Here is a 72,089-nt window from a genome sequence, read left to right on the forward strand (position 1 = left end):
AAAAATATAACTCATTTGATAACTCTTTTGTGTTCAGTTGCAAAATGTTGTGAGAATTTAGAGCGACATGTTGGAAAGTAGATGGTGACACAAGGTTTAACTCAATTGGATGGACTTTAGACATGTATATAGATGAAATGTGCAGTTCAATAAACCTCTTGTTACCTTATTATCAAAGATTTTAAGCTGCATTTAAAATCCACTCAGCTCAAAATGTGGCACGTTTGAATTCGATGTGGCACGCTCCTGAGCGTGGATGATCAAAAAAAACTTGCGTTCAACCTTGAGGGTGGGCTATTTAAATGTGCAGCATTTTTGTTCTTTTGTAAAATCATTTTTTTCAATTGTTTATCTTTCCAATGAATGATGTCTGAGATTTCCAGGCAGGCAAGGACACAGCATCTGCAATTCATTGATGGGGATGAGAAGTAGGCACACACTAGGTTGATGTGCTTTATTGTTAAAGATAAGCACTGCTAAGAGAGTGAAAATGGTAAACAGAGATGTTATTAGAGGCTTATGTCCCCTCTAATTCAAATTGTCAGGTCTGTGTCACTCACAGGGTCTGTTTCGCCCGGGGATGAACGTCTCTTTTGCTGTTGCATTTATATTTGAGTTGTTTTGCTTAAAGAAGTTCACACACACACACACACACACACACACACACACACACACACACACACACACACACACACACACACACACACACACACACACACACACACACACACACACACACACACACACAAAAAAAAAAAAAAAATATATATATAGGCTATAGACATACATACATTACATACATGAAAAATTGTAATATTGTGCAAAAGTTCATTTATTTCAGTAATTCAACTTAAAAGGGTAAAACTAATATATTATGACTCATTACATGCGGGATTACAAGTGGGATATTTCAAGCCTTTATTTGTTATAATTTTGATGATTATCCAAATTCGAATATTCGAAAATTAGAATATTGTGAAAACGTTTTCATAGCTGTGAGCCATAATTATCAAAATGATGTATGTCAATTTATATGTAATTTATTAAAAATATATTTATCATAAGTGTCAATAAGGACATAGTGTAAATATTTAATACAAATGCTGTTCTTTTGATTTATCAAAGGATCCTGAAAAAAATATATCACAAAAATATTAATCAGCACAACTGTTTTCAATATTGATGATAAATGGTTCTTAGGCACCAAATTAGCATATTAGAATGATCATGTGACTCTCAATAAATACATTTATTATTTTGTTTAATTTAATAATATGAATATGTAATTTTGATCAAATATACTTTTTTGTTGTTGTTGATCAATTCCATTTCCTTCATGATCCAGTCCAGTTTTGGCAAACACCACACACATTGGACATGGCTGCTTTACATGCATATGCAGATTACTGTTTCAGATAATCACTGTCCCCTGTTTTACTCCCAGCACCACAGAGCTAGTCGAATCTGTCCGGAGTCATTCCTTCCTCTCACTCTCGATCAATGCCTCAAGGAAGAGGATTTGTTTTATTCTGCACAGAAAACCCCTTATCTGATCTGCTCACTATGCACTCTGTTTAAGACTCACTCTGAGCTGCTGTTATTTTAAGGAGAGCCCTCCAAGATTTTCTCCCTGTGGTTGGTGTTGTGTTGTGATATAGCCTGAAAACATTTCTCTCTTTTTGACATCAAAATGCAAACAAACGGCTAGAACGGCGGTACAAGCATTTAACTGTAGAGTGAAATCAAGGTAATGGGAAACAAATCTTTGTGCGTTTTGGTTATGAAGAGTAAAAGAGCTCATTTGTATTTGGGCAGTGAAACGTGGTTCTAAAATGACACCTTGCTGTGAAGTTTTTGCTTTTTTTTAATACGATTGTTGTTCTCAACCGTAGAGCATGGCACTGGGAATGCTAGCAACATGGTTTTGATAGGGTGCTGCAGAGATAAACCTGGAAAAGAGTTAGCATTTTAACACTTCCCGTTCCATCGTCCTGAAGTTATTGAGCACCTATAAAGGCCTAATGGATCATATTATGCTCTGTCACCTGCTATTGCATCAAGTTGTTTCAATGCGACCAAGTACTGTGGGCGTTACAATTAATGTGCACTTACGGTGAATGAATACTCAAATGATTCTCACTTCTTCACTCTATCATTGTTATTATACCTTCATGTAATTGATTTTTAAAAAGTAATAATGCAAATTTCTTTTAAAATATTCACTCTCAATGGCTTTTCTCTGTAATTGAAATTCAATAATCTAAGATATGAACCTTACGAAAAAACAAAGAAAGGAGAAAACAAACCATGAAAAGATTGGTTTGCTTTAGAAGAGATTTATCAAAGCTCGATAATGATTGCAGCATTACAGTAAATCAATAAACCTGATGCGACTCCCGCTCAACAAAACAAATGTGTTTGTCCTTACTTAAGAATGCTTAAGTCTCTCAGCAGCCTGGGCTTCAGTGAGAGTAGCTGTGTTTTTCTTCTTCTCTTTCCGCTTTAGGCTTTCCGTCCTGTTTCGATTATACAGATTATAGAGAAAAAAAGAGGCCAGGAGATGCGGGCTCTGGAGATGAGTTCTTCACTCCACAATTCAGCTGGTCACGTCGATTAAGATGTGAACTTTTAGAGTTCCAGCAGTTCACATTCAGCTCAGGGGGCCTTATCTGAAATTAAAAAAACCCTCCCTTTTCCTTCCGCTTTGAAGTTTCGCCGAGCCACTCAAACAGTTTCAGTCAGAGGATTGGAAAGCTGAATGAAGACTTTGATTTCTGGAGCTGGTTTTGGTCGTCGCTTTGAGTTATGCACCGGATAATCTGACGGAGAGAAACGCACGTTTCACCGTTGCTTTAGGAGCACCACCTCTTTATTACTGTCCACAGCCTCGGCTATTGGTTGAATTAATAGCCAGATTAGCCACATGCTAGTTAAAAGAGGTTACTGTAGTTCAGATGTCAGCGTTGTGTCTTAGTCGAGACACTGGATCTTAGTCAAGAACGTGAACAGTTGCTCTTCTTAGAAATGTTATCAATTATTGACCAAAGTGCATATATATGTAACGACGGCTTGTATCCAGGGTCCAATATTAACTTCTTCTTTTTTTTGCTTCACCAATGGTGAGTAAACTGACAAAATGTAATATTTCTTACCTGCCATGAAACTGTATTTGACAGATTTTTTAGAAATGTAATTATATTATGTTTTTATATATATATATATAGATGGAATTAGATTTGATATTTTATGGTATTTTGGTTTGACTCGACCTCCATCTTCCAGAGAAACTGATCTGTCCTATTTAAGCTCCAACTGCATATAAACTGTTTTATTTACTCACCAAAGCAGTTTTTGCTCACATTTGGTTCTTGGCATGTGTAATTTTACAGATCAGAAGTTCCTTCATCCTTAAAGGTAAAATAGATTTATTCAAGAAGATGAATTGCTCTAAACACAAAACACATCCATTAACCAGCTGCCAATAACTAGTCTCAGATGACAGATGACTCAGATGACTCACAAACTGCCAATGGACAGTTTACAGGTAGTCTGGTGCATATTGCTAAAAGTGCAAAAGTGTCACTGATTAATGATAGTTGTAGCATTGATTTTAGATTCACCTACCCCTAAATGTAAAAAAATAAATAAATATGTGTTTGGTAATTTTAAATGTAAGTGTGATGGCTAATCTTATTATATCCTTCAACTTCTTATTATAAACGTATTATATCCAAACCTCTTGAACCTCTTGATTTTCATCAGCCAAAGGCAAAAAGTTTCTCTGCGTGTGTGTGTGTGTGTGTGTGTGCATCAGACTGTCCGTCTATACCATTCAAACTTTAAAACTTTTTAAGCCAACATTCAAAGTTTGACTTGTTAAAATTGGTTGAAATTTAGTAAAAAAAACAAAAAACATTTATTGATCTATCTATAGACTATAAACGTTTAAAACGTCAAGACTTTTTAAAACTAATATAACTTTTTCAAGCCAATATTCAAAAGATTGTCTTGACAAGTTTGCTTTTTTATTAAAACTTTACAACTATCAAAGGGATTCTTCACCGATTTGCATTAAGCTTTGTATCAGTAGAAAACCTGTAGTATTTTCGAATTACCATGCTTCCCTGCCTCATGTCCCCCTGAGACGAGAGATTTATGTATTTTTTGTCAAGGAAAAATCTTCCTATGATGCAAAAATCGTAATTTTGTATTTCTTGGCCAGAGGCTAAAAACTCAGCCAGTAAAAGGAGCTACCCGCATGTTTTCAACCCACCCATTGTGGGTGGGATCTCACTCACAGAATGTACAAACAGTGTCAGCCATCTCTTTTTTAAGCTAAGCTAACAGGCTCTTGCTCTGTGCAGAAAGCTGAGTAGTAGAGGTGAGCATACGTCCTCTTTTTCCCGGACATGTCCGGCCGGGACTGCCCGGGCTCTTCCTCCCGACCACCAAGCAGGTCTTGCTCCTCCGCTGCAGCAGCTGCTCCGGCCACCTCCAGCTCCCCCACCATCCGCAACTGCTCCCCGCTGCACTGCGGCCCGCACAGGCAACCATGAGCATCGGACCCGCGCACCAGACCAGACCTCCAGATCGCTCAAAATGTCCGGGACTCTGCTCCTGCTTTCCACAGTCGCCATTCACTACGCCTATATAATTACATTATTTGACACTGACACGTACGTGCCAGCTTTGCAGGTCATGCATTCTGCTTCACAATGCTAAAACGCACAACAACCGATCACTTGTTTAGCGTTCATGTAAACACTACATTCAGATTCACCAGTCCGATTGAAACAAAAGGTGTGCATGTAAACATAATGAATGGCGAACATACGGAGCGGACATCCCGAAACCCGCACGAACCGCAACACAGCAAGGAACAGCCGCGGATGATGGAGGAACCAGAGGCGGCCGGAGCAGCCGCTGCAGCAGAGGAGCGAGACCCGCCCGGCAGTCAGGAGGAAGAGCCCGGGCAGTCTCGTCACGGAGAATTACGATAAAACGGCGTCTTTTCAGTTTCGAGTCAATTTGTAGCCTATTTGTATCAATTCTTTCGATACTGGTCTCATTAACCCGTAGGCGTGGCCTCGTAGGCCAGTGAAGCAAGTGCATTCTGGGAGTTGTTGTCTTTCATCCACATGAGCCAAAAATATATATATATATTTTTTTCAGTCTAGAAGGCACCAACTTCTAAAATAATTTCACATTTCTACTACATACATGACCCAATTTAAATACACATTAATCTTTCCAGCTGTGAGTTATCCCTTTAATTTGTATTTACTCTTTCCCACGGAATCCACGTTTTCCACTGTTATACGACAGGAGGCGATATTACTCATCTTATGAAAGAGTACAGAATCTCCGGATCAAAACACAGGAAAAGAAGAAGCAGAAACAAGCGATAGAAGCATTGCTTATGCACATGCAAAATAATGTGATCATGAAACATTAAACAGTAAATAAAAACTGCCCAACGTTACCGAATGAAATGCCGTCCCAGGACGAGGTAAATGACTTTGAAGCTTTGGGGGTGTTGAGGGAAGTGATAAACTCCTACTATGTTTTGATTATCGTTCTGAATCCGATCCAGATGTAATCTGTGACAAAAACATGATTTTCTAAGCTTTTTGTTCAAAATGTTGCTTTTTTAATGAAACAAAGTTTTGATAAAAATAATGTATGAAGCTAGAATAAAATGTTTTTGTTTGTTTGTTTTGTTTTAAAAAAAGAGGCCCTGTTCTTTCTTTTGATATACTGCATGTTCAGATACTCAAATAACTAAATATTCTGGGGGCCATGAAAGTTTTGTGAAAATGATCAAAAATGCTGGCGGTGGCTTGCAACTTTTCTTTTTTTAAACGCTGATGGGAAAAGAGTTAATATGTTTGCATCCTGTTTGCTTTGACCATTCAAATTTAGTAACTGAATCAACATTTAAAAAGCATTCTCAATTCAATTCACTCTCCCCTTGATGGTCTCTTTTCAGATTGTACTTTTGGGTTGAAACCACGTACGTTTGCACCATCAACTTGAGTGCCACCATGAGTACAACCTGAATCCCTTAGAGTCTTATTCAGCAGGGAGTAGGAGATCAACACACAGACAGTAACATTGCCTCTATCACAGCAGTATCACAGGCCTTGGCAGAACACCAGGTAGAAAAAAAAACGTACCCTAGTGTGTGAATGCTCAGGAAACAGATTCTTTCCCAAATTTATATTTTCTATTTCAACACCTCTTTCAAAGATACCAATCCGTGTGGGATGGTGCGAGATGCTATTTGAGAAATAGGAGAGAGAAATTGGACAGATTGGTTTAAGTAGATCTGCCACAGCCTGAGGGATGAAAAAAAAAAAACACACCAGGCAATTGGTAGCCTATGGAACCCATGCAAGATGGCGCTAGATTTTTGGCCGGTGTTTATGAGTAGTACAGTGCATTTGATTTGTTGGGGGCTAGACTATTGGAAAGCAATGTTCACATCTCAAGGACATGGAGCTTGCTAATTACAATTAACCACCTCATTTGGCACCATCCAATGAGAATATGGTGACATCAAACCACCCTCCCAGACAACAGGAGGCACTGGTCTCTGAATGGCTGATGTCTCTGTGTTCAAAGGGGAGTGCGTTTGGATTGAGGATGTCTATTGGGACCTCCTCTAATTATGGGCAGGCTGCCCTTAATCGGTGGTGGTATGCTGGCTGTCCTTGCTTTGATAGCTTGGCTGGGTGAACTCTCGGTATACAGGGCCAAATCCAAATGTCCAGCTGTGCTTATAAGAGGATATTAGCATTAGCAAGTAGCTTATGTTCTTTGGGGATGTCTGTTGCATTTCATGCTCTGTGTTTTGAATCACTACAGGTGTGTACAATGATGGACACAGCACCTGTCAACCACATGGCTTGAGATAATCACATCTGATATATGCCAGTCACACATGATATGACCTAAATAAAAATGCATTTGCTTAAAGCGTGTGTGCAGAAGGTAGAAGACAGCAATTAAAGCATGTCATTAGGAGGGTTGTCTCAAACTACCTCCACAATGCATCTCCAAATGCATCCAAAGGTGTCATAAAGTTGTTCTGAGTCATTCAGCTGCATTTAATACCTTGGTCATGAGCATAAGTGTGTCTATGATAAATATAAATATATATATATTTTAATTTAGTTGTGCCTAGAATTGTTAAATTGTTAAATTTGTATTCATGTTGATTTCAAATGGGTTTGAAAAACGTTTGTACCATTTTCAAGGACATTTGAAATTTAATGACTCAAAATGTCCATTTGAGCACAATTATTATAATATATATGTTTTTTGTATTACTTACTAACTTTAATTAGTAACTAACTAACTTTAATATAATATACATATTTGTATTTTTACACAAAATCCTTAACATTCTATTTATTAAAAGCAAGTACATTTAATGTTTTTTGTTTGTTTTGTTTTTAAATATAATGAACTATTAATGCAAATATTAAGTTTTTGGGAAGTTTCACCACATGACATATAACTTTAACTATCATCATTTTTTTCCTCAACATGACATCTGGAAATCTGACTTTAAAATAAAAAACATGTCCATCATAGAAGGAATATTTTTAAGTCAATATATTAAAAAAATGCATTTTTAATAAATTTTTCTTATACATTAATTGGTAGGACAGAAAGATAAGCATCACATCATTGGCCCACCTCTCACTTCCATAGACGTCTGAATGCAGAGAGCGCGGTAGGATGTTGTCTTCTGCTCCGTCAGTGACGATAACAGGCAGAATGAGATACGATGAATATTAATAAACGTCTGCAGCCCAGACCTAATGCCAATTCCAAACCGAAGCATTATGGGGAAGTGCGAGTGCTCCAAAGCAGATGGAGACACTGTCTGTTTGTATGGCGGATTTCATGAATAAAGGGAAACATACAAACAGTTCTCGTTTGCCAGGTGCTGAATGCAGCCAGAGGCCTTACATTGGTCGAGACTATCAGAACTCTACGGACCAACAAGTAATTAAAGAAAGAGAGTGTATAGGTACTCTGCATTAAGGAAGTGTGGAAGGGGAGAGCATCTAGAAAGTAGGAGTCTTAACCTTCTAATCAGAGCTTGAGTCAGACGCACACACTCGCTCATGTTTATCGGACACACCGTGAGCAGGCTTGGGCCCCCTGGACATGTAGATATGCTCAGGTAATTAAAGGAGCGGGGGGCCGCAGGCTCCGACTCAGCCTTCATTAACATTCTCTCATACCGTCCTCCAATCTCAGAGCCTCTCCAGCCAGAACAATCAATCCCTAATCACTCCTCCCTCCCTCTGCCCGCCAGCCAGACAACTCAATCCATGCTAAGATATGCTAATGGCATTCCCAGCGATGATTACACTGTGCAGTCAACATCGATTTTCAGTGACCTCCCAAAATGATCTATCTTCAAAAGCAAAGCTAAAAGATACCGTGGTCTCTCTACTATGCAGTCAGATCCAAACTGTGCGTTATTGCCTTGTTAAGTAGTCACTTCTCAGACTGTTTTATGCAAAGTAAATTACAGTACCCTTAAGGAACAATCTTTCTAGAGCAAAATGAGGTTAAGAGTCTTGTTTAAAAGTGCAGTTGTGATGGATCTTGTAGGAATCAAACCAGCAACCCTCTGGTTTGCATTGAGGAGCTTTAACCATGCTACTGTACTTCAGGTCTGATTCACTCTCTCTGGCTCCTTTATTGACGGTCCAAAATAATGTTTCTTTCTTCTCGACATATTGATCATAAAAAAGTTGTGAGTATACCTTTCTTGAAGGGATAGTTCACCCCAAAATGAAAATTCTGATGTTGTTCCAAAACTGTATGACTTTCTTTCTTCTGTGGAACACACACAAAAAAAGATCTTTTGAAAAATGCTGTTTTGGGGGTTCATACAATCGAGGCCATCTTTTTTCACAAAACATTCTTTTCTGTTTGAACTATCCCTTTAAGCGTTAGACTTGTAGACTTGTTTTTTTTAAATAAATACTATGAAAGCGAGAGTTACAGAAGAAAAGAGATGCTCCAACTTTCAGCTTCCTCTCACCAATAGATGGCACTGTGCCGCCAATATTGTCAGCTCAGACAGGCTATAGAAAGCGCAGGAGCCCATTTAATGAAATGTCAAGACATAGTAGTATCTCAGTGTGTTGTTTGAAATACACAATGAGCCTCAGCAAAGCAGTTCTCAAAGAAAACCTGTGTTTTTGTCTTTTTTTTTTGCAAGCAGGAAGTTGGAGTAATCCAGTCTTTAATACATTGTGTGCTTGAATGAACTAAACTCACTCTTTTGTCATTCAAAGCATTTTAAATAAAGACGTGGCTCAACAAGGTTTCTTTCCTGGGTTTGATGGCAAGGATTCAACTTCATTCTGAGGGTGACTTCCTGCCTGTTTGCGCTTTGACAGTATGAATGTAGCCTACGTAAGTTTGACTTGACTAGCTCATTAGCGCTGGGCTTTAGTCTCCTTGTGGGAAAGAGGTCACTGCTAAATTGCCCTGACTGCCATTCAGTGTCTCTCATGTTTTTCACACTCTCTCTGCACTCTTAATGGCTAATCAACTACGTCGCTGAACGATCCTGTTCTGTTTTAGTGTTCAAGTTATGTATTGACAAATATGTGTGTTTTGGAGAGAGGGAGTTTGTGTTGCTGTGCTGTGCAAATATGTGGTTCTGTAAAAAAATCTATTAAATTTCTCCATGGTTAATGATTCTGTATAAACCTTTCAAGACAGACCACCAGAGTTTATTAATCAATGGTATAAGAAATCAGTTAGTGTCATTTCAAATTCTTTAATATTTTTATATAATATATATATATATTAAAGAATCAGAAACTGATTTCTGTATATATATACTGTATATATATATATATATATATAACCCAAGTTCTATATTAGAAGAACTACAGTACATTACTCATGAAGATTAATCATGAAGATATTTATGTAGTTCATTCTTTTATTCAAATGTAATATAACTCAGTCTGTAATAATTTATTATTAAAAATGTACGTTCACGCTTTAGTTTAGGGTCCAATTCTCACTATTAACTAACTTTAACTATGATTACTGCTTATTAATATTTAGTAAGGTAGTTGTTAAGTTTAGGTATTCGGTAGGATTAAGGGATGTAGAATATGGTCATGCAGAATAAGGCATTAATATGTGCGTTATAAGTTCTAATAAACAGCCAATATCATAGTATGCTAATAAGCAACTAGTTAATAGCGTGAATTAGACCCTAAACTATATTACCAAAATGACTATTTCCACAATAATATAAAGCAGCACAACTATTTTTACTACACAACTGTTGTTTGATATTAACAATAAATGTTTCTTGAGTAGCAAATCAGCATATTAGAATGATTTCTGAAGGATCATGTGACACTGAAGACTGTAATGGTGCTGACAATTCAGATTTGCCATCACAGGAATAAATAACATTTTAAAATATGTTATAATAGAAAACAGTTATTTTAAATTGTGACAATATTATGGGTTTTACTGTATTTTTGAACAATATAGCAAAATCTTATTCTTGTTTGGCGTGCGTGATTCATTTTGATGCTGGTTTGTTTTGTGCATTGCAGAACTTTGCTAAATCATTTTTTATATCACTATGGAGAAAAAGACTGAAAGCAATACTTCCAAAACAAAGACTATCAAATAGGTAGGCGGGTACGCGCTATTATACTTAATAGTGTGTTATATTTCAGCATACATCACACATTTGGTAGAGCTGAATCACAAGCAGCTCAATGTGTTTTTCCATTTAGTTCGACACCCGCGAGTGGCTTTATTAGTTGTCTGATTGTAAGGATTTGCTGGCATTTAACCTCACACACACAGCAGATATGGTCAGCAATTTCAGTGGTTTGTCTCCTTGCCCTTTCTTTAAAGGACAAACTTTGCACCAAGATTGACCCTCAGTGATGTCCCCGTCACTAGCCACCGTGACCACACACATATCATTCATATCCTGGCAAAACCCTACTATTGACTATTGAATCGTTCTTACGCTAATCTAATTATAACTACAGACAACATTTGGCATTTTGCATGATATATAAGAAATAATTTAGTCTCTTTAAGGTGTTTGCCATAAGATAGGTCCTCACAAAGTATAGGTAGTATGGGACGGCCTTTATGGGATATTTGGTCGCTATTCAGTTCCCACAAGGACAGACCCACGCACACAGTGGCCTGAACTTGAGTAAGTCAAGCACAATCCCAGACCTTTATCTCTCTCCATCATGATTCCCTCTTATATCTCTATCCAAACAGACAGGCGCCTCCTATTATCATTGGTCCAGTGCTGCTCCAGTGTGTATTTAATGTCTGCTCAACTGTACCCTCGACCGCATTTTCACTCATATTTCATGAGCACATTACTCAAGCTTCTGCCTTATTCGACATCCTGAAGCACCACTCATTCGGTTAATGAACCATGCAATCAATTCCCACAAAGGAGGAGGGAGAGCCAAGTAAAAAGATATGGTCACTGATAGTATCTGTGACCATTTTGGTCCAAGACTTCCTGTATCACCACTGCAAATGATCCTTCGGTGGGTCACAAACCTTTCTGAGAAATGCTGGGATCAATAAGAGGCCATTGTGTTTGTTATGCGAGCTTCACACCTAATCCCGGAGGACATAAGAGCCACCCATTGTCTCAGGAGCTTCGGCGGTACTCTCTGGATAACAGCGATATCACTCACTCACAGTGGACTCATGACCCCGGGTCAGCAGCCTGTATGTGTGTGTACACATATCTCTGTCCGTGCCCGTTTCTGTCAGATTGTGCTGTAGGACATCGCATATGTTTCTGTATCTCACTGCCTGTTGGACATAACTTGATGAATGTTCAACATCATATGTCGCACAACGATGTAATCACTCCGAGCTCGGCTCACTGAAAAGATAAAATTATATTTCTACCACTAATCCCACAACTGATTTAGATAAACGATACCAGTCTGTCATACCTTTGGGCACCGTGTTCCTCAGACACTCTCTGCGACAGTCGGTTTACTTTTTTGCCCTTGGCGCTTAAGTGCATTTCCCATTGTGTGTGTGTTGCTGGAATGAGTGTGTGTGCTGTATGCATGCATGATTTATTCAGCAGATATGCAGCTGCTTTAGCCCCACTGCTTTTTAATAGATAGATTGAATCCAATAAAGAAATGCAGACACTGCAAGCCGGTTTCGAGGCAGTTAAAAGCCGAGTCAATAAAAATGATGAGCTTTTGCAGAGAGGGAGTGGCTCCGTAAATGCCTCACCTTCTTCTTCTTCCGCATTGATTTTTATTGTGCTGGATGCACCTGATTAATCGGCAGTGGTCCCTTAGTGGTTGGGGCCGCGGACAGCAGTGCAAAAGGTCCCCAAAGGGCTGCCGCTCATTCAAGCAAAATCGTCATGTGCTGTCTGGACAAGTGAGAGATGCTATCAGGTACGACTAAATGGGTTTGATATGAACCGTGTAGAGTTGAGAGGTCAGGACCGAAGCACTAACAATCCCATCATCCATTTATCTAGACCAAGGGTTTTTAAAACTTGGCTCCTAGGAGTTCTAGAGGGAAATTTTGGGGGTTGTTCTATCGTTAAACGTTTAACTAATACTCAACATATTTACTACGGTAATTGATTATTTTTTGGTAACACTTTATTTTGATAGTCTATTTTAGACATTAACTATAAGTAACTTGGCAACTCATAAGAGTATTACTAGTAGACTGTGTTTAATAACTGCTAACACTTTATGATGGTCCACCAACAGATATTCTACAGTTAACTTTGCAACTACATTTATTCTACACTTGTTCTACTAACCTCAAACTCTAATACTCTCATGAGAGTTAGTTGACATATATTTGTAAAGATACTTATAGAATGTCTAAAGAGGACTGTCAAAATAAAGTGTAACCTATTATTTCCTAAAGAGCAGTTTGAAATTGTAAGACTAATTAGTCTTTTTATTTTATTTCTGTCCCTATAGTTTTAACAGAAATAAATAAAACACATATGGTTTATATCTCTTTCGCATCTCACTTACACTGCTGTGAACATATGTTCGTATTTGTTGCCAATATCTGTGAACATTAGACTTTTTTTATTTACTGGTATTGGCTAATATTGGATTAAAAGAAGGGAATCATGTATTTGGGGGGTGCTTGGTATCAAAAAGTTTTCCAGCGAACGCTGAAAATAGGAAGTCACCGCTAAGGGCTTAAGTCACGGTTTCAGCAGGGAAGATTGGAAATCTAAAGTGAAAATAACAACAATGGTCTCTGGAGTGCTGCTGGCTTCCTGAGGAGAAAAATGCCTTCGTATTAGTGGCAAAAATGAAAGAAAGAAACCAATTAGCACCGATGGGTGCTGGTAATCTAGAACAACAAATGCCTGAAATTAGCTACCCTCCATTCATCTTTGTCTAAACATCTCTATTGTGCAACAAACGTTGGTTGTATGGGCAGCAAATTTAGTTGCATGCTTTAAAGAGATTCGACACTCAGAGGTGGCGACCCTGCTGGTTTCTCTCACAAAGCATGCATGCACACAAAACACAAACACGCACGTAGAAACTGTGGAGTGATTTATCTTTTGTGTTCATAAATGAATGGGTAGCTTTTATGTTTTCAGTGTTTTCTCCCTCGTTCTTTTAATGACCAGTGTTAAAGTAGCCACATTTATCGACTGCTCCTGAAACCTCCGTGCGCGAAACGACCACTGTTAACAAGAATGTGGGGAGAGACAGGCTTTTAGATAAAAATGAGCGGATAAAGGGAAATTGTATCTAGCTTTCTCTCTCTCTCTCTCTCTCTTGCTCTCCCCCTGTGCACCACACAACTCTGGCATCAGATCAGACACCATGTTCTTTTGGTAGATAAAGGGAAGCTCTTACTATTGTAGCAAACACACCATCTTTTGTGACTGGCAACACCCATATGGATGATTACAGATTTCTCCTCTACAAAGCCACTCTGCTGCCAAAGATCACAAAAATGTTGCACATCACTATCGTTCTTGGTGTGACTTATAAAAAATAACAGGGTCATTTGAATGAAAGCAATAACACAGATTGCTTAAATAGTAATTAAATCATCACTACACTCATGAAACCATCAATTCTGCAAATTACAGTAGCTATACTTAACATAACTGTGGTGTTTGTGCGTGATACGACCATAGTGACCTCAAAAAAACGAAACAAAACATGACTTATCATCATGTTTACAGCAATATAACTGGCTTCTAAGTCATAAAAATGATGAGTGGGTATTTGAATGAAAAATAGGGCTGTGCAATATGGAAAAAATGTATCACATTGCAATGAATATTGCGTTTGCAATTTGCTTTCCCTTATACACACATGCTACATTCAAGTTAGTGTGTCAGGGAACAAGAACCAGCTTGAGAAACCTCAAAATTACTGTACTCAAACCTGAGTTGGTTACATTGCAAAGTACAGTAAATGTCTTTAGATAAAGCCATTTGCATGAATGGAATCAAAGTATATATTCTAGCAGTTCAATCATTCCCCAGAGATTGAAGCATGGCCTTGTTGTCACTAGCACCATGTGTTACTGTGTGCGCTACAGGAAAGCTTTTATACGTCAGGCCATGTCGCCGGTGCTTAATAGACTATTTTGCATTAACATACACTATTCCTGCCAAGATACTGTAATTGCAGACCCTTTTACGGGGACATTCAGCCCTCTGTGATTAACTCAGTTGTTTGATCCCTTAACAATCTGTGATTATTTGTTAAATTTCTTTACTGAAAACTTTTGGAACATAGAACAAGCAGTTGGTAATATTAAAGCATTACAGTGAATGATTTTAAAGGACATCTTATACAATCAAACAATTTTGGTACTACGTTGAGCTGCAATTTGATGTCAATTGCAAAATCCTAGTCTTGAAGTAAACCAGTTGAGAACCAACATTGTTGAGGACTTAGCTTGAATTCCTAGAATCTTTTTACTTAGAGTTATTGTTATTAAAGTAAAACCCTTATAAATATTCATAAGATAAAAAAACTAGTCAAAGTAAGCCTAATTTCCAGAAAGGGAAGCCGCTCGCCGTGGACAGAATGGGTTTCTTCACGGCTGATATCGTGTATGAAGGAGACAGGAAGCAGATGCTGTGATTATCGCTCTTGCTCGAGTTTGGCCGCGGGCATTTCAATTTCCAGAGTGATGAGTGGCTGTTTTTGCTCCTGCCTCATTCAGAGGGCACAAACATAGGAACATTTGAATATTTCATTCCCCCCCCCCCCCACGATGGCACGCCACATCTCTCTGTGCCCACCGCGGGTGCGTCACTTCATATTACTCTTTCATTCCTCTGTGTTCCTTACTTCCTCTGTATTCATACATTTATGATCCTTTAATTTCCACATTACTCAAAAATGAAGGCACCAGAGGTTAATGTACTCCCTCTGAACACCAACACCGTAGTGGAGGTCCAATAAAATGTCTTTGTTTGGATCATTAAATGTTTAAGAAGGTGCATTGTGTTTCAGATGCTGTTGAAACTTGAAGCTGGAGTGCTCTGACAGAGTCATGCACAGAAGCTGTAGTTGTTTTAGCGCAGGTTGGCCTGATCTATTAGTGGATGGATGGTGTTGTGGAGGGCGTCCTTGCTTTTGTGTGCGAAAGACAGACCCTAATCCAAACAAGCATCTTCCATGTGCTGGCATAATCAGAGTGCTGTGGGCGGACAAGGAGAAATTACTGAGGTAGCCACTCTACGAGGCTCTTTTAGCTCATAAGATTGTATTTGTATACGTTTATGCGGGAACGAGAGAGGGAGAGAGAATTACTGAGTAGAAGGGACATACAATGTAGACAATGTAAACTGAAAAGAAATTAGGAATGGAATCTGTAAAATGTTGTTTCCCCCCCCCCCCCCCCCCTTTATTTTAAGTGTCAAAACGCACGCACGCACACACTTTTAGGCTTTTACTCCACCTATCTTAAAACAAAATTGCTGCTTTTCTCCTGTTATTATTTTATATTGGCGAACTACTGTATTCCTTTAAATAAAATAAAAAAGCTATAAGGAGACTGTGCTGACAAGATGGTAAGGAAAGCCTATTGAATTGTTTTTGGCCCCAGTGTATGATGCATTGTTACTGTAAATATATGAATGAATTGAACAAAATATTGATCATATGACATCATATAACAATAGAAAACAAGAAATGGTTACATTGCAACATTCTGCTGTATTTCAGTCTTTTTGAGCCATTTATTCACTAGGTGACAATGTGACTGATGTTGTTTTGTTTTAGTTCAAATCAGGAATGGATTTCATTCGCCCAGTGCTAAGAATGCAGGTTAGAGAAGCTGTGTGCAAATATAAAAAGTACAATTGCCATGGCCATAGTTAGATGACTGGTTGACAGATATGTTATTGTAGAAACAACAACAAGTGATGTTGATCAAAGAGCATGTCATAGTTGTGTAAATCAAGTTGTGCATGTACTGTATACACAAAGGTGAGTTAAGATGTGGGAGGGGCTTTCCTATACCTTATGGCTTTCTTACATGCTTCTCCTGAAGTAAAAATCAAGCGTAGCGTTAGTTCTGGCAGGTCACATTAGTCAAGCTCGCATCAGCTGACTCTCAGCTGATCCACATCTACCTATAGGAATACGACGCCTATCACTGTATACATACATAAGCTTCTTCAGTATTATCAGCAGCCATCGTGTTTCTCAGGAGTTAATCACCCTCCTCCATCCCCAGCTCCTCCTCTCGCCCAGTCAGGATTTGGCATTCTGATTCCCCTTGAATCAGAATAATTTCTCGAATTATGTTGTACTTTAAAATCTTGAATTAATTATATTTGCATACATTCATGTTGGTTCTGTTCTGTTTACCCCAAGGGGGGTTATTGCTGCCTGCTCTTATCCATGCTAGGCTGCATGGATGCGCAGGGAGTTCTCGCCCAGAACGGAACCATATACCGCCAATCCTAACTGTATGCTAATTGTCAATCGTATTTGACGATAGTGGTCCTGACAGAACTGTGGATTTCAAGGGGGCAAAAGCTCTCTAACTTGCAATTAACATCCCCCCAGTGCTGGCTGTCTATCTGTCTCTCTCTCTCTTGCCCGCTGTCTGTCTGATGCTGGTCTGCAGTGGGCGGCGTCAGGTTGTGTTGAGGAATAGGCTCAATGATGAGATGAGATCCGTTCCAGTGGGGTGGGGTTGAACCCCTCGCAGCATGGAGCACATAGCTAATCAAGAAACACGTTCTGACACAACAGTAACAATTAACCCTCATTAGGGGCAATACACTCCTCTCATCTAATCAGACACACATGCATTGATACAGATGTGTTGCACACACACAAACACACAAACAGGCACAGTCGGGGGTATGGGTGAATCTGATAGGGTCTTTGATGATCAAGTTGACTTTGTTGCAGTTGTAATTTGATGATAATTTTTTATCAAAAATAGAGTAAAAACAAGAATATTATGAAACATCATTACAATTGAAAATATTTGTGCTCTATTTTAATGAATTTTAAAGGGGATTTTAATGCATATTATACATTGCTGCAGCACCTAACTCTTCCCAGTTTTTCTCCAACGCACTGTTTAGTTCCTGATGAAACCCCTCCTTCCGAAATACGAAATGTGCTCTGATTGGTTAGTTGGCCCAATGTGTTGTGAATGGCGAACCGCTTAGAACGTGTTCCGGAAATGTTACACCCCTTTCCATAATGAGTTTCATCTGCTCATGTGTAAATTAACAATGCTGTTAATTTTGCCATAGGATCGTGCAAAACCTTTGCAAGCATGGATTTGACATATTTAAAGTTCCTAAAGATCAGTGAACAGTCTTACAAAAGTGAGAGCCCCATATAGCTAAACACTTCATTAACACTGCTGTTAGCTAGCAGGCTAGTGGAGCCACTCATAATAAAACATACTTGCTGGCTGTGACCCATAAACAACTGATTGTCCCGAACAAAAGTCGGAACTGCCAACCCGATCTCACGGCAATTCGTACGAATTTTACGAGGTGGCTAATTCGTACCAATTCATACGACCTCACTCGTATGAATTTGTACGTTTTTTGCTAAATCGTACATATTTTACGATTTGCCAAAATCGTATGAATTCATACGAATGACCTACCCCTGACCCCGCCCCTAAACCCAACCGTCACGTGGGTTTAGACAAATCGTACAAATTCGTACGAGTGAGGTCGTACAAATTCGTACGAATTAGCCACCTTTTAATCACTCGTACAAATTCGTACGAATTGGTCGTGAGATAGCGTTGGAACTGCTCCATCTTTCAGCAGAAGCTTTTGTGCGTAGCCTATAGCCAGCATTGTACTCTTACTGTAGGTTCTGGAAGCTGTCCTCCGGAAAATGTGCAGCACACAGATAAACGTTGGGATTATAATGTTCAGGAACAGCGTTAAAAATCGATATATTAAAAAAATTCATCCGCATTTGGAACGCCAAACAAAGCGGTGGAAACAACATCTTTTTGACATGGCAAACCACACTCTACTAAAGCAGATATTCTTCTTCGTCTTCTCTAGCAGCTCAACCAGGCCTCGCTCCCTTTTTTTTGCGTATTCAGTGGGCAGGGATTATTTAAATGAGTGACATTGTGACTTCACAAGATCCGGAAAATACATGCTGTAGTCCCAATGAGCCATTTGTTGTAGTTCTTGAAAAGTGTTTTCTGTTAAAGAGAAAATCTTCATTTGGAGTGGACTTTGAGTTTTGTAACCTTGCAGATCTTTAACTAAACATTACACACTAACTAAAGGTGAAAAAGTATAAAGGGCACCTTTAAACTGTCATTTATTCCAGTGATGGCAAAGCTACATTTTTAGGCAAGCAATACTCCAGTTTTACATGATCCTTCATAAATTAAGCTAATATGCTAATAACAAGAAATATTTCTTATTATCACATTTGACAAAGTTGTGTTGCCTGATGTTTTTGTGGAACAATGACATTTTATCTTAGATTAAAAAAAACTTTACTGTCTCTCTTGATCAATTTAATGCAACTTCGCGTAAAAGTATTTAATTTATTTATGTATTTACCGTTCCCAAACTTCTGAATGGTAGTGTAAGTTATAAAGCAACAACATCACAGTATTGCAATCTGGAATCTCTGCTCAGACTGCAAGCTCAATCATTTGTCTGAAAAAAATGTTTACTACAACTTCTACAATTGTTTACTACAATCTTTGTGGACAGAACAAGACTGCAAAATAGTGTGCTCTGCATGCTGGTCTGCAGCGTGGAAACACAGGAGTGAGAGCAGTTTGTGTTTCTCTCTTGAGTTGCCCTTGTGACACCGCTGTGTCTCTGATGTGACCTGGCTAACGTACGCATGATGAAGAAGACCAAAACAAGAAACCAGCCAAGGGGACGGACAGTATTAAAGATTTATAAACTTCCAGAGAAAGCTGTGTAGTGGTTACAGCATAGTAACATGTATGTGTGTGCGTATATACATAAAAATATCCTGCAAGTCTCAAAAGTCAAAACTTCCTTGTTAGTCCAAAAACAGTCAAGCACCATAAAGACTTGTTTCAGATTTTTACTCAGTATGACGTCATAGTGCAGAAGAAGATCAATGCTACATCTACATAATTGTCTCTTTAGCCCCGCCCACCGATTCGCATCGGTGTAGTAAATACGAGAGACATGCAATGCAAACAGGATTACTCGAGCAACAATAAGAGATGCCTCTGAGGATTACAAGATGTTTTGCAGCGCCAGGTTTTTTTTTGCACACAGTCTTTGCATTGTCTTTGTGATCCCAAAATTAAGAAAATATGGACAAACTTTATTTAACAAATTTCCAGAATGTGTCAGTAAGACACAGTTCGTTTATCAAATTCATTTTACTGCAGATTTGTTGATTCGATACAGGCTTTTCAGAGAGACTAAAAATAAAATATGATGCAGTGCCAACTACATTGCATCTGACCGTAATGTCGCCACACACAAGTTTGACCTCAAAAAACGGCCACATGACCTATAACTTCATGACCCCTTTAACTAAAACGCAAGAATGAATTAGTATAACATGGCTATGATTGAACTAAAACCAGGGAACAAGTGAATACATTACAAATTAATAAAACAATTATTAACAATAATTTAATGGTAACACTTAAGTTTAGGGTCCAATTCTCACTATTAATCTAATTAGCATGCATATTACTAGGATATCGGCTGTTTATTAGTTCTTATAAAGCACATATTAATGCCTTATTCTGATCACAATATTCAACATCCCATAATCCTACCCATGAACTTAACAACTACGTTACTAACTATTAATAAGCAGTAATTAGGAGTTTATTGAGGCAAAAGTCATAGTTAATAGTTAGTTATTAGTGAGAATTGGACGCTAATCTAAAGTGTGGCCAATTTAATTTATATAACTGAGAGGAAAACATAGTAAACTTTACATGAACCAGCCACATGAGCCACAATTGACAGGAATTTATCAAACTTCCCAGTGCTATTGCTAGTAAATTGACTTTTGTCTGTACTTTTATTTAGTCAATTCCGAACCCTTCTCTATGCGTGCGAGCACCGGTTTGTGTGTTTTGGAGGGGTGGATTTATTTGGAAGTCAGCATTGGGTTACTGTAGCATGCCAAGAAGCCCCATTAAATTTTCATGGAGGTTCAATCATGCTGAGATACGCAGTCATTACGGCTTGTTTTTAATTTCGTTACACCTATAAAAACTTTATGACGAAAAATAGAATAAGATACAATAACTTTTACGCAGAGTGGTCTGGGTTTGCCAGCCGAGAGAGGTCAAAGATGTTATGCGCTCTGTTGAATAAATATTTCATCAGATTTTACCCTGCGTCACTTCGGGTAACATCAAAAGTGCATTTACACTCCATATATAACAAGTCTTCTGCGTATTATCATCTGTTCTGATATCTGAATTCGGCTGTGCCGTGTCTGTAGGAGAGGAGGATGATATATTGTGAGCTGTAATTGGCACTTCAGTCAATGAAAGGTTTAGTGCGGTATAGCCGAATGGACGTGGGTATTAAGAGGTGGGGTGGAAAAAGTCCTCAAGCAACCCGCTTTTGATTAGCATTTGAATGATGCGTGGCGAGCTGGTGTGAACCTGTTAGCAGTGATATGCCATCAGCCTTACCTCAATAGGAGGGCCCATTTGTGGTGAATGAAGCCCATCTGCTGCCCAGGCCTGTTTGGAAACCTCTGCTTTTGTGGAGCGGCGCAGGCACTTAGCACACCGAATATAGCTAATTGAATTCCTCCACAGTCTCAATTAGAAGGAAGAGTAATTAAAACAGATGTCTGTGTTTGTGTCTGTGCATGTGTGCCGGGAACAACATCAATTCTCAAGGTGATAGCCACAAATGGCTCTAAATATAATTCAGTAGAAGATAGAGATGATCCAAATTTTCCATTCCATCCTATACATCTTTCAGATGTTTTCTTTATCTGACACGCATGCACTGCACACACAGGTACCGATGGACTCCAGATGCGCATGCTATTCTCAGGTGGGTTCTAGGGCCACTTATCTTGTGACCCCCTGACCTCTGTATGTCACAGAGCCATTAGCTTTCACGTCAGCCCTTCTGTTATGGGGCGGCAAATGTCAGGCATGCATAAGGAGCCAGAAAAACAACTGGCAGGAGGTGGAACGGACCAGTCCAAACAGACTCGGATTCATTTTAGCTACTTAAAAATGCGGCGCTCCCGTCTTTGCCATCTGGGCCTTGTGCCCGGGTTTCTCTGATGGGGTCAAAAAGAGTATACACAAGAAGTTTGGGAAAGATGGATAAGAGATGCATAAAGTGGAATGCATAACACAGATTTGGGAATCTGACCCACTGAACTTACTGATTAGTGGTGTGAGAAATGTCCTAAACAAGAACAACAAAACCAGTTGAAGGAACACTTTGTCCTCATTTCCTGATCTTAATGTTGTTCCAAATCTGTATGACTTTCTTTCATATATAATGTATATATATTTCTGAAGGATCATGTGACACTGAAGATATATATATATATATATATATATATATATATATATATATATATATATATATATATATATATATATATATATATACTATTTTCAGCATCCTTACTCCAGTCTTCAGTGTCACATGATCCTTCAGAAATCATTCTAATATGCGGATTTGGTGCTAACATTTGGTGTAATATTTGTGTGAATTTTTTTATATATATAAAAATGTATATATGTATAGTATCCGGAGAAAAAAAATTCACAAAAATATTACACCAAATGTTGCCACATTACAAGTTCCCAGGGTACAAGTTCCCAGCCATGTTGAGTGATTCCTTCAGAGTGAACACGAGTAAATCTGACTGCAGTAGATGTGAAAGATATTCATAAAAATGATGTTATATCAGCCAGCGCACATACCTGTATTTACATCCTGTTTTCGGTCGAAGTCCAAAGTAGTCGATTGTCGAGTTCACGCGCGTGATCTAAGTAACTAAACCTATGCGCGTGAACTCGACAATCGACTACTTTGGACTTCGACCGAAAACAGGAACTAAATACAGGTCTGTGCGTTGTTGAATTAACATAATTTTTATGAATATCTTTCACATCTACTGCAGTCAGATTCACTCGTGTTCACTCTGAAGGAATCACTCAACATGGCTGGGAACTTGTAATGACACATCAAGGATGATAAGAGAAATTAAAGCAGGTTTAAAATTTGCCCCATTCGAGTCAATAGGGTGCAAATTTTAAAAATAGGATAACACTGTGTAGGCAACACCGATTTTTTGTCGTTGTTCTCTGTATTGACAGCACTCCAAATTTACAAAAAATTTAGCTCAATGTTAAAATTGACCGGTGTTCTCCTTTAAGAAAAGCATCTCAAGCACAAAACAAGCATCAAATAGTTACACACAAGATACATTTTATATATGAATTATAACTGTTTTGTAACAATCTAAAAACCTTTACTGCCACTTTTGATAAATTTAATGCCTCCTTGATGAATAAAAGTATAAATTTCTTAAAAAAAAGAGAAAATCTTACTGAGCCCAAGAGTGTATTGTGTTTATACAATGGTCTTCTTTGTCATTTTATTATTGATTTTATATTTATATGATGCTAGTTTTATAACTGAAGCTCCAGACAATTCAATTCTTGAAGTATTTTGGAAGGAATCAGTTGTTGTATTTTGTCGCAGCAAGCTTTATTCAAAGGTTCAACCAAAGCTTGAATGCACACAGTGTCACTGTATCCCATGTGTCGTTTTAGTTTTGCACTTGTGCAGCTGTTCCTTTTTAGCTCTTTGTTTTAAGGTGGGTAACCTCTACCGGTGGGCACCGGTCTTGGCTGTCAAGTCTGGTTAATTAACACAGTAGATGAGACAATTAAATCAATATGTGAGTGGCAGAAACAATTTTACTCCATGATTGAATATCAGAGGGGATGAATACAGCCCAGAGAATTTCTGTTTAATTGTGTTGGCTTAATTAATTTTCTACTTTTTTTTCAATCAATCATGCAGAGTAAGCGAGAGTGCAAGCAATGCCAAAACGGCCAGTTCTAAATGTGGAGAAGATTTCATCTCTTAAATGCTTCTAATGTCTTTTCAAATCTGTGAGATGGACAACTCTCTCCATGATGTAACTTCGTCCTGTCTTCTCGTGGCTGTTGTGTAGCTAATACCTCATTGGCATTGTCTGAAATCCTATGCCTGTAGTGGATAAAAGACTATAGAAGCCAGCGTTTCTGACAAAAGAGGATGAGGAAGATGTTCAGTAGGCCCCTAGTCATGCTTTTATTGCTCGTGATGGTTTGAGAATTACCAGACTTGGCTGCCTGTAAATGTCCTCTGGCAATTTCTCAATGGGATGGACGTCAATGTCATTGCCTCAAAGCACTATTCTCTCGGTCGGGCCCTGAACTTTTTTAGAGCGATTATATGCTGTGCTTTGTTGAATCGGTCCACTGATGTTCTGCCTAGCATTTCTCCTGCTCTGATTAAATGTGCAAAATTTGGGAGAAGCGCTTAAGCCATGAAAAGAATCTCATTTCCACAGGCTGTTTGTTGAAGTCAAATTTGTGTGCGCGCGTGTCTGAGGACATTGGTGGTGTGTACGTGTGTGTATGTGGCATTGTTTATTGACTTGTGTGGATTGTATTTGTGATTTTTAGTTCTTTGAAGTGTTAATCAGGTCTAGTCCTTCTTAAGGGAGCATCCGGGTTCAAAGGGAATTAAATCCCTTTTCCGTCTATGCGTTTGTGTGTGTTTGTGAATACTTCATAAATGACTGTGATTTGTCTGTGGTCTGTAGCACAGATGGGCCTGTTGTCGCGGACCTTAACGTTGCTGGTTCAACTGTTGGATGAAATGCTCAAGGACTAAATTGATCAGCATTCCCACCTCAATTTGTGATTAATTTGTGTCATTTATTTTTGTACTTGTATTGTGGGTTTGTGCGTTGTCTAGGAAATATTAATATGCAATAAATTGTGATTATTTAATTGGCATATCATTCCATTTTAAACTTCATCCCACAACAGTGATCGCCACCGGAAGCAAATGCCCATGTGTTAAAGATTGCAGTTTGTTATCAGAAAAGCATTTTACCAGAAACATGTGGTTCAGGATTAACACTCATATCTTTTTTTGTCAACAATACAATGCGACCGACGCTGCTGTCATGAAAAAGTGTTCAGTTCACTTACATTGGTTTTAGTAAATAAACGTAATGCTTTATTGAAAAAAATTAAGTTATGTGAACTTGACAATTTACATTACTTAATTTTTTAAGCATGAAGTTTATTTACGTAATAATTTTCCTCAATTTTTTTTAAGTTAAGTCAACTGATCACTTTTTACAGTGGACCGAGACCGTGACAGAATGAGTGGATCTCTATTCTGTGAATTCTTTTTTAAAATTAATTTGTAATATTACAAATATGGTACCACATCTCGTTGTCTACATGAGGTGCAATTCAAATTAAATGATCATATCAAAGTTTTCCAGTTTGATACAAAATACATTTCTTAAGAAAATCAAGAAATATGATACAATACATGTATGATTGTTTATTTTAAAGAGATTTGAGTCAGATATGCTAAAAAAAAGTCTGATTTATGCTGTAAACAATGACAGGTCTGCCCACAGACCTGAAGCATTCAAACGACTGAAGAGAATGAAATAGATCTAACATTTCTCATTTGATTTAATGATGATGATTAAAAAAAAAAAAAAACGGAGCTTGCACTTATAAAGACGTGATTCATCAGTTTCAGTGACCCGGACCTCGAACATTAACGCTGACCTTTTAAGTGAGAGACATCAACACCTTTTTATGGTCTCGACTCTGTCAAGTGGATGGAGTCAGAAGAGGATCCCACAATGCGCTCTTTGCATATTCATGAATGCACAGATTTATCACTCTGTATAAACATGGCACTGTTCCAGAAAAATAAACATGCCAGTGTGTGCGTATTTGTGTGCATGCAAATTTCTTTGGTGTGTTGTAGTTCCACACATGGACAGTTTTCAGAACATTGAAAGACAGACTTCCCATCTCTGATGAGTTCAATGCTAGTCCTTGCTAAGGAGAGCAAGAGGCGCAAGACAAGGTGACCTTTTTGCATTCTTCCCCAGAGCACACACACACTTTTCCAGATCTTGCCACACTGTGTTGGCTGTGCTCATTATAGAAGCAATGTACCACTCGCACCTGACAGTACTCAACAGACGCAACAGACATTAACATGCATCCCAGCGATTGCTTCTCTAAAAGCTAAATGTCCTCAAAGCTTTGGTCAGGGGTGTCAATGGTTACATTTACATGCCCCCTTATACTCGGATTAAAGCAATACTGCAATTAAGTTGGAGCTCATAGAATACTATGATTATGTTAATGTGATTATGCTTAGTAACCATAATTGGCATATACAATATGTGGACTACTACCGTTTTAATTGTTCTTTAAAGGCTTGTATGTGCTATATAATTATGTATGCATGTATAATCACATTTCCTCCGCTTTTCACACAGTAGAGCATATTGCAAAGCCCTATGTGACTGCACCGTTGATGAATATTTCTTTTTTTTTTAATGTTGGTTGATTGATTGTACATTTGATTGTAAAGTAAACCTGCACTCTAAAAAAGGCTGGGTTGTTTTAACCCAATTTTGGGTCAAATATGGACAAGCCGTTGGGATAATCCAATGATTGGGTTTGTCCATATTTGACTCAAAATTGGGTTAAAACAACCCAGCCTTTTTTAGAGTGTGAGCTTTTGGGGAAAGGCACTATATAAATAAAAAATATTTAATGTAAAATAATATTAGTAAATAATGATAATAATAATAAACTTATTGTCAATAAAAAAAACATTGAGGGTAACAAACATTGCGGGCATAAAACTATATTACTACACTCTAAAAATTGCTGGGTTGTTTCAACCCAAATTTGGGTCAAATATGGACAAACCCAGCCGTTGGGTTAAATTTTTTAATTAAAGATATTAACCTAACGGTTGGGTTCGTCCATATTTGACCCAAATTTGGGTTAAAACAACCCAACATTTTTTAGAGTAGTTATTATCATTATTATTATCATTATTATTGGCAATATAAACCATTGGAGGTGACAAACATTGTGGCCATAAAACAAACAATCAATCATTATAATAATAAAAGTTATAATTATACCTACACACCACTGTGGAAGACTGTCTCAGCAAACAGGTGCCATGGTACAAAAGAAGAAAAATAAAGGGAGAGACAGAGAGAGAGAGAGAGATAGAGAGAGAGAGAGAATAGGACAGCTACAATGTTGATGATCATTAGGAGTGCCATTCACAATAGGAATTTTGATACCTCTCTCCAGCCAGGCCAGAGGTAATGGCTCTGAAATTGCATGGCAACAGCCATGATTACAGTAGAAAACTGCCGCCCCTGCCAAACACACAAACAATTCTTCTTTAAAAAAAAAAAAAAAAAAACATCCTAATGCTGTCTTTTTTTTTTTTCAGGAGCAGTAAACTCTTTGGCAGGGAAACACTATCAACAGCAGAAGAGCTCTCATATGAATCAATAACATTGTGCTGACGTGGACCTCGACCATCAAATGAGACGACCTCCTCATAAATGACCAGTTAAACCAAACACTGTACCATTACGCCATATGCGTGTTCCATAAAGAAGCTAAACACCTCACTGGGGAACTAAAGTACACTTGCCAGAGTCCGTTCCCTTTTTGGCTGTAAAACATTTTCAAGGTGAGTCCATTCTGCTCGTCCATATGCAACGTTGGCAATTATACCTCTTCCATGCTGTTAATGTCTCACCAAGGTCTCGTAGAGGCAGCAGTCGGTAATGCGGAGCAGCTCGGCTGCTTGGTCATGTCCTGCACGTTAAACAGCACGACGCTGGCATCAGCTAAACTCAAGGCGACAACTCATGCGGCGGTTTCGTCGATGCAGACAAAAGCCTTACTCCACTGATCTCAGATCTGATAGTAGCACGTTGTGAGCGTTCGCTCCAGAAGCGACATGCGACGCGGCGCTGACCCCCGAGCTCCTAGAATCCTTTTCACTCTCCCTTCAGCTTCCATTCCGTGATCCGCCCGTCTTCTCGCTATATTAACTATGCCATTGGCTTCACGGGAGGGAGAGAAAGGGCTTAAACCCCATTAGATCCCGTTAAATTCATTTTCGTTTGACCACACATCGAGTGCCTCCCTTCAGGCAGTCACAGTTCTCTTTCTGCATATCTAATCAGCGGTCTTGAGCCCCGTGCCCAGGCCTCGGCCCCCGTCCGCTGCAAACACGCGACTCGCTAATGACGCTCCATTACGGGGCACAACCTCAAGCATGCGGGCGCTACAATCTGCCTGACATTGCCATAAATCAACCCTAATGCCCCCCCCCCCCTCCTTACACTTTTATCCAACCCAAAGAATCATTCCTGACAGAGTTTGGCCTTCAAAACCATTAAGGATTACAGATACACAGTGATAGGTACAACGTTGCCACCCAACAATTCCACAGGGTCGCGCAGAATCGGCCACACCCCACAGATCGATAGATCCATCCATCCATCCATCCATCCATCCATCCATCCATCCATCCATCCATCCATCCATCCATCCATCCATCCATCCATCCATCCATCCATCCATCCATCCATCCATCCATCCATCCATCCATCCATCCATCCATCCATCCACCGAACCAGCATAAATCCATCGTTCAGTGTATATATCTGTCAGCCTGCCTGTCTAACTTTCAAACAAGACTTTGTCAACTCAACATTAAAAAATTGTCTTGAAAAATATTGTTTTTGCAGTTACTGTAAAGGTAAAGTTAAAGGCAATTTATTCGAATTTCAATGCATTTTCATTCTACTTCCTAACATTCAAATTGTAATTTGGGCATGCTGTTTGCTACCTCAATTCAAATCCAAATTAATTTGAGTAATTGAATTGAAATTTGAATGGTATTCTCAATTCAGTTTTTAATGCTGTCCAACCCCCACACAATAACACGGCTATCATTCTGTCTGTGGGTCATAGAATTAGTCAATTGCTTATACAATGTGTGTTGATTCTATAAAAAGCATTATGGATACAGTAGGGTAATTTTCACTGCAATTTTGCCTGGAGGGATTTTGGCATAGATTTTTGCACATTATATTCTCAGCCCATCTCTGTAATATCACTCCCCTGACACTTTCCTCCATAATGAACCAATATGCTGTTATTGTGAAATCCTCTTCTAAGAAAATTACCTGGCTTACCTAATTTATAACTGTACAACAACATAAAGTTTATCAGCCACTAGGTTCTTGTGGAGTCAATTCTAGGGCACATGCATCCTTGGGGTCTGCGTTTTTGAGAATATCGCTGCTTTATATACATCAGTGCTTCATCTCAGTGGCTGTGCGGTGGCCAGGTGGTCAGTTAATGTTCTGTGGGGAGTTGGCTACATGAATGAGTTGTGCCAATTGATCACCCCCAAATTGGCTTCAGCAAAAGCCATGTCAGTCTTTAGAATAAATCCCAATTAGATCTTGATGGCGCTTGTCCGACCCACTGATCGACTCTTTATTGCACTCTGGCCTGACATAATATCAATCTAATCCGGGGATATGAGGATTTGTATTGGATTGAGGTCGTAAATGTAAATTTGGTGCCGCATTCAATTAGGGGAGCCCTTATTCAGACCTCACGCTGCTCAGGGAGTCAATAAGTTTGGAAGGTGCCAAAGCTATAAGCTAATTTACTGCCACTCTAGTTCGGCTATTTGAATTTATAATCTATTTTTTAGTTGTTGCAATGAAAATAAAAAAATATATATATTCTCAGTAATGCTGCTCAGGGCATTTTGTGTTGTATTTTTGGTCAAGCTGCACTGATAAAATGAAATTCAAGGGTAGTTTACTATTTTTAAAAACATTTTTTTATAAACATTTTGCAATTACAGATCTGGAGAAATCAGTTTTCTTGAAGCACCTTATCAAACTTCAAAGTAAAATTCACCAATACTTTTAATGGACTTCCTGTGCACCTTCAGGCAGCGTGATCTTACCCAAAATTCTGTGACCAATTTGCCCTACTGAGTGGTAGTTTGATGCATCCTGCTTTTTGTGTGTAGAGATAAATAGAAGTTTGCATGAGTTTTGACTAACAAAAAAAATCGAAAAAACAGCCTTCCAAGTTCCTCCTAATTTCCACCCTGGCCTTGATCGACCCTTTCTCGTTTCTAATTTGTCAGTGTGATTCAACAAAAGATCAAGTATTGACATTAAAAGGTCATCTCACCTCGCTGGAGTTTGATTGAAGTTTGACAGGGAAAGTTGTCTGGGGTTGGACATGCTATATGTCAGTTTCTGAATTAGGCACGTCAACCTTAGACTCAAACTGTTTACCTGCTTAAAGCACTTCAACAGAGGTCAAACAACCTCAAACTTTTAACAGACATGCGCAATTAAAGGAATTCATCCAAATGAGTTCATGTTGTTCGTATGACTTTCTGTCTTCCATGACCCATTTTCAAAGAAATTCATGCAGGGTTGGAACAGCATTAGGATGAATAAATAATGACAATGAAACTTTTTTGGTGAACTGTTCCTTTAAGATTGTTTTTATTTAATTTTTATTTGATGACCTTGGCGTTGATATTGAATATCACAAGTCGCTTAAACTATACAAAAAACATTATTTTAAACAGAAAATGTAACAAAATAGGTGCTATGCTTTCAAGTGGCAAACTGACGGAGGTATTCCAAATATAACCATAATAGTGAAGTCAAGCTTAACTTTGCTTCAAAACCCCTGAAGCAGAGAGTGTAGAAAAGCTCAACTCCATTGTGAACCAAAGTGAAGATTTGAGCAGAGGAGGAACGACACTGAACCTTTAAGAAACCACATCTTACAGTGAGTGACTTTTCCTGGATTTATACTTTCTCTCTCTCCTTAAAAGCTATTTCTACATCCGGAGGTTGGGCAACACTCAGTGATTTCCACAGATTACTGCCTTCTGCAGGAAGACTGCATAACCCCATGGTGAAGACTGCAAAACGCCCTTTATTTATACAGTTGTGCTCAAAAGTTTACAGAATCTGCAAAATGTTCATTATTTTAACTCATACAAAATGCATGTTATTTTTTCATTTACTGTCCCAAATAAGATATTTTGCATAAAATATGTTTACAGTGTTGAAATATTTGATCTATTCTATAGAAAACAATTGTAGAATTAGTTTGAATGTAATAAAAAGCCAGATGTGTTTTAAGGCCGTATGGCCTATGTGACTGTGACTACAAAGGTCAAGATGAGAAGTTTGTGCAGCCACTGAGCAGTTTAATAGTCTGGGATTTTCTGGTAAACACCAGATGATGTGAAAAAATAAGAGCATTGTTAAAAGGTGTTACATATAGGTTTCTTGCCTCTGGGAAGAGTTGATTGGCCTTGGAGAATGTTACTTTTTGTCTATGAGAAAGAGTTGACCATCAATTGCCAAAATGCTACAATTAGAGAAAGGCAATAGATGTAGAACTTAATGGTGGGAGAACAGGAGGGGCGAATCTTACCAGATGTTATGACACTTGGTTATTGCGAAAATGACAGATAAGAAAAAGGTATAATTATTGCGTCTTGGTCAAAAGAAAATGCAGGTGTTCTGCAGGCATCTCGGCTTTGATGCTTAGTCTTATTTTGATTTCTGGAACTCCGGATCTCTTGAGCTACATTTCCAAGGAAGAGAAGACAATTTTCCCCAACAATAGTCCACAAGAGAAAATATGAATTTATAAAAAATGGCCCCATTCAAAACATACACTTGGTTCTTATTACTGTGTCATAATGATTTTTTTTTTTTTTTTGTGATGGTTGTTTATGAGTCCCTTGTTTGTCCTGAACAGTTTTAATTTAATTACAGTAATTATCTTCTGTAGTCTGAAGGGCAGTACAAAATAAAAATATGATCTTTAAAAAGAAAAGAAAAATGTAAATCTATATCCTGTTCAGAAGTTTTCAACAAGTATTGAACAGAAAAGGCAAACTGCTTTCTCACATAATTGATTAAGGGAGCTTTAGATAATGGTAATGTGAGGCGCAGAATTTTTAGACCTCAAAAAGGTATTTGATACTGTGAATCATGAAATACTCGTGCCTAAATTAAATCTCTTTAGTTTCTCTTAGCAGGCAATAAATTGGTTAAGATCATATTTAGAATCTCAAGATCAGTGTGTTAAAATAAATAATTTAAGATCATCTTTACGAAACAATGAGATGGGTCTCCCTCAAGGATCAATATTAGGCCCACTGTTATTTTCCTTATATGTCAATGATTTACCAAATTGTTGTAAGGAAAACTAAATGTCAGCTAGCCTATATGCAGATGACACAGTCATTTATGTATCAGCACAAACTCCACGCTTAGCTGCAGAAATATTAACAAATGAAATGGCTGGCGTGTCACAGTGGCTGCAAAACAACGGTTTGACCTTGAATTGTTCAAAAACTGTCTCAATGTGTTTTTTAATTAGAAAAAGTAAAAGTAAATGAATGGTTTCATAATTAAGATCAATCTAAAGGTAATAGAGACAGTTGATGATTTTAAATATTTAGGTGTTATTTTAGATTCTCAATTGAAATTTGATATGCATGTAAAGAGGCTGAGTTGAACAATCAGAACAAACCGTAATTGTTTTTTTATACGATTAGACCGTATATATCCCTAAAAGCAGCTAAGTTACCTGCATGCAATGGTTTTCTCACATTTATCTTATTGTGTGACTGTCTGGAGTCAGGTTTCTCAACTGACTATGAAACCTGTAGATCTCTATATAAACAAACACTAAACATTTTGGAAAATAAACCAATTAGATGGCATCATTGTAATATTTTACAAAAATATAGTTTGCCTAATTTTGGAAAATGTTATAAATTTGTCTCTCATTAAAATGTTTTTTAAATATGCATAATCTTGCTCCAGATATCATATGCCAATTAATATCAAAACAGAGCACAAGGGGATCAAATAAGAGGTGCAACTAATCAGACTTGTGCAGTACCGAGGAGAAAAACTAAATTTGCACAATCCACATTTTCAGTTCAAGGTACACTGTGTTGGAACAGCCTACCAGTTGAACTGAAAATGCAAACAGATTTCAAAGAAATCTAAAAAGGGTTTCAAACAAAAGCATGCACTATTCTGCTGCAGGTTTGTGAACACTGATCGTACACAGTCTTTTTGTGTGATTATTGTTTAATTGTTGTTACAAAAGCCTAACCAGGGACTGGGGCGGCAAATAAGCCTTTGGCTTGAAGCTTGCATGTGGAGCGTCGGCTGCTTGAAATTGTAGCAATGTTTCCGCATTGTCCCTGTTGAATAAATGAATAAATAAATAAATAAATAAGTTTATAAAAATTTGTAAAAATGTTTATAAATCATACTTTAGAAAATCAGCTATTTTTTGTCTTGTGGATTATATGTGAACATACTTTATGTAAAATATCTCATTTAGGACACTACTGATTTAATATAATATAAATAACATATATATATAAAGGATAATCCATGGCTAACTGTGCATCAAATGCATTAATGCACAACGTGGAGGCAAATAACAGCAGATGTAGCCCGCCAAGACCAAATACACGAACATTGTTATATCCATTATCATGCTAAAACTATATAATATGAATAAATTGTACAAATATATAATTTAAATAAATTGATGAAATAAGAAAGTAGTAAAAGAGTAAATGTCTAGGGTTAAATCCCAGATGACACTTCAGTTTTTTTTTTTTTTTTTTACTAACTTTATTAAGTGTATTTTCCTTTTATATATAAGATTACTTTCTCAGACTCAGATTACTTCAACAGTCTGATAGCAGTAGAATTGGAAACAGGTAGACCTAAAAACCCCTCAGTTTCTAACTAATGAATAATGGAAAACAACTATTAGGTTTTATAATTGGCCCATTTCTATACAACTCTTTTGCCTAGCATATATAAATATTTTATTGTATTCATACAATCTTTAAACCATTCCTCTTTTTAAGACACTTAACACTTAAAGTTGTTGAGCCAATAATTCTGTTCCTTAGATATGTTAAATCCAGGATAAGATGTGACAGCCACGAACAAGTGCTGAAAAAAAAAGCCCTCGAGGAGGCACGTGGCCACTCAGCATGCTGGGTGATTATTCCTTCAGGCAGCCCTCAACTCATTACGGTGTGCAGTAATAGAGAAAACGGAGAAGTGTGCAGCAAGATTTACAAGATAATGGGTGAGTGCTGCATTTTCAGTATGCTTCTCTGTGATTAAATCAGAGGCTCGATAAATATTTACATTCATCTGAAATGAGATTAGTCCTCATCAAGATGGCTGGCAGTCCAGCTCGCCAGCCGAGGACAACAACGACTTCGAATTTCTGATGAGATGCGTCAGTGTGAGTTTTCTCTTGTGCCGTTAGACCCACTTTAAAACCCAATCTTCCCGGAATAAGATATTGCCCTCACAGACATTATACGTGTAAAGGTCACCTAGGGGTTGGTGATTGTTAGCGAAGTCGAATTTGGAAATGGAAAAAGCCACCGCAGAATAAAATCAAGCTTAATAGACTACATTTGTTTGGTCTAGTTAGTTTGAATTTCTGTAGGTCTGTATCCTATTTATCCATCAGTGATGACATAATCAGAGTTGGCATGTTAAACTGCTTGTTTTTACCCAGGAGAAAACTGCTCATTAATAAAGTTGATATACTGCACTGACAGTCCAATATTTGGAAAAATGACTGAAAAAAAAAAGATTGCGATCACTTATCTTCCCTGCCTAACAACGGGCAACACAAGTGAGCAAGGAAACAGATATCTAAAAACTATTTTTTTTTAAATCCTTTAGCAAACTTTGTCTCAGATCTACTAGAACAACGATTTTCCTCCACCTATGAGTCTCTTTGGTGTAACCAAATTACATTCACATTTAAAGCTTTTCGCTCAAATAGCAGAACACAGATTGAGTGAGAGAGTGACTGATATAGGGACTTGTATTTATCGGCTAAATCGCTCCTGGCAGTATGGGGAGTGCATCAAAAAATAATAAGATCATCGATTAGGAACAGAGGTGTGTAGATCAAAATGGCTTTTCAGGGGAAACTCGCTCACAAACACACACTCAACTGTGCCGGATTGGTTGGTGAAGCAAGGCAAAGCTTTTGAAAGATGTTTGAGTTTTCCATAAAAAGATCATAAAGCCATATCTGATGAATAAATATGAGGTTGGGGGAGCTATAGCTGGGTCATTGTGGTGTTAGTGCTTCAAGTTCATTTGTGATTATTTTTCAGGATTGAAATCTTCCTCTCTCTCTCTCTCTCACCCACTACTTCCTTTAGCTTAAGTGATCTACCCTTCTTCCCATCCTCCAAAAATGTCACACAAAGCCACGTGATGAGTGCGATTCCGCTTATTCCTGGCTTCTTCTGTCCCATTTTTTGAAAAAGTGCAAAGTAGGATCTTCATATTTGCTGAGGTGGATGTGGAGGTGAGCTCTCAAATTTAGACTTAATTCTTCACCTCTCCATACACTTTGACATTAACCGATCAGCATTTTTTTTTAGTTTGTGGCTTTAGGTCGTTAAAATGTAATTGAAGGCCTGGTGGTAAAATAATTATATTTCTTAGGGTGCAAAGACAAAAAAATATGTTCATTCTTACCTCTTATTTGTTTTGTCCTCTGTATCCATCTCTTTCTCCAGCATACAGCCAATAAAGCTTGAAATAGCTAAAGGAGGGTATCTGTTACCATTCCCATTAATCTCAACTGGAACATGATCTCTGGATGGAACCCATGCAGTAATTTTTTTAAATATTAAATATTTTTTATATATTAAAAATGGTTTCCTTGTGCATACAAAAATCTCACTGGATTATTACAATTAATTGCAAAATGAATTTTTGGAAATGCAAGCTAACGGTGCTTTTCCAGTACCAGCTCGCCTCGCCTCGACCTGACTCACCTCGTCTTTGTTTGGTTTTCCACTGTGTAAAAGTACCTGTACCTCCAGATACTTTCTTTCGTATCACCTCCGGCGAGGTTCTGAGCGACCTGAGACAATACTAAAATGTGACGTGAAAACACGGCAGACTGCTGATTGGTCAGAGAGAATCGTCACTATTCACTGCGTCATCATTGCACGCGCCAGACGGAGTATCCTGAATAACCCCGCCATTTTTAAATAGTTTGGCCAGAGATTGCGTGATATACCCATTACTAATATTATGTAAAACAGCATACACTCGATTTCCTCCATTGTCCTGTGTGTGTGGGTAGCGGGCGTGTGTCGTGTAGAAGATTATGTCACGGCAGTTTACTGCGGCGTCGCTATGAGGTACTATTGTGGAGGTACTATCTGCAATGGAAAACGGAGCGAAAAGCGAGTTGTTGAGCTGGTACTGATAATGGAAAAGCGCCATAATATTACTTACTGACACACTACAACGAAAAAAACTTAACCTCTTAAAATGCCTAAGACTTTTGTACAATATATTTGTCGTTACTCAGCAAAAAAATAAACATCCCCCCACTTTTAATAGACATGTTCACGCAGGTGAGGAGGACCCTGGGCATCTTTCTCCTGGTGTTTTTAGTCAATAGAAAGTTCTCTTTCTTTTGTAACTGTGACTTTAATTGTCTACAGCCTGTAAATTGTAGGTCTCATGGACTGTTATTAATTAGGTATCGATGATAATATCTTTAAATTAGGGTATCGATGGAGAAACATGCTTTTTTTTTGCAGCCAGATGGTGTAGTTATGACATCGACCAGCAGGGACTAACTGGGCCATGCTAACCAGTCAAACCTTGACCCTCACCAACCTACATAAGCAATTCAAATATCCATCTTGGAGTGAAAAGGTCCCTTCCTATAATGAACTATTTTATTACTTCTCTCACCTTTTTTTCCTTGCTCTAGATTCCCACATACCATGGCACAGGTACAGAAAACAAAGTGTTTTTGTAGCCGTAACCTGGTGTGACATTTATGTGCGCCATTGTAAACCCTATGAGTTAGTGTGCTTTTCTTAATAGCCATTTTACTCTCTAAATGACATGTTCCAGTTTTTTCCTGCTCTTGAACCTTTAACTCTGTCTGTGCAAATACAATCAATACCTTATTATTAAGGTAACGGGCGAGGGCAGGCAATGAGCTACTTTAGCGTGCTTGTCATTTTTTTTCCTCCGCTCCTGTGAACGGCTTGTTTAGTGCGACAGGGAGATAATAACATTAATGTGTCATTGAGCATAGATTTCTGCGGTGCTTCATTGTGCCGCATCCATTGACAGCTCATCAAAAATCAGCTCCTGGGAGGAGAGCCTGGACTTAAATCCACGTTCCTCGCTATGGCGGCTCAAACATTATTGTCTAACGATGACCTCTAGGTCCTGGCCATAAAGCAAAAATCCATATGGTGTTGACGCGTATACAGTTTCATTAAATTGGAATTATTGATCAGAGTTTGCTGTTGTTGCCTAATACTCAGTGACGCTTACTGGACCGTAGCTGCTGTGATCAAGGTTGCTTCATAACTGTTTTATCAACACAGCAGGAAAAGAAAAATTACTTTGTGGTAGTGAAGGATTTTCATTTCAATCATAAAATGGGAAAAGAATATGTATAGTGTTGGTGGTCTTCATCGCAGAAATAGTTTTTAACGCAAAGACAAAACAATTGTGTATTTGCTAGGGGTGTAACGAATACCCTCACGTCCCGATTCAATACATATCGTGATACTGAACTTAGAATACAATATTATTGTGATACTCTAAGTCTAAGACATATGGTAAAAAGTTAACAAAAAATGAACTGTTGATTAAAATGCTAAATTTGATATTATATTGTGCGTGTAAATGAATTGGCTTGGACTTGGTGCTGGTAACCCAATGCACAGGACAATGGTGACATTAGAATAAAAATATATGATTCTGAAGCTGAAAACAGAATTATTTCAGACGAACATGCGTGCACTCATTTCACTGACTACTAGATATATTTAAAATAATGTAGGCCACTTTACTGGTAACATAATACATTTGGCATTATCAGGACCCACACATATCCCCTCACAGCATTATTATATATAGGCTATTATACTTAACATTATTTATAGTAGTTTATTGTACTGACACTAAAACTCTGTCAACTTTTTTTCAAGCACAGTGATTTTCATTTTGGGTGAACTATACACCATACATATTGTCACTATCCATGATACATGTGCATTTTTGTATTGCGATATATTGTGAAACGATATATTGTTACACTCCTAATATTTGCATAGAGCAGTTGGCATTTTAGTATCCAGTGAATCTAATGAGTCTAATGATTACTGCAGCAGCGATCAAATGCCAAAGAAGAGCATTATATCCACTGATTGTTATTATTAATTTTATTCAATAGGCATATGAATAGAAATGCAGCCAGATTAAGTTTCATTTGTTACCACTTTTTCCCTCTTCTGTAGAACCCATTCTTCCCAACCCTGCTCCTCAGAATAAGGCCACTATTGCATGACACAGCAGTGCAGATTACATCTTGATTGGCCTAAAAATGAGAACACTTCCTGTCTCAGCAGGAAGTAGGCTCTCCACTGAGACCCAGCGGTGCTCTCATGTGACTGTTCATCTGTGCCAGTGCCCCCGACCTGGCTGTGCTGATTAATCTCCTGCCATCAGATCCCTCTGTATAAATGAGTGGTGCTTCTTTTGTCTCTCGATTAAGGAAGATGATATAGGGAATTCATCATAGACTAGAAGCAAGCATCACTCCTGTGGTGGTTCTTGCCACAGAACATGTAACAGTTTGGAGTTTGCTAGATCTTCTGAAATGTTCTGTTGGAGTTGTATTGGCGCACTCTCAGAAAAAATGTGTAAACATTGTACCATTAGGGGTACAAGTAATGGCTTGTCACTGGGGCCTTTTTTGTGACCTTTTTTTACACCTAAAAGGTGCATCTTAGAGTAGCAATATGTACCTTAAGGGACTACTTTGAACCTTAAGGGGCAAATAAGGTACAAGATGTAATTTTAAGGTGCGTGCGTGTGTGTGTGTGTGCGCATGCATTAGGAAACGAGAAAAAAATTGAAGTGCTCTTGAGTCTCAGTGGTGGATGCACCAGATGTGCAGCAAAGGGAAATGGAGGCTGTTATGAGTGGATGCTAATCAATTAAATTATTAGATAAAGCTGCTCCCAGAAGATGATGTTGGGGATTAAGGGACACATAAACATGAGGTCAAATGTGTTTTTCTAGGTATAGATTTGTTGCAGATGTGTAACTATGTACTTAACAGTTTTAGCAGTGTTATTTTAGTATTATTTATATACTAGTATATTATTTGTAATGTTGATTTAAAAAAAAAAAAGTTTTATACGATTTTATTTTATTTCAGTTTTCATTTTAATCTTAGTGGTCTTTAGTAATTGTTTTAATAATTTATTTTTCTTGTTTGAGTCTGATTTGTCCCTTCATGGGGTGTCTGGCAATTTTTTGTTGTTTATTATTTATTTTATTACAGCCAACTTCAGTGTATCAATTAATAAAAAATATATATTCTAATGAGAAGGCTGTTTTAAATGGGGAAGCTTTTTTTAACGCCTCCATTGACGCCTTCTTTAAGCCTGATGTATGGCTCTTGGTGTAGAAATCAGCCTCAAATGGACTACTTCCCCATTCGCATACAAAATCTTCACGATGAAGAAAAAACTTTATTTGTTTTGGGAAAGTCATAAAAGTGACAACAGTTATTCACAATTCACAGCTCTCCATGTAGAGATTCCATTTGAACATTTCCAAGGGATTTGGTTTGGCAAAAGCAACCCGATTTCTTATTTCCTCTCTATCTGCTGTGTGTCAATCTGCTGAGCTGGTCATTTCTCAGCATGAATCCATCACTAAAGGCAGCTGGAAAAGGCTGTGCCAGCTGCCGGCCACAGCGCCCACAACACAGTTACTGCCCCAGAAAGTGCAGAACTGCATAAAATGACAGATATAGAAAAAACAAAGAGGAAGGTATTAATGGAAAAATATTTTTTGAGTTTGATAGGGCTAGTGCAATATTTGTATAAGTACAGTCTCACAAAATTGTGTTATATTCTCTGGTCCCCTCTTTTTGCTTTAACGTATCAAAGAATAGCTGAAATTTCTTTTGACCGTCCGGCATTGTATAACCTCGCTTCACATTCAAGACCTTTTTTTCTCTCTCTCTCTCTGATTAACTGGTGTCCTTCAACTGTGGACCTCAATAATAGTCTGTCTCTTTCTTCTGAGACGAAGCCACCAGGTGCAGCTAATTACCAGTGCTCCTTATGATGTGTGTGGGCATTCTTTGAAGATAATCTGCACAACCATATTCTCATATTTGTGTGGAAAAATGTGTGAGTGCACTATTGGAAAAAGAGAGAGAGGAGCAATAAAAAGAAATGTCTGGGTACATAAGTGTTTGGGAATTAATTATTTCAGTAATGTTTCTCTCTCAACCCTCAAAGCGTGATGAGACTCTATTGTGACTCAAAAAAATAAAAATCCATGTTCGGGAAGGGCTCCGCCTACACCGCCTCGGTTAGAAGCTCATAAGGGCAGTTCTGCCGCTGTCAAGGGGTCATTTACAGCAGCTTAATTAGGATAAGTGAGTAATCTCGCTAATTCACCTTTATTTACCCCAAGCGTGGGAAAAGACAAGGGCATACAAGGCCATTTAATCCTCCAGAGAGGGATGGTGCCTTTCTTACAGATTATACACTGGGCATGCAGCAATGTCACCTCTTGCTTTAAATAAAAGGGGATTTTCTGGTAAATTAACAGTCACAATGTCACGGGTATGGTGCGGATGAAGACAGGCAGAGGCCCAAAGTTCCAATTCAAACATTTACTATAATAAAACTTAAACAAAACTGGTACAGGCAAGGGTAACACTCTCCATACACAATGACATCCAAACATTGACCGACAACTGAAGGGAGAAAGACAGGAACTTAAATACACAGATGACAACGAGTGACGACAGGTGAAGACAATGAAGGGTGATTAACTGATTAACTAGACAGGTGATGAAAATGAACTAATGAAAATGACGACAGAGAGGAAGAAAAACACTGAATGAGAAAAAACAACCTAAAAGTCCATGGACACAACAGAAAACACATTAACAATGTGACAGAACCCCCCCCTCCCCCCAGGCGCGTCCTCGCGCCGTAAAACATCCAAAGGGGTGGGAGGGTGGGCGCCCTGGAGGCTGATGGACAGGTGGCCGATCTGGAGCAGGAAGCCTCCAGGGCGGAGCAGGACGTGCAGGCGGCCAGGGCGGAGCAGGATGAGGGCGTGGCCATGGCGGAGCAGACGGACCCTCAGGCGTCCATGGCGGTGAGGACCCTTCGGGCGGCCATGGCGGTGAGGACCCTTCGGGCGGCCATGGCGGTGAGGACCCTTCGGGCGGCCATGGCGGTGAGGACCCTTCGGGCGGCCATGGCGGTGAGGACCCTTCGGGCGGCCATGGCGGTGAGGACCCTTCGGGCGGCCATGGCGGTGAGGACCCTTCGGGCGGCCATGGCGGTGAGGACCCTTCGGGCGGCCATGGCGGTGAGGACCCTTCGGGCGGCCATGGCGGTGAGGACCCTTCGGGCGGCCATGGCGGTGAGGACCCTTCGGGCGGCCATGGCGGTGAGGACCCTTCGGGCGGCCATGGCGGTGAGGACCCTTCGGGCGGCCATGGCGGTGAGGACCCTTCGGGCGGCCATGGCGGTGAGGACCCTTCGGGCGGCCATGGCGGTGAGGACCCTTCGGGCGGCCATGGCGGTGAGGACCCTTCGGGCGGCCATGGCGGTGAGGACCCTTCGGGCGGCCATGGCGGTGGCCTATAGCCCCCCCCCAAAAAGTACTTGGGGAGAGTGACAGGATTTGGAACCGGCTCAGGGACAGACACCGGCTCAGGGACAGACACCGGCTCAGGGACAGACACCGGCTCAGGGACAGACACCGGCTCAGGGACAGACACCGGCTCAGGGACAGACACCGGCTCAGGGACAGACACCGGCTCCAGTGTGTGCGCAGCCCACACACACCACATGGTTGTGGCCATGATGGCCAGAGTCGCGGTCACTGAGGACACAGGCGGTGGATACATGGCGTGAATAGTCTCTGGGCTGGACGGGACCAGCGGTGCAGGAAGCTCTGGGCTGGACGGGACCAGCGGTGCAGGAAGCTCTGGACTGGACGGGACCAGCGGTGCAGGAAGCTCTGGGCTGGACGGGACCCGCGGTGCAGGAAGCTCTGGGCTGGACGGGACCAGCGGTGCAGGAAGCTCAGGGCTGGACGGGACCAGCGGTGCAGGAAGCTCTGGGCTGGACGGGACCAGCGGTGCAGGAAGCTCTGGGCTGGACGGGACCAGCGGTACAGGAAGCTCTGGACTGGACGGAACCAGCGGTGCAGGAAGCTCTGGGCTGGACGGGACCAGCGGTGCAGGAAGCTCTGGGCTGGACGGGACCAGCGGTGCAGGAAGCTCTGGGCTGGACGGGACCAGCGGTGCAGGAAGCTCTGGGCTGGACGGGACCAGCGGTGCAGGAAGCTCTGGGCTGGACGGGACCAGCGGTGCAGGAAGCTCTGGGCTGGACGGGACCAGCGGTGCAGGAAGCTCTGGGCTGGACGGGACCAGCGGTGCAGGAAGCTCTGTGCTGGGCAGCGATGAGGGCTCTGTGCTGGGCAGCGATGAGGGCTCTGTGCTGGGCAGCGATGAGGGCTCTGTGCTGGGCAGCGATGAGGGCTCTGTGCTGGGCAGCGATGAGGGCTCTGTGCTGGGCAGCGATGAGGGCTCTGTGCTGGGCAGCGATGAGGGCTCTGTGCTGGGCAGCGATGAGGGCTCTGTGCTGGGCAGCGATGAGGGCTCTGTGCTGGGCAGCGATGAGGGCTCTGTGCTGGGCAGCGATGAGGGCTCTGTGCTGGGCAGCGATGAGGGCTCTGTGCTGGGCAGTGATGAGGGCTCTGGCGCAGGATCAGCGGCCTCTGGCGCAGGATCAGCGGGCTCTGGCGCAGGATCAGCGGCCTCTGGCGCAGGATCAGCAGGCTCTGGCGCAGGATCAGCGGGCTCTGGCGCAGGAAGCTCTGGGCTGGACGGGACCAGCGGTGCAGGCGGCTTGGAGCTGGACGTCAACCGTCCAGGGTCGAAGAGGGACCAAAGCGGAGAATGGTGTCGGGGTCCATCTCGACCACCGCCACTACTGCGGCCTCCACGGGTCCCGCGAAATCTGGCCAGACGGGTTCCCTCAAACGACCCTCCATGGGCAAAGGCTGGGAGATCTTGGCTCTCCTTGGCCAGGACGAAAATTTTTACCCATTCGTCCATTTTTAGGGGGGGTCGGTCAATCTGTCACGGGTATGGTGCGGATGAAGACAGGCAGAGGCCCAAAGTTCCAATTCAAACATTTACTATAATAAAACTTAAACAAAACTGGTACAGGCAAGGGTAACACTCTCCATACACAATGACATCCAAACATTGACCGACAACTGAAGGGAGAAAGACAGGAACTTAAATACACAGATGACAACGAGTGACGACAGGTGAAGACAATGAAGGGTGATTAACTGATTAACTAGACAGGTGATGAAAATGAACTAATGAAAATGACGACAGAGAGGAAGAAAAACACTGAATGAGAAAAAACAACCTAAAAGTCCATGGACACAACAGAAAACACATTAACAATGTGACACACAAAGGTTCGAGAGCAGCGGCTTTAGATAATTATGCTAATTTGAAGTGTATCATAAACTACAAGATCTGAAGTTTCTGCCTTTAAATAGATAATTGTGAAAATATTTGAGGTGTGTGTGTGTGTGTGTGTGTGTGTGTGTTGTAAATCTTGATTGTGACTGATATATATAGTCAACTTATCAAGGATAAAAGTTCTGATCTTTTTAAAGGGATTTATTATCAGGTCTGAGTGGGAGTGCAATATGTTTGAAACAGATTCTCAGCTATCCTGGGAATGTAAAACATATATTTATGGTATAATCAATGCCTACGGTTAAACTTTAGAAAATATATCCCCACTGAATCAACAGTTTGAATCACACGTTTTTGAGAAATTGCATGGTTTTAAAAGAACAGTGAGATGCATATTACATACAAATATGAATAATAATATTATATTATATTTTATCATATTATTAAATCCTAAATCTTCATGAAATCATTATTATATTTTTTTGATATTATACATTTCTCATAATTATAATTTGAAATAAAATAATATTATTAAGTTATATTATATTAGGCTTAAATGTGAAGATATTGAATGCATATTATTTGATCATGCAATTTTGTATATTGTGGCGCTATATGGCAATATTAAAATCTGTGGTTAATTGTTTTGACTATATTGAAATTGGTTTAGAAATGTAAACATTTTAAAAAGTGCATCAACATTTCAGGAAATTAATAGGCATAATTAGTCAAAAATGTTTTCATAAAAATTGTGTTGGACTAACGAAATGTGACCATGTTGACTAACTTTGATCCAATTCCATAATTGCTCTTTCTGTGATTCTGATTCAAACTCATGGATTGAAAAGCCGTTTAAAATTCTTGTCCACCTTTGAACATGTGGCCCACAAGCGGCCCACAAGTAACATCCACAAAAAAGAGCCCCATGGACTTGAAGGCTGAATGGTGGTATTGTGTCTCTGTGTATGTGAAGTGAAAAAAGGGGACTGAGAATAGGCAAACACATTTACAGTGTCGGGCTCCATTCAATGAAGGTAGAACAGAGGTTGACTGAGTGTCGCCACAAACGCCACTGAAGGACATTTAAAAGTCATCGCCCGAGTCCCCTCTACTCCTCAACCTCTGCCTGATGGGACTTAAGAAGTCATTTCAGAGTGCAATTCATGTTTGATGACTTTATTGATTTTCCTATCCCATCTCCCTTCCTGCCCCCTGCCTCCCAGCAAGGGTCTCTGCAGAGTGAAATGTACCTACAGTTACAGCTTGCAGAAGCGTCAGTTCGCTGCCCCTAAATTATGGCCTCAGTGCTGAGAAAGACACGAGATTAGGGGTGTAACGATACACATATTCGTATTGAACCATATTGGCTTTCGGTTCGGTACGCATTACAAACCGAACGGTTCGTTGGACCATTTTTCCTGCCGACCAAATTTCGTTATTTCTAATAACGAACGTTACTAATGTAGGCGTGTGGCAAGCTCGCTCATAATGTAAGAGACGCTGGCGCGACCACAACATTGCCCAACATCAAATGGCAAACGTAATGAAAGCGGAACGAAACTGTGCTACTCGTTATTTTGCGCTTAGCGGACCGTTTATCAGTTTGGACCAATGCAGATCTTGATCAAGCGACACTGTTACACAGCGCTAAGAGATCCAGTGAAGAAAGCATTTGAATTCACCTCTGAAGTAATAACATCGCTGCGAGATCTAGTGAGCATTCAAACTTCTCTGTTATTAACGGATTAAACAGCGCTGATGTGGGAACAAGGAAGAAACATTGTGCCATGAATGAACTATCCAGTGTCCACAGATCAGCAACATTCACCATGGATTTACTGTAGTAATACTAACTGTATAACCATGGAAGTTTGGCAGGAATAGTAGGCTACAATGCTTTCAAGTAACGTTACGTCGGTTTTATTCTTTTATTTATTATGAATAAAATTGCTGCCCAATATTACTACTACAATATTACATTTCCTTTTTTTCAAGGAGCAAGGAGATGTTTTTGTTTTATATGCTCCTAAGAAGAGTCAAGTATACTGTAGCTCCATCATTGCTCAAAGTAAAAAAATTATCCAACCCGATCACACTAAATGCGTCTCTATAGCAGCAGTGTGTTTATCGTGTAATTTATACGCGAAAATTTGTTTTTACGTGCATAGGATACGCATGGGTTGGTTAGGGTAGGTTTAGTAGTGGTGTGGGGTGCGTGTGTATTATACGTTTGGGTAGAATTAGTGGTGTGGGGTGTGTGTGTATTACACGCAATGAAGTTCGTATCAAATGCACGCAAAAACTGCGTATCACATGCACGTAAAAAACAATTTTCGCATCTAAATTGCACGATAAACACACTGCGTGCTATAGAGACACATTTACGTGAGAACAGGCTGAATTATCATACGTTATGATGTTAGTTTTAATTAAAAAAAAAAAAAATCAAGGGAATTTCTCTGGCGTTTCTTTCTTTTTGCTGTATCGAAAACGTACCGAACCGTGACACCAGTGTATCGAACCAAACCGTGCATTTTGTGAACCTTTACACCCCTACACGAGGGGAAAAAACAGATGCAATTAACCTGAGTAAGCGGTACGAGAAGAGGACATTCTTGCACTGATGTCGCTGCTTCCCATGCTTTTCTTTGTGATTGATAGAGGACACACTTTTGTATCGCCAGGTGTTTTAGCAGGCTTTGCGTGAGGGGACCGGAGGCTGATGAACTGACAATCTCTGACATAAGAATCTGACAGCAACACACACTTCCCTTCCTGTGACAGTCCTGTGATCGCTAACGGATTTCCAACCGAGGGTGAGGTATTATAACCTTGTCTGTTGGCCCAATTGTCAGCTTGTAGTCACTGATGACAGTGATTGCACCCTCTCATCTTTCTTCTAAAGGGATGAGCCATTACATGCAATTTTTTATGGATGACAGCTAAAGAGGGCCCTGTTATGCATACCTATTCACACACTTACACACGCACACCGCATTTCCAACAGCTCCCGTTCATGTTCAATTAAACCCATAAGAGGCCATTCAGTGCAATGAGGCGGTGAGTCAGCCCTCCCACCGCCAATGTGTTCAGATCCAGCATCAGGAAAAAGACACAAAGTAGGCGGACGAGACCACTGACCCCGGAGGGAGGCAAGTGAATCTGTTAGTGCCTTGCACTTCTGCTCAAATAAGCTTCATTTTCCATCATTCATGATGTAGGAACGAAATTATTGATCTTCTGCCATCTAAACGCCAAGTGCCCGATTGCCGTGCCGGTCATTTTGAGAGGTGTGAAATAATATAATATTTACCGTGTAGACATACGAGAAGTAGCATTGCGATCATGAATATGTTTTATTAATGTGACAGATGTGGAACGACAGGTGGCCCACCATGACTGATTCGGCTCCGAGTTTAACTTCCTCTACCTTTCACAGCTCTAGACTTTGGACCATGCATGTTCTTGCAGTACCATCGGCGAATCAGTATTGGCAATTATGCCAACATGGCACACACAGCCAAACGTCTATCATAAGCAAAGATGACATATTTATAATCATGTTCTTCTGGCGGGTCCTGCGCCAGTAGAGCAGCTGCCATTGAAATAAAAGGGAATGTTAATGGATTTCTTCATGTGTTATGGGCCTCATTGGTTTGTTAGAAATTGGTATGTTAAAAAAAACCTGTTCAACACACCTGGTCTTTTTGTTCTGTAGACCACCAGGCTCATCATATTCTAGTTGGCTCTCTTCAAATAGTAGAGCTGTTGACTTCATGTCACCAGGTAAGTGAGTACACTGTTGGCTGACATGAGTTATCCATTTCAAATTGGGTTCAAATGATTGTGCACACCTGGCCACTGTGGTAAATCATGCCAAATTCTTTCTCATTTAGAAATTATCTTAAGCCTTTAAAGTGGCAGGACAGAGAAAAATTTGTCAAGAGGCTGCCTAAGTGGTCTGATTGGGCTGGGTTAGAATACTCATGAATTCTGAATCCATTCTTCAGCTGCATGATATGGCACAAAGTGAGGAACAGAATTTTCGTAAGGCAAAAAAATTATATGATTGAGCTCAAGTACTGAGAATAGATGAGTAGTTGTGGGAACAAACCTTGGGTTCTTTAGTCCAGCTCAAGGGGTCAATATATGGTTGGTTAGCATGGTTCTGCAAAACGAATCTCTCCATTTATGGACATTCAAATGTATACTGATGACTTTTTAAAATATATATTTTGTAGAAGTAGAAGTTTTACAGTGACCAATTTTTTATCTCTCTATTCTCCAAGTGTGAAATGGACCATTTCCAGAACTGAGATGTCAGATTTCAAATCGCATACTACCAGGGGAATCACATCAGACGGGACATTTAGTTTGAGATGAATGATAATACTAACGAATTGCTTCTCTAGGTATTCTAGGATCTCCAAGAATTTCAGACCGCCTTGGGCTGATGTTAACAGGGTCACTGTGACTATGCAATACCTCCATTATACAATAAAAGAGGTAGAAACTTCATGAATTATCTCTAGAGTAAACACTCATGTCACTTGACATTACGAACCGAATACCCTGACGTGCTCTCCGTTCTGTCTACAGAAGGTATTCCTTATGGTGACTGACCTTTCGGAAGTTAGGGCTTCCGTCTCTTGGTTTCCCTAAGGACAAAAACAAGGTTATTGCCGCTTTAATCTCTCCCTCTCTCACACACCCTCCCTTGCTGTTTTCTTTTCTTTCTCACTTTCTTACTCTGTCTCATTACGGGATCTCATTCTTCCTCACGGGGTGATGGGTCTTGTCACACAGTCCGTGTTTGCTGAGGACAAAATGAAGAGAAATACGCACAACTGAGACTAAGAACACACTGTTCCTCCTCTCGTTTCTCTCCAATGGAGAATTTCATTATTCTATGTCCATTCTCCCAGTTCCGTCAGGAATATAGATCTTTATCAGGCAGGAAATGGTTTTGGGTGGGTGGGGTGTATTTATAGTTGGTGCTGGGTGAATGTTTTCCTCAGAGGAAATGCAGGACTCCGTGGAACTGTGATATCACCTGAGCTGACACCGATTCTTATCGGATCGTCTCTCGTTGGCTCTCTCTCACTTTCGATCAGGCTCTGAGGAGTGTCAAAAGAGAGGATGGACAGTCTTTGGATTCCAGACTTCAGCTTCAATTAAGTGAACTAGATCAACACATTATTCACCAATTAAATTAATTCACCAATATTTTTTGCATAGAATTAGATTGAATAATATATTTACTATAATATTTCTACAGTTAAATGGTTAGATGAATAGTCAAATGTCGCTGTTCTTTTTTGTTTCTGAAATAATTGTGGAAATTAATTTTCTAGCTTTATTGCTGGTATTTAGTCTAAGTTGATATATAAATAGATTCAAAATATATTGAATGCTGCAGCCTCCCATTTAAATGGGTAGTTTAACAATAAATTATTAGTATAGCATGAAGTATAGATAAATATATATTTGTAACCGCAAGATGGAGTCACAGACAGAACAAAAGCTTTTCCCTTTTGTTTGTGTGTGCCGATTTTGTCTTTCTGAGCAAACAGCCCATGCAGAGTTACATGGAATCAGCCTGTGCCAATATCTATTTGTCTCTATCCGGTGGACCATATAGGATCAAGAGGATTCACTGCACACAAGCACATGCAGTTCCTGACAGTTGACGACTGGTGGCACTGTATTATCAGCCAAAAGCCTCGGGTAAGCCAACCTGTGTGCAGATAGACAACAAACACTAAACATGCTCACACAGAAACGCACACACAAAGAGCACACTAAATGTTTAGTATGCAGGTGCGCAAACTCACAGCCACAAATATACACTGATAAACCAGTCCGATTCAATATACGGAAACATGCAAGATGTTCCTTCTCAAATAGAGGCAGTATTAGAGCCAGACAGGCGGGAGAGATTTCAGGGACTGGGTTTATAATGCGGGACAGTGGGCTCACTGTGAAGGCAAGATCCGCAGGAGGTTATTTGTCTTCTGTTAACCCCTTACACCCCGGGACAGCTGCTCCTAATCCTGCGTCTCGCTGAGAAATAAGATCTTAAAATGTTTGAATAATCAAATTGACCTTGAAATCTGCTGATGCACTGAGAACGGCTCGGTGAGAGAACGGCGTATAAACACGCATGATCACGGGGCCAACGCTTGCGAACTGTGAAACGTCAATCCAGGAAGCTGCTGAGTTTTTGAAACTTGTTTGAATGCATGAATGAAAATGGGTCTTTATAATTGGTTCTGATTATGCAGTTTCTCGCAGGGAGGGCGTGTGTGTGTGTGTGTGTGTGTGTGCGCGCATGACAGAAAGGTGAAAGAGCTTATAAACGTCACATTTGATAAGATTATGGGCGTTTTATTCATTCCTTTATGCATCTGATAGACTTAGGAGTCTAGTATGTGCACTTACAGCATATAAAGTGGGCCAGATATAATATAATGGTATAAAATGTAGAATTGTGTTGGCTTAAGAATGTTATTTCTTGCTGCTGTTAGTAATCTTTTTTACACTTAAAATAGCAGGCACAAATTGCAGGAGTAGTGCCGCCATGGCACCTTAGGTTCAGCTAGATTTGTGGACATGTTTGCACTGGATTTGTACAATTCATTTCAGTGCATCGGACTCTAACAACACAGCGCAAATACACAGCGCCATCTGGGGTTGCAGTTCTTTCTTAGCGAATTTGCTCCGTGAGACGTGATAAAGTTAATTTACACCTAAAATATGCTTCCGAAACACGGTTCTGACAATTTAGAATGCTGGAATGGTGAAATACTGAATGAATGTAACCTTTTCCCCATGTGCCACAACAGAATCAAATCAGCCTTAGCCTTCCAAAAGGCTTCAGTGTTGGGTTTTTCTCTCCCTAGGGGCTGCGTGTGTATCATCTTCAAACAAACGGTTCACCTTTGTAAAAACACTGCGGCCTGCCTGCGGCCTCAAATCCTATTAAATCCCCCTCTCTCTTTCTCCAGCAAGCTGACAGGAGTGTGTGAATATGGAGAGAGTAGGAGTGGCAGCTGCATTCAACTCTTCCCCCGAAGCGCTGCACATTTCTGGAAAGTGTAGGGTGTGGAGTCGAGGGAGGGGGGCAGTTATGTTTGGCGGAGACAATTAGCATAATCCTACCGAGCGGAGACCGTCGTGTCTGTTGTTTTCGTTGGCCTGGCTTATTCGGAGGCACAGGTAAATATTGGAGGTGATTGGTATTCAGAAATTGTATAATAGTTAAAGAAGGTCAAACTGTTTAAACTGGTGTGGAAAGAAGAATTTTGTTGATGTTTGTTATATTTAAAGCTGCAGTTCGTAACTTTTTGGGGTTAAAAATGATCCAAAATAAATTTGAGCAAGTACATAACCAGCCACACAATCTGCTTCCCTTAGCTCGATTCAAAACGGTAAGCTTGTAATTATGTTTTTAATTCCAGTGGTACTGGTGGATTTCAGCAGGAAATTCGAGCATGTCTTTGCGTCATTACGTCACATCTGTACACATAAAGAAGGTGTCACGGCTAGTAGGCTATATTGCGTGTGAAGATGTTGGAGGTGGAGATTTATAGCTTTTTCTCACAGCACTTGATATAATTAAACTTATCAATTTAATGGCGGATTCAGAAAGGCTCAAACGACAATCACCGGTGTAAAATGCGAAAGACTTCGGACTCCGAATGACAGTATCCACACCGGCGCGGTGACTGACAGCCGCACATTCTCCTCAAAACATTAATTCATCCGCGCTGTGCCGTGCCGAGGCACAACCCACGTAAAGTTGATAATTCCGCGAATAACTGCAATTACAGATTTTGAACAGAGATGGTGACAAAGAGGAAAAACTACAGACTGCAGCTTTAACAATGCATACCTTTTCCCCAAAAAATGTATCTGTGGTCAAAGAAAACCTTTCTATTCTTGAGTTGTTTTATTAGCTACACCCCGGTTAAGTGTTGTCAGATTTAGGAGGTTGGGTGTGGGGCCTTAAGGGAGTCATTGAGCACTACACTGAGTGTAAAGAACTCTTTATTAAACTCATTGCTGAAACGGTTTTATTCAGAGATGAGAATCAATATTTCATCTCTTCAAAAGGCTTTAAACTGGTAAATAAATAAAAATGCATAAGGCGTGGAGAGGCAACCTGCCAGAAATTAACAAAATGTTTACCGAGGGGATTGTTTTTAAATGCATGACCTGTGCTGTTGTGTACAGTCATTAAATCTCAGATAAAGGCTCAGAATGATCAATCAATTATTTAGAGAGACGTGAATGAAAATGTGGCATTCTTTGTGTCAGACTAGGATTCTTGTTTTAAGATGGGCGGGGGAAAAAAGTCTGTTTCTGAAATCAATGATGTTGTACGTTAATGTGTGTTTTTAAATGTCAGCTGTGAGTCATGTCGAGAAAAGAGAAACTTCACAGAGCTATTCATGAGCAGGGATTGGTTTCAATTATCAGCAAGTGAATGAAAAACTCCTTCATGAGGAACACAAACTATTATCTGCTTCAATTATCAGGAGGCAGAGAACATTTTGGCAAATTATACTTTTTCAGTGGAACCATGTTAATTCAAATTTTGTGTTTATTCGCTGTCTTCATACCTTGTGACAACAGGTGAGCCCCATTTTTTTCCACAACCAGCATCCCAGCGGTTTTCAGCAGAGTTTTTTTCTCTTTTTTTTCTCGGTGCTGTACGCTGTCTTGATCGTGTGTATTGTTTTTTGGTTGAAAGAGTCAGTTAGACCTCTGAGAGGGGTGAGTGAGTTACTGTTTGAGCTGCTGTGTGTTGATGGAGTGCCGTAATTTGTATGCCTCTTTTCACAGCTCTTTTATTGCCATTGATTTTTGGTTGTCCCCACTGCCAGTCCTCAAGGGAGATGTGGCAACAGAGAAAATGTCTGTTTCCCAGTAAACAAAGGATTTTCTCTGTCCATAGAGAGAGGTAAAGAAAAACTATGACTATGACACAACAGTGATACCTCAATGTAAACCACAATTCGTGAGTGTTTAAGGTAATTGTTTATCCAAAAAAAACAATTCTGCCATCATTTACTCGCTCCAAACCAGTATTACTTTGTCTTTTGTAGACCACAAAATGAGACATTTTGATGCTCTTTTCCATGCAATTACAATTTATGGCCACTGCAACTTTCAAGCATCAAAAAGGGTGCAAAAATGATCCATACGATACAATCTCTATATTCCAAGTTATCTGAAACTATATGATTGTTTTGTTTGAGTAAAAAGACAAATTTGTTTTTTACTGATAATTTACCCCTTCACTAAGCTGTTAACCACTGTGATTGGATAAGTGAGTCTTTTGGTGACTTGGCAAATCTGAGCTGTGTTCTCTTCTGAAACTGAAAAGACATGAGATTACTGGAATATGGAAAACAATTTAAGAAACATTTCCCAATTGAATCTCACTGCTGTAACATGTATGCTCTGTTTTGGTTTAGTTCTAGTTCCTGTACCTGTTTGTTTTGTTCTCATTTTACCGCCACTAGTTTGTTTCTATGGTTACTGATCAAACAGTCAAACACCTGCTTCTGTTTCTGTTAATCAGAGTTTTGCGTGGTTATGTCATTCACCTGCGATCCCCTGAGTGTTTATTTTGGATTTATTAAAGACTATTTTTGTTCTTATTCCTTTGTTGTGCGCTAACTCATACAGCCACCGTTTGTGATAGAATACAGAACCCTCAAATTGAGTAAAGAAAAAAAAAGACAGATTTACTGGCAGTCCAGCTGCTCTGCTCTTTTTACTTTTTACAACTGGTGTGCCACACAAACTTTCCAGACCGTTCTCTGCACGTTCTCCTCTTCCGAGTTCAGACACTGAAGCCTACGCTGGCCTGCCTCTGCTGGTTCCCTTCAGCCCCCCGACTTCTCCTCTAATATCACTATGTTGTGGGGATCTGCTTCGGGACTTCCAGTCTCCAGTTCCACCCAGCCAATCCCACGGATTCCCCGGCTTCGCCTGCAGCTACTGAACCCATCACTCCACCTCGGGCCGTCAACCTGCTGGCTCCGCCTACCCTCGGCTGCACAAGGGACCATCACCCTCACGGCTCCACCGGGCTCCCTCGTCCCTCCGGTTCCCCCTTGATTAGACATCATCCTGCCTGTGCCACATACTTTCGGGCCTTCAGCTATGCTTCGTCCCTTCATCCCTTTTGCTCCGTCAGGCTCCGCCTTCCCTCCAGCTCCGCCTTGATTCTCATTCCCACCGGCTCCGCCTCAATCCTCTGGTTCCCTGGCTCTACCTCAGACGCTCATCATTGCGGCTCTGCCTTGGCCTCCTTAGCCGTCTGTGTTGGTGCATAATGTAATCTATGCTCCGTTTTGTTTAGTTCTAGATGTCCTGTACTTGTTTCCTTTCTCCTCATTTTCCTGCCACTGGTTTGTTTCTATGATTACTGATGAGCTACACACCTGTTTCTGTTAATTAGTTTCCCATGTGTATTTAAGCTCTCAGTTTCCTGTGTTTCATTGTTCCGTATCGTCAGTGTTTTGCGTGGTTACGTTATTCTCCTGCAATCTCTTGTGTTTATTTTAGATTTATTAAAGACATTTTTGTTCTTACTCCTTAGTCATGAGCTTACAAATACAGCCACCGTTTGTGACAACTCCTTTATATGAAGTGTGTCAACTGGTTTTGCTAAAACCACCATACAAATGATTATGGACTACATTCCAGGTCTTTTAAAGCTATACAACTGTTTTATGTACAAAAAGATAATTTCCCCCCTTGTGAGTTAAGAATTGGTCTGAATAGTTTCAAACTTTCGATTTTGTGAACAGGGTCAAATGATTAATTCAAAAGTATTTAAAAAAATACTTTTATGGGGCTTTTGCATATTTTTTTGTCTTTGATTATTGTATAACTGCATGGAAAAGAATACTGGTTTGGATCAACATTAAGGTTAAGTGACAATTTACATTTTTACGTGACCAATCGCTTTTACCTGTTGACCAAGGCAGCTAGTTGCACTGATAGAAGTGATGACAGCATGACTCTATTTAAAAGTTTATGGGCAGATAACCTACCAAACTTTACAACAATAAAAGCTCATCATATCCCAAAGTTCCATGGTTTGTGAGATGCCTTCTCCATCTGAAGTGTGTATCTGATTTATAAAGGAAGCTTCTCTGAGACCGCTTGTGTCTTCAGAGGGATAAGAGCTTAATTAACTTCATATCTGTCTTTGCTTATTGTCACCGCCATGGTCTTGCTCCCTGATACACACAATAATCTGGCATTATATGTGAGTCGACCTGCCAATGCAGCAAGTATGGAGAAAAACACATCAGCACTGTAGAGATTCTGTGGACGGGATGCCACCACCTCTTCCCGCACTTCTTTAAGAGGATCAATCCAGATTTTGTATCTTAATGTGATTAACGCTTTCTTCTACAGGACGTTAGTCAGCACGCAGACCTGCTTCTGGGAAAGGCATAAAAATGTGAACCGTCAGCGCTTCCCTGGGGATGGAGATATAGAGAGAATGAGAAAAAAGAGGGCAAGGGGGTAGAGCGGGAGCTAAAACTTCGGCTACATCAAACAGGGCAATGCTGAAGGGACACTCACAGCCCATCAATCAGGTTATATTGCTTCGGCCTCACGGAAGACACAGTCCCTCCACGCCTCAGCTCTCCACGCTCAACGCACATTGTTCAGCCAGAGAGAGGGAGAGCGCACGAGCGAGAATCACTGTAATTAAAGCAGACTGGCTTTTAATTAAATCTTGTGTTGGTTAATTAGGAAAATTATCTTTAAAGCAAATTCCATCTTTACAGATGTTCTCACTGTGCCTTGGCGGAGACGGCGAGTGAGTTAAGAGGAGGGGGGTGCGTGGAGAGGCTTGATCTAAAGGCTGGTCATCTATTGGTCAAATGTAATTTCTGCCTATTGTCCAGCGTCGTGGATTTCATTACGCTGAATTGAAAGTGTAATGCAATAAGAGACTGGCTGTTTCTCAGGTCTCTGCTTTCCTGAGCCCTGGGGAGGATGAGGGGGGTCACTAATCTCATTGATTGACATACTTGGTCAAAGCCTCCGGCCGAATTTCTCACACACGTTACCAGATCTTCTTTTTCCAGTGACCTTCAAATAGGTTTTGTTTAATCACGTTTTGTGACTTTTTGAGAAAATTAGTATGTTCATATGACTCAGGTCATAAAACTTGTACATGAAAAACAACTAATTCAAAATGAGTTCCCAAATTGAGGGTGGTGGGTCACAACTCAAACCTTTATAATCAAAATGTAGGATTAATTAAACAGGCTTACTTTTTACAAGTAATTATTGTTGTTGATGATGTAAAAGTTTTTTTTTTAAAATGCAAATTCATTACTTGGTAGAAGCAAGCCAAACTATGCAGATGCCAACACGAACAGGGATGTGTTTCCGGAAAGCATCGTTAGCTAACTATGGCCGCAAGTTCCGTCGTTATCAGCATAGTTCAACGATTTGGTGTTTCCCGAAATCATCGTTCCAACGAACGTTCGCAAAAAGCATCGCAAACTTGTGTGGTTGGAACGACAGCTCTCGAGCTGTGGTTAGAAGCATAGTTTCTAGTTTACATGAGATGTAGACTGAATAAATTCTTATCTTTAGCAAAATAAGCAAGCTGACATTCAGTACAAACCGTGTAATTTATTTAGAATACATACAAATGTAATTTACATCTTTTAGTTTGTCAAGAGATTTAAAGCACCGTTTTTGAAGACTGCGGAACGTGCTCTACTATTTAAGAACGAGCCAAATATTGAGTCTGGTAATAAAGCAAATTAAAAAATAGAAATGGTCTTCAGATGCCTTGTCTGTAACTTATATGACAAAATCTAGCACTAATTCGATCTCAAACAGATTAATTAAAATAAGTTATTAGTCCACCACGTGCGAGACGTCATAAACCAACGTGGTTGAACGATACTTTGCGACATATGGTTTCGGGAAACAGTCGTGACTAGCTAGTTGATTTCTCCAACGATGCATCGTACTATGGTAGTTAAGCAGTGAGCTATATAGTTGTACGGGAAACGCACCCCAGGTCGGGTGAACAGGTGATCTTCAACAAAACTAAGGTAAATGTAAGGTAAAAGAAAATACAACAGACAAAATTATGATCCTCTGCGCCGCAAAACGGTTTTCTATTATCTATCATTTCAATTATTGGCAAATTGGCGCCCCTGCTTGCTGAGAAGGTGCCGTGCACTTAAGCTATGTCAAGGGGGTCTCCAACACGTCGCTCGCGAGCTACCAGTTACATGAGTTTGGTATTGTGTTGTGTGGCTGCTTCTGGTTCCAAAATCTGGATCCTCAAGCAAAACCAGTTGAGAACCACTTTGTAGAAAGCTATGAGATTCAATAGAGAGCAAATGGAGATTTCAATTTTTATATTTCTTTGATTTTTTCTCCTGAGAACAGACTCCATTAATCTCACATCTTTTTCAGTTTCAAAATAGGTCACTTTTAAGATTTGCTAAGACACCAAAATCCATGTGATTTTGTCATGTCAACTTGAACATTTCAATATGAATTCAAGCATTTATCATCTTTCAAGACCAAATTACCTAGGCTATAATTTTCACATTAGTTTTATAGCTTTTTAATTTCTCCTAATGTATCTTAGAAGAAACATCAGAGATGAGATTAAAATGCTCTCGGTCTGAGAACTCCAGTACGTCTCCTCCAGTTGAGCAAGCTCTACTGTCTGTCTGAAAGTCTTTGTCGAAAATACAAAAAAGAACAAACCACAAAAGTGATGCAAAACCGCAAAACATGAAGAAAGAGCTCCGTAAGAATACAAGTAGAGTCAATAAAGACTTGTGAGTAGGGGGATGAGTTGGAGAGATGTGTACGTTTTAAATGTGGGTGCATGACACGTGGACTAGTCCATCTCTTTGTTCTTCACCTCCTCCACTGTGAAAAGCCATTACATAAACAGCCCACTTCTTTCCCTCTTTGCATAGTTCACCATCTTGACACAAGAGCACTGCAGAGCCTTTAACCACATCCACAGCGTCTGCAGGGAGAGTCTGTCTGTATCTCCCATCTAATCTGTTTTCATGTACCGCTAAAGCTCACTTTATGGACATGTCTCTTTAGAGGGTGACAGTTAAATTACTGCATCTGTTAATGGCTCATTTCTTCTGATTTATATGTTGCCGGGGGAAAGAGTGTATCCAGGCAACCACAAAGCCTAGCAACAAAAGGTCAAAGCAGATACAAAAGAGTGACTCACTCATAAAAAAACTGCAGCATCAATATTGTTGCTGAGACAATGAGTGGAGAAGGAAACGTTTTAAGAAAGAGGGAGGGCCATGGACTGACAAAAGAAATTCCTTGTGTTTCAAGGGCTAATCGACAATTTGATAAGTAAGGTACAGACTATGGTTAACAAAATACATCATTAGCTCTCCACAAGTGAATATACCCCACACATACTTTATGTTAATTGAATAAAAGAAACAGAATATCGCATTAAGAGATTAAAGTCAATGTGGCAAGCAGGGTGGGGCCAATAGCCGTGGAAACGGAGCGAGGTCGGTGGCGCGAGTGTTAATGAGCGTCACCTGTGCGCCACACCGGTCTCGAGTCCCACTCACTGATCTATATAATGACTGGATAGCTCATGACGTTCTAAACTGCCACCAGGCAGTGACGCCACCGGAAGTGTTCGAGCGGCCATCTTACGATTCCCTACCAGCAGAGGGCTCCGACGGCCGTTATACAGAGATTGGTAGCTCCGACGGCACTTTTAAGATGACCCACTGTGCAGCATACAAGTGTAAAACGACATTCACAAAAGGATGTAGAAAATTGCCGACAGGTTGTAATACAAGCTCTATAAGTAGTCATTTATATGCACAATTGTCGCTATTCCCGTGTTGTATTCTCCAGTCCGAGGCAAGAGTAATGCTTCTTCAAAAAAACAAAAACGATAAAACAGTTAACAGTAGTCTATAAGAAACCTCAGAGCAGCAATAATCACAATTAAGTGTCCAATAGAAACACCATTTGACAGCTTCAAAAGAGCTTCGTGCAGAGTCTGTTTACCGTTAACGTTACATTAACCCATACTATTTGTATTATGCCTTTCCTGAACATGTACTTGCTAACTAATCAAACACTTTATTTGAACAAACTACTGATCTATAAAACACAATCGCTCTTCCTACCTTTTACTATCGTATATTGATATGCGCGAGGGAGAGAGAGCATACAGCGCTCGTGTTGTTTGAAGACGGTGAGAGTGCGCGCGCGCGACCGGGGCTCTGTCTCTGCTTGTTAATATGCGCCATGTCCATTGTCCACTGATCTAAATAATTCGTTGTTACGACGATTTATTTGTTCCTTTTGCAAATAAATTGCCGTTTTAGTTAACGTTTTGGGGTTTTAGCTATACCACTGATCTTAAGCTACACGGAAGTCCCATAAGTGAATAACGAACACTGGACCCTTAAAAATTAAATATTATATTTTAAACGTGTATTTTAACGAGGAGGTAAGCTTCTTATTTTCCTTTCAAATGACAAATAACAAAATGAAACACTTTTATTACTGCCACCTGCAGTTAGCCTAGACAGATACTCTCAGGCTCCTCTCCCCAGCTTTTAAAAGCAATTTTTAATAAGCAGGAAAAATGTTCGACTATAAACAAATACCCATTTAAATGCTTAGGATGTTTGCGTTGTAAGAATGTACAAGGAGACTTTAGATTTAAAAACGGTGTCTCGTTAGGCAATGTTTTCTCAGTCAAATCATAAAAAATCCTATTGATTCAATAGAACGCCTGAGCTCACTAGGGAATACCAATATGGCGGCGCGGTGGCTTCACCGTTTATGACGTCATGAGCTATCCAGTCATTCTATATAGATCAGTGGTCCCACTGAGGAGCTCCGGAGAGATAAAAGGAGTGACGACAGTGCAAGACGAGGACCAGAACTGGACTTAACGGTGTGTTTTGTTTATGTGTGTGCAGCAGTCATCCGTGAGGGGCTACAACTTTACTTTCAATTTGTTGTTTGTTTCATTTTTCATTAAAGTTTACAGGTCCCACATCCTTCTTCCCTGAGCCTTTACCTTGTTACAGTCAAACTATCAAACAAACAGGCATTTGGAATGAGTCAAAGGTCAGAATATGTCTTGTGTTTCGAAGGATGTTCTAGCAACGCAAACAAAACTGACATGACCTAATCGCACCTTCATCCATCCTTCTGAACCAAATGTCTTACACTCACACCCCACTTTTCATATTCCTTGCTAGACTTGTAATAATAGCCGTCAAATTAATTAGCTTGGCATGTCTGACCTTTGTTTAGTTGTGTACTATTAGCAGGTATGGGTGTAGATTTGATTCGAACAAATCATTTAGACAGACTTTGTGAATTATTTTTAAATATCTGGTTAGAAAACGATATTAAATAGCTTTATGTTCTTTTATTTTATATTGTACATTGTAACTCACTGCAAGGGGAGGCTCTAATTTTCTATATAAAATAACTCATGTCAGTAAGATTTTTTTTTGTCTCTTATGCTCACCAAGGCTGCATTTATTTGATAATAATATTGTGAATTTTCATTACATTTTAAAATAACTTTCTTATTTTAATATATTTTAAACTGTAATTTATTCATGTGATGGCCAAGCTGAATTTTCAGCAGTCTTCAGTGTCACATATGATCCTTCAGAAATCAATCAAATACTGCTCAATTAACATTTATTATCATTAATAATGTTGAAAACCGTTGTGCTGCTTAATATTGTCTAGAAACTGTGATACATTTTTTTTTCAGAATTCTTTGAATAGAATGTTCAAGAACAGCATTTATTTGAAATACTTTTTTTTCCCAAACATCAGTCAAAGGGATCATGTTTAAATGTACACTAGGGGATATTCATTAATGTGTTCCTTCTGCTTTTAATACATAATCTTCGCTGCTGGTGATAGATGATAACCTCGGCTGTTTTTATTCAATATCCACTTTACCTGCTGTGTCAAAAACAGAGATTCTAATGGAGTAATGACAGACCAAATCAAAGGAACATGCAGAGTCAAACAGAAGTGCAAGTCATGGAATGATTGGAATTGATTGCTGATGAATAAAGGATTACGAACAATCCAATATGCCCAAACGGAAAAAAACACATGAACATATCGAATTCCACTCTGCTTCATGACCACCTACACCTGCTGTAAGAACTGTATTAAAACTAATGCTCATCGCAAGCTAAATGTCAGAGAGAATACTTGGTCGAGTGTTTGGAGACTTGAATTGATTGATTTTTGTTTTTCTTCATCTCACCATTCAGAGCCTAACTGCAGACGACGTGCAGCCTATTGGTGTCTGGCGGGCCCTTCCAGCATTTTCCCCTCTGAAAGACCCTGGTCAGATATAAGAATTCTGATCAGTGGGTGATCAGTCCTCTGTGTTCCATGGGATGGGGGGTTCTTTGTTCATAGCACATCTGAAATACCAATAGGTCTTCAGCCCAACTGACGAAGGATAGATTTTTTTGAGAGATACCCTGCTGTCCTTATGAAAGATGCTCGACCATTTTTGCAAGTATAAAAGAACCGCTCGCTCTGACAAGACGAATGCTGGAGACCTTTAGCGAAGCATGTTTCCACTGTCTCAGATACACCCCTGAGTGCCTTTTCACAGCAGAACCAGGCCAGCTCTATATGAGCACAGCTATTTAATGTGTTTCTATTTACAGATTTGTTTTTGGATAAGCCAACGGTTTAAGAGGAATGCAGTATTCACTGTTGGGATACAAATGGTTCTCTAAGGCCTGGACTTTAGAGTTGCTGAGTGATATGGAACAGTGATTTTAAGGAGAATTTTTTTTGCATTTAAAGTCCGCGTGAACCGGAAGTTGCAAACGACTTTTCTCAAGTGTTGTGACGCATTTCCGAGTGAAACGGAATATTGAACAGAGGGCAGGGTTTTACTTTAGCGCTCCTCCTCTCCATCTCTCGCCCATAGCAGAGTAACGGTTTGAGGGAGTGGTTAAGCGATTAACCAACCCAAGTCGTCAAGCCTATGTCATCAGAAACAATTCCAGACCCGGAAGTAACTTTTCAGACTTTGATTAAAGTCCGCGTGAACCGGAAGTTGCAAACGACTTTTCTCAAGTGTTGTGACGCATTTCCGAGTGAAACGGAATATTGAACGAGGGCAGGGTTTTACTTTAGCGCTCCTCGTCTCTATCTCTCGCCCACAGCAGAGTAACGGTTTGAGGGGAGTGGTTAAGCGATTAACCAACCCAAGTCGTCAAGCCTATGTCATCAGAAACAATTCCAGACCCGGAAGTAACTTTTCAGACTTTGATTAAAGTCCGCGTGAACCGGAAGTTGCAAACGACTTTTCTCAAGTGTTGTGACGCATTTCCGAGTGAAACGGAATATTGAACGAGGGCAGGGTTTTACTTTAGCGCTCCTCGTCTCTATCTCTCGCCCACAGCAGAGTAACGGTTTGAGGGGAGTGGTTAAGCGATTAACCAACCCAAGTCGTCAAGCCTATGTCATCAGAAAAGAACGCCATTCCAGACCCGGAAGTAACTTTTCAGACTTTGATTAAAGATAACTTCGGCAAACAATTTTTTTCCCTGTATTAACTTGCACGGATTAATTGTTCACCACAAGATTAGTAATATCCGCTAACAAAGTAAATAGGGTCAATTTTGATTTCATGCTGACTTTAAAGCTGACTTTTCCGTGTATCCTAATCGAGACGGAGGCTGGGACTAACAATATCAAGGAGCAACACTGTTCATGCAAAGCTGGGTAGATCTCTATTCACTTCTATAATCGTTATTATTTACAAAGCAAACTGACTACGCGAGTATAAAGTTGTATTTATTAGCCGCGTGTGCTAGCGTATCAACAATTAGGGTAGAGAACCGAAATCATAACCTAAACAGCATAAAACTGTCTAACTAGTATAACTTCACAGTAAGGTTAAAAGCAAAAATAGAGCACACAAAAGTGTGCTTGTTGATCCTTGAGGGGTCTGGCTGACTGAGGACGTCCGCACAGTTTAATCCAAAAACGACACTTGTCAGGATTTTACTTTGGTTTTGGGAAGGGAAAAAAACGGACACCCCCCTCCAACCTCTCTGGGAAACGCGTATCTGTGTTACAAATGCCCCAGGCACAACGGTTAACCATATTTTTGATAAAACTACGACGGTAATAGCCTGCCGAGACCAAAAATATGAGACGCCTGTGTTAAAGTCAATGGAGCGCTGTGAAAAAGTGTCGGACCTCTGTGGGAGCTCGTTCTTGGCTGTGCTGTGATTGGTCAATCTACATTCTAGGGCGTGGCTTAGCCAAAGGCGAATTCTACCATCTAAATTTCATTAGTTGATAACAGTCAATTGTTAGCAATTGTTATTTAATTGTTGACAAACATTTTTTAATCAACTATTAAAGAATTATTCGAATTTGTAGCCTTCAAATAATTTTTAATTAAGTAGGTTAAACATTGCTCAATAAGGTCAAGTGAAAATGTTTACATATAGAAACAGGAAATACATTACAAGTAGCACGTCTTTTAGTTTGCATTGATTGATTTTTTAAATCTTGTCTGTTGCTTTGATTATCACTGCCATTATATGATCCATTTTTATGATAATTTGTTGTGCTTTTAGTAATTTGAGCTTGACAGCCCTTTTAACTTTTATATTCATCCATATGCTATTATGGCAAATAGAAATCTTCCACTGAGGATGTGTAGTTTATAATATATACACTGATTAAAAGCTAAATCGCTCAATTATAGAATTTGACAGCATTTTTATGCTTATCACATAACTGTGGTTTCGGGGTGTTTAAAACTGAAGTTTGGGTCTCTCATTCTTCACCCGTTAACCACCAATCAATCACTATAATACACATGCATACATATTGGATATGTTAATACATATACTGCAAATATTTCAGTCAGTCAGGGTCATCATAACAAAAGTAAAGTTTTTGTTTCATTTAATTTCTGGTCTAGACTTAACCTTTTTCAAAATATCGCTACATCTTCAGAAGTGTAATATATAGTATGCTAACCTTTAAGATAAATTCTGCCATTTCCACTGCACACAAATACCAGTTTTCTGTACATTCAAAATGACCTTTGGAATAAATGGCATACCGAGCTATATGGAAATATTCACGTTTTCTTCAAATGTGAGTTCCTTTTGTTTTCTTAAAATATGAGTTTAAAAGATGAGTATAGTGCATTTGTTATACTCGTTTCATACGCACTAAAACAGAAGGACTGTATTAAATCTGAAGTTGAACCAATGAATTTACATGTCAGATACATATGCATTTACATATGAATGCGGCAACATTTTCATTACTAAATGCCACCAATTAGATTTATTCAGTTAATTGTCAAGTATTGAGCCTAGGAAAAATGAGATGGTAGAGGCACATCTGATTATCATTGATTTTAGTCTTGCTGACTGTTGTATGTCCCATCACTTCACTACAGTATGATGCTTATCCTATAATTTGAATCTCTGAAAGACAACTTTAGTATTGTTGTGTCAGACTTAAACTAGATGGGCAGAGAGTTCGCTAGAATAAGATTAATTCATGAGTGTTGCAATGCATTTAGCCATTTGTGTTGTTTCGTTTGCAGATGAAAGGCAGTGCCATTAATTTGATTCATGAGTTCTCTACACTTTAGACTGATTTTTCCTCACAGTATCATTTATTGCTCATTTATGTTCCTGCAGCTTCAGAGATCACAAAGAAAGATAGTCACTAGGTAACAGCATGACCCAAAAGAATAAGAATATTCCACATGTATTAGAAGAGAGTAATTTCTAGAGGTGGATTAAAAAGGAAATTTGAGTCATTTAACTGAGTCCGCTCATGCGTTCAGCGCCACTTTGCCCTGTTTCTATGTAGCGTAAGAATTGGTCAAGACTGGGAACTCCAGCAAGTCAAGCACATAATAACATAACATTCATTATTCATACAATTTCCGCATAAAGAAGGACAGCCAACTCTATGGACTACTGTGGGAAAAGTGTCTGTACATTCATGTTCCTGACCTGATGCAAGCTCCATTTACCTCTTCAATAAACCTCATGCAACACAGGCATCTTGAGAGGCAGGCGGTTTATTAAATCCAGCGTGATTATTACAAACTACCGCAGGAAACTAAAGTCATATACTGTTGACTTCTGAGGACAGAGAGTCCTTGACTTTTCTTCGATGACGGTGCTGCTATTTAATAAAGAGATATTGTTTCACCGTACCCAATGTCCCACGGAAGAGCTGAACGTTGTTTAATTTCTCTTGACACAAACAGATGCTCTTCTCAACCTTTTAATCTCTTGATAATTTGTGAGGAGTAACAAAGTGAAGAGGCTGTCTGAATAACTTTGCACATATTTTCAGTTTGACTCAACAGCAACAGTGGGTTGCATTACACTGGAAATGTTAAGAAAAAATAATATTTTTAGATGGATCATACAGATCTTTGACCTATAAAACAATATATATATATTATTTTAATATTAATATTAAATATAGGCTATTTAAGGTAGGAAATTTACAATATCTTCATGGATCATGATCTTTACTTAATATCCTAATGATTTTTGGCATAAAATTATTTTATTTTATTTTGACCCATACAGTGTTTTGTTGGCTATTGCCACAAATATACCCGTGCGACTTATGACTGGTTTTGTGGTCCAGGGTCACATATATATAGTCAGTTAAAATTTAATGAAATGACAAAAGTGCTAAATAAAGAAATAGCCAAATATATATATATATATGTGTGTGTGTGTGTGTGTGTGTGTGTGTGTGTGTGTTTTACTATTTATTTATTTAGCACTTTTGGCATTTCATTACATTTTAACCACAGTATAACTGATTATTACAGTACAATTTAAACAATTACTAAAAACTGTTGATTCAATAGCTTTGAAAAAAAACTGGAAACCAAGTCTTGTTTTACAATATGTGGTAGTTTCAGTGATTGCCAATAAATAATGCTTATAAAAATGGAAACATTTTTTTTTAAATCATTGCACACATTATCCCTACCTATCAGGATAATTCCGTGTGACAAACAGGTGTTTGTGTTCCTACTTGTGTTTGCACCATATTTAGAAGTGATTCTTTTGTTCAGCCTTCTTACATTAACAGGGTTAAAACTTTCTTTTCAGGTAGTTCTTTCAATTCTCGGCACGTGCAGAGTTTCCTGCATGCATCCAGGCATTGTGAGGTTTAATTGGGAATTTTATGTCTCCTGCAGGTGATTTCAGGCATATTATTTCCTTCTCGCTGACACCTGCTGCCCACCAAGGTCATCCTCACAGGAAGCAGACACACAGGGGGAAACAACAGCAAATCACAATTAACCTAAATAATGAGCTTTCACAAAGAATAAGCATGGGGGAAAAAGTGGCTTTTATATTATATGTTGGTGTTTCGGAAGTAGTTCATTAGAACAAGAAATTATCAAATTTAGGCAACACACAACAGCATTTACATATGTAAACTTTGACTTTTCTTTTGCAAAATTATATGTATTTGCAGCTCCGAATGTGAGATTTCTCTGTGCATGTTGGAAGAGATTTCTTTGCTGACCTTTCCAGCTCCCTCAAAGCCTCGCTTGATCAAAATGCCCTTCAACAGTTTCCTGGGCGCTGGAGCTAATTGAATCTAAAAGACTACAAGTGAACCCGAGGCCGTGGTAATGAGAGCCGCTCAGACTGAGCACAAAGGCTCAAGAGAAACTAGTGGCCAATCTCTTGGTCCACCTCCTTCCAAAAGAGAGAGAAAAGGGCAGCGGTTTGCTCTCTCTGATCACCAGCAAGCATTTCAAAGGGCATTCTGACTCACCCTGACCTAAAACACAGCACTGATATTCGCCAGGAATTTATGCACTGACAAGGCTGAAAGGTTAGACTGACATCACATGCCAGCCTTGCACAAGAGGCCCTAGTAGTGAATATTTGTGCAACTCCTCACACAGTGACGCCTGACCTTGTAAAATGCGGCAGTATTTGTTATTATTGCAGCCACACCAAGGAAAATGACAACCTTATCCTCTGTCTCTGACTGCCGTATCTGATAATCCTGCATAATTGAGCGAAATATGTACTGTGTATACATTTTTATTGCAACAGAATCATGTAAAACATTTACTCAAAGATACACTTTTTTTTTTTTTTTGCTCCAGTTCGTCTTCCATAACTAATACATCAGCTTCTCTGATGCAATATTGCAGGCTAACTGAATTTAATAATTCCATTCTGGTTCTAATTCATCTGAATGATTCTTCATCGGCTTGTGGTACTTTAAGGAATAAATATTTGAAAGAAATAAAAGAAATGCAATTTCATTGCCAAAAGACTATTTCAATAATAAACTCATTTAAAACAATGTACACAGTGTGTTTACTAGAAATTACATTTCACAGTCTGTTTAGAGATGACAAATGCAATACAATTATTGGCCTTAACTTATACAAGTTACAACAATGCTAAAACAAAAAAATAATGTAGTACCATATTTTAGTTTTTGATTCACTAAAAAGAACCACTTATAAGAGTCATTTGTTTGGGAATTAACACTTAGAAGTTAACAGAAGCAATCGTCATTCCTGGTCTGAATAAGAAGCCTACCGAGTGTGCAAAATAAGTTCTCGGAGAAATGCCGGTTTGTTGTAAATTTGTGTTTATTAACTTGAATTTCAAAGTACAGCTAATCATCATGAAGAGCATGTTGAATAAAAAAGTGGATTCTGGATACTTCTTCTCGTAAATATATAATATAATATATATATTTATTTTTTTCCCAAAATATTTGCTTTTTTTTTATGTGCAAAACCTTTTAGTGCATCTTTACAGATTATTCGGTAGCTTTATTTAGACATATACACATGACTGACTTCTGTAATTATGTCAATGCTGAGTAAAGACCTCCAAATGATGCTTGCTTGGATAATCAAAATACATTCACACATTCTCAAGGTTCATTTGAAATCAACATCTGTTAAAATGAGTCAGAACTACAAGGCAGAATGGACTGACCTTGGCAACAACCTCTACACAGGTGCCGTATAAACTGTGAAAGTAACAAGTCAGGCTTTACACCCGCACCTGCTCTGCTCGTAACTTGCTAGCAGGGCAAGGCAGTTTGGTCTCAGTCATTGATAATGGAAAGAGCTCCTCCAGGGCAGAGACGCCCCTAGAACACTTGGCCACGATAGACTGAGGTCTGGTGATTAAAATCACATCAGTACCATGGAAACAGGGAGCTATATTGCTCCCCCTGGCCAAATTACTACACCATTTTGGGCTGTATTTTACACCAGACAATGCTATGCAGATTTTAGTGAGGGCAATTAAGGCCTGATATGTGCTCATATGCAGGCAGGCTGAAACCAGTAAAGGGAATACAAGTGACTTAGTGTTATGTGCATAAAAGTCACCTCACAAACTTTCAAGAATTGAGATACATCCCTGCCACATCATAAATCAATTTAGAAGTGGAGCTCTTCGGTTATTAATAATATTTTTGAAGAAGTAATAATACTCATTTAGAAGAAGCAGTAATCTTTTCTCAAAACAAAATATAAAAATATCTGAAATAATTTTTTTAATAATACATATTATATTTGTATCTTTTTATTTTATATTAGATGAATTATAAAATATAGATTGTATACTATTTTATATTACATGTAGGCCTATATATATTCTATTTTAATTTGCAGTATACAAATTATTACTTTTATATGTAATATTAAAATAAAATTTCAAATAAATTAGAAAAAATAAATTAACGACTACATTTTTATATATGTGAGCCTTATGTGTAGAATATATAATATAAGTGTGTGAGCGAGAGCTAACAGTGTGATCTCTTGCAGAGAAGTCTCTTCCTGAAACTACGCATTCTTACCACTGGTGGTGCTATTGAGCTAAAAATGTGGAAGCCAATTTCACAGAGCATTTATCATGGTTAGTGTCCAAAAACATGGCAAACAGGTTTACTGGTATTAAAAGTATTACTTTCAATTAGCAGTTTTTATTCAATCTCTACTTTGTTCTTAAACCTAAACCTTCAGGAGGATTTCCACCTACTGTGGTTTTTGAGAAACAAATTTGCATTAGTCATGTAATGATAGGACAACACTTTTAAGATGTTTAATGTTTAAAAATTGACAAACAGAAGTGCACACACACACACACAAAAAGAAATCTAGCCCCCAAACTCCAATGACTGCTGTACATTAATGGAACACAAAAGGTGACATTTTTGGAGAATGCATTTCGTTGCTCTTTTCCATGCAATTACAAAGAATGGAGACGGAAGCTTTCAAGCATCAAAAAGGATACAAAAGAACCATCAAAAGCACTTTTTTTGTGTGTTCTATGAAAGAAAGAAAGTCATTCGGGTTTGGAATGACATGAGGATGAGTAAATGATGACAAGAATGATAATTCCCCGTGATCTTTTTCTTTAATATTCAATACCTGCGTCGGTCAGGCAAGCCTAGTCAAGACGACAGAACAGCAATCATCACAGATAGTATTATATCACGCTTCATGCGGAAAACATCCCAGTGTTTACTTGAACAGTTAATGAAGCCTCCATGAGCAACAAGATCTCGAAGTTAATGCAAAATTAAAAATGAATGACAGCATTCAATCTCCGACTGCATTAATAATAAAGCGAAGCAAAATCCAATTTTCTTTGTGTGTTGACTTTATTCTGTTTCTGTCAGCTTTGTCCCTCTCATTATTGTCTTGTGTATTTTCAGTGGCAGCCTCTATGACACGCATGGTCTACTCTGTTTGTGTGCGTATTCATATGAAGTGGCTGAGTTCCGAGTCACATTTTGTCTTGCTCAATAATTGTAACGAAATATTCCTGTGATGAGTTTGTGCAAATCGGCTCTTGTGGTTATGTCAGGTCTCAATTCACATTTTGATGTAATGACAGTGAATATAATAACATCTAACTTGCTCTTGGCTCGCGAGATGTTGTCATAAAGCTTGTTGATAAAGCTCTGCTTTCAAAAGATAATAATAATAATAATAATAAAAAAATAGTATATTGTTTAGTTTGCAACGTGATCAAACATCCAAAAACAGGAAAATAAAAGCATACGATACTTGTCTTATTGTACCTTTGGGATCTTTGAAGCCTTTGTAAATGAATCCAGTAAGGGGGATGAAAGCTACAGAAAGGTCAATAAAAAGGTTACAGTGCTTTGGTAGATCTAAGCAATCAGGCCAGTTTTGATCAGACCCTTTTGATTGAGACTGAACTTTGCTGCTCTCTGCTGCAGCGTCCAGTTTATAGTGTTAACTACGCAGCGGACGCCCCAGAAGGCAATCTCTCTCTCCGGGGACTCTCTCTGGTGTGCGCTGGGGAGAAAACCGAAGGTTTCGAGTTAACCAGCACCATTAGATACTGTGACAGCCTTTATAAATCTTTTATCCCGTTCTTTGGGAGTGCTTTGATACTTCACGACAAATTGACTTTGGGGAAGGAGTCAGATAGTATTGAAGACTTTTACTGCAGAGCCGGGCAAATAATCCCTAAAAAATATCCTGCAACCCAAAAAGATTTCACAGAGGAGATTGACAGACGTATCCTGCCCCAAACATTTCTCTCTATCATTCCCATGGATGTACTCAAAAACAGTCCGATAAATACTTCTGCTTCTGTTCACTTACACCGATTAGTTAGTCAAAAATACCACGTCTTGAAACCCTAGATGGCCAGGCTGATAGGTCCTTCACTCAATTGACCCTTCGCAGGGAGCTTGATTGACAGGTGATCTGACCAATCATACTGCGCCATCCACCATTTTGTCCGACAAAGCAGTCAGGAGAGTTAGTAGATTAACATGGGAGGATTTGAACTTGAAAAACGGAGTGTAGCCTACTGACGCCTTTCCGCGGTTAAAACAGCATTCCTTCTTATGTTCATTCATGTTTATTTGATGCTATAAATGAACTAGAAGGAAGAGATGATCGGTTCACGAGCAGCTTTAACTGAGGCTCTTCATCGACCTGTCAGACACATTAAAGAGCCACAAAACGGTATTTATTGTTTAAATTTCTTTAAAAAAAATGACCAAATTTGAAAGGTGAGACTTTGTTTAATATGTTTAATATCAAAAGTAACCGAAAAGTAACCTGGTCTGTCAGCGCGTTGTCAGTGTCCTCTCTGATACGGGATGTATTTTTCACTGCGTGAGAACATGGTGTGGCGTGAGAGAGGCGTGGCTTGTCGGACATAGCGACAGTAACTAAGGGGGGCGGGTCTTTGCGAACGGTCAATTGGTAGTAGGGCTGTTAAACGATTAATCGCAATTAATCGCATCCAAAATAAAAGTTTGTGTATACTTAATACAAATACTGGTAATGTTGCTGTTAGCGGTCTGCAGTGCACTTTCAGAGAACCTCCACCTTCCCTAGCTCCACCTGTATAGATCTGCTATGGGGGTTATTTCATGCATGCTGTATGTGCAGAAGCAGCATGTCTGTGAATGTATTGGAAATAGCAAGCCTCGGTACTGGCTCTGCAGCAGCAGCGTAGCAGATCTATTCCGCCAAGACCAAATACATTAGCATTACCATTTCCATTAACATGCCAATCTCTCCAAGAGTTGTTATGACAGAACTTCCCAAAATTCCACAAATATGACTCAAAGTGAAGATGCAGGCTTTTTGCTATTAAAACTATATCACAACTTTGAAAGCTTAAATATAGCCCTTTTGTAATTTATTTCTGTTCTATGCCATACTAAGACGCATGTTCTTTTCTTGTCACTCTCTTTTGCTCTTTTCTCCACATAGTACACTGCACTTTAGTACTATAATCAACACATTAATCTTCATTTATATCCTAAACAAAAGCAAATGGTAGACAGAAGCTTTTTAAATGGTAAATGATGCCTGTCCTTCTGAATATTAAATGTTCATTTCTTTTAATGTTTGTAAAAGACAAAGATCTGTCCCTTCTAATCAAAACAGAGTGCTTGAGACTGACCAAACCATATAATGTATACACTAACCTTTTTAAAACACATCATTTAATGTACTTAAGGTGTACCACTCATTTTATTAAATTGTATGGATGCTGGTTTTGAGGGGTTTTAATGATTTTGACCGTATAGTTTACCACAGCAATTGGGCACTATTCAGTTTGTTTTGTTTGATGTTAGATTTATATATACTTTTGATCATGCAAATTGTATGAAATCATTTGCTCTGCCTTAGGACAACCAATGTGGATGTTGTCCATGTATTTTTGCTGGATATGTATGACTAAGTGACTTTGAGCATGTTCTTATGTTGGGCTTGGCAACAGACTGCTTAACCAGAAATATAGAACTATAATGCCACTGAGAAAAAAAAGGTGATAAAAAAGATGAGATAGAGTTGTCCAGTGGCTTTCAGAAATTGTAGTTTAGAATAAGAAATATTGGTTCATATTGTGTTCTTTACAAATTAAAAAATACACAGCAAAGTGGAATAAAACCCACACTTCTGAGTCACTGAATTATTAATGTTTTTCTCTTTTTAAGTGCTGAAAGCCTAAATGCGCCCACTTTCTTTTCCTTATCTTTTTTTTCTTCAAACTAGGGTGTTTCCTAACTTAAAAGTGCATTAAGTCACTCCAGTCTGCTCTCTCCAGGTATCTAGGGAAGAGAAGAGCAGTTTAATTGCT

Source organism: Phoxinus phoxinus (genome assembly GCF_949152265.1).
Source record: "Phoxinus phoxinus genome assembly, chromosome: 10".
Lineage (NCBI taxonomy): Eukaryota > Metazoa > Chordata > Actinopteri > Cypriniformes > Leuciscidae > Phoxinus > Phoxinus phoxinus.